We start from the raw sequence: 55,041 nt of genomic DNA on the forward strand, positions 1-55,041 counted from the left end.
TCTAGTGAGTAAAACAATTATCTGAAACAGCGAAATATGATTAGGCCTACATTCATGAAGACAAGAAATATTTTTCCATATCTTTTCACGCGAAAGTATTTGTAATACTAAGTACTGGTCCCGGTTATATGATATTTATAGTTACGGTAAATAAGATGAGGTGATGATAATGTCTTCGGGCTCATTCGTCTTTCTTTCTTTCTTTCTTTCTTTCTTTCTTTCCGCTTGCACTCAACTATTCGAATATATTGTTCTTTTGCATTATGTTTAAGTTGAAATATTCATTTTTTCTATTTTTCTGGGGAATTTCAATGATATCACAAATTATGTATATTATTATTATGTATGAGTGGATCAGAAGCTTTGTTTATCAATTGCCCTAAGGTTGGTTTGTTTGCTCGTATGTTTCAAATTCAGTGTATTTTGCCATTCGACAAAAATTTCGCAGGGCAAGTTCTTGGCTATTTGGTCAAAGGCCAAAGGTTAAAGCCAAGTGAAAATATTAATTCAGGAATATATAGAATGTTTATGACCGTGGTGTGATATATATTTTTGTCAAAACACATGGATTCACATTTTTGTACCTTCACACACATGCACACACACACACACACACACACACACACACACACACACACACACACACGTTTATAACCTTCAAGATTTTTATACAATCATTTATTTACATATAAACATGCATTCACTTGTATTGTTTAAATTTCTTATATAGTTTTTGTCAATTGACACATATACACCCGTATATATTATAATTCTATGCACACCACATCCAATACAATGTTGGCTCGTACAGATTAATATTTCTTTAATGTTATGTATTTTTGACAATGACAGTGGTATTGTATTGCTGTATATCTTTTGTATGTCTATCATGTCTATGTATCTATGTTATACGTGTGCTTTATCGATGTAACCGGGTATGCATGCAAACAAAACAAATTTCCAGAAACGGACAATAAAATTGAATTAAAATTAAAATTGAAAAATTGAAATTTGGTGAGTGTTCGACCATCAGTGGACTAGTAGGTCCATGGTTCGACAGTATACCCTCCTCATGAAAGTCTACTTGGACAGAGAGGAGTTTACCTTGCAGTAGTTTTTAGAGAGGGACATAAGGATGGAACTAAAGGAGGGAGGGGGCAGGGGATATGCAGAGAGGTGATCACCTCCCTGGGATATGCGGCCACTATCTTCTCGGCTGCCTATTCGCTTACGTGCTGTGTATTCCCTGTATTCCACACAACAAACTGGAGGATACAACATGTACTCAAATTATGCGGTGTCCTTGGCAGTAGGCACCTAGTAGAGATGGGGCTTCAGGTTTCCAACTTTTTTCAATTTGTGAAAAAATGAGAAACCCCTTCAGAAAAGAGCATATACAATTCTAAGAGGAATTCAAAGTTTATTTGATGAAAATTGATTTGATATGGCTGAGATATCCCAAACAAAGCGATACTAATAACTGATGGAACCCACTTTGTTTTAGGATCGATTTGTGTTACTTTGTTTTTGGATATCTCAGCCATTTCAAAACTGATTTTCATCAGATGATTTTTAATTCCTCTAAAAATAGGTTGCATGGTCTGTGAATATTTCATAAGTGGTTTCCAAACATCTTGTAAGAAGATAAAAGCTGAATCTCCATTTCAACCAAAACTAATCCCTTCAATACCATTCCAGAGAGCTGGGAAGGCCCTGACCATTACTTCAACTACTTTTCTGTTATTATACATGAACATTGTGTCTCCCATAAATAGAAATCTTGTTGTTGTCAATGCACACTTTGAGAATAGTATTCAGCCATTACACACAACACTCGGAGCAACCCAAAGAAAGGCAGTGGCCCGGGGGAGCTATACGTAATATAGCATGCACAGTTAAATACGACATTTCCATCTGAGTCTGAATCTGTCTATGGACTATCAACTCTCAAATTAATAACTTCTTCGTTAAAGGTCCGATTTTCTCAAGCTCGTCCAATCGCCTATAACTTTCAATACTCCGCTCTGTCCATTTATGGTCAATAGTTACAGTGCCATGATAATTACTGCTATACAATCTGTGTAATGAAAATGAAGTTGTAGATTGACAAATCGACATGCATCAAAAGGGAGATCTTGCGGTGTAATACCAGATGATCTTTCAGCCGACCGAGGTGTCATGATCTTGAGCGTTAAGAAGTTAATCACTTCGGTAACTGATATATTGATATGATCACGGAATTACAGAAACTATCTTACTTGATTGCACCATTACACTGTAAAAACATCGGCGTTAGATTTAACATCACGGGTGTTAAATCTAACACCGATCAAACTTCAATAAAGGACCACACCCACAGGTGTTAAAAATGCACTGTGATGGTGTTGAAAAGTGTTCACCTGACACTTCGTGGTGTTAATTTGACACTGTACCTGGTGTTATTTTGACACTGTACTGGTGTTAATTCAAAAATGACACCACATGGTGTTGATTTGATATTTGTTGGTGTTAATATCAATGGTTTAACACCCGTCCAGCTTCAATAAGGGACCACATCACCTGGTGTTACTTTGGTGTAAATTTATTTTCACATTTTTTCAAAAATCTAGTATTTTAATGTAAGGCCAAGTAAAAAAAGAAACCAGTTTCTCGTCCTCGCGCGCATCGATTTTGGCCGCCGCATCGATTTTTTTACTATTTACTATTTTCAAAATGGCGCTGAAAATACCAAGAAATTCATAATTCTCGTCCCAGCCCGCTCCCCGCCCGCATCAATTTTCAGTTGCCGCATCGACTTTTTTGATTTTTTTTTTTTCGGCCGCCGAAAAAAAAAAAATCAACAATTCACCTACCAATCGTGATGTCTTTAATATTTCTAATTACGCCTTGCGTCCTCTACTTAGCTGTAGTACATCAGATGTAGCTTCTGTAGTGCGTATATGTAATAACGCATGCATTTCACACTGCGAGCTCGGCAAGAAGGAATGACCCACAAAGCAGTTGAACTGTAGTTGGATGGGCGGGCCTGGGCTGTGATGTACAGCGCGCTCGGTACGTCGTGATGTACACAGGACGTTGAGCACCTTCTGTTGCCCGCTTCATGTGCTGCTAGATTGATTGCGCAATGTAACCACAAACCCCGTTGTAACGAGATCCGTGGGACCGGCGATATTACCTCGTTATAACCGGTACCTCGTTATAACCATACTCATTAAAACCGAAGAAAAACATAAGCATGACGTCATATACCCATCAATGAAACTTAAACATATCCTTTGCGTTGTTATTACGCAATTATTGAGCGTTGTTATTGAGAGAATAAAGGGAGATTATTTGTGAATTAAACGAAGAAATAGAGGCTGAAATGATAAGTTAATTCTTTATTGTAATTCTTGTTTGTTAAGCTTTTTCTAAACACCAGCGCAAATATGGGGGCAAATAAATACTGTAGAGTAACATACAGGCCTTGTTTACCGTAACTTGCTAGGTATTTTACGCTGTTGGTGCCCAGCGGGAATGCGATGATTTCATGAATCATTTCGGCTGTAATCTTGTAACATGTACAATGTTATTGTATGATCGTTGCGCCCAAATGGATTAAAAATGCGTTCTTTATTTTCTTCCGAAAATCTCTTCGCGTTTTGTACGACCGTTCTTGAAAATATGTGATAGGATTGAATGTGGGAGGTTGTCATCCTGTTTACGCAAATCTGTACCAGATCTATTCAAACTAATAAATGCGTTTGTTTCTTTTTCTGATTTAGGTTAACATGCGTCATTCAACTTTTTTTACGCTACTGTCACCTGGCGAGATCGCGATGATTTCAGAGTAACATACGTGCTTTATTTACCGCTAACTTGCAAGGTATTTTACGCTGTTGGTGCCCAGCGGGAATTCGATAATTTCATGAATCATTTGGCTGTAATTTTATACAATGTATGATCGTTGCGCTCGAAGGGATTAAAAATGCGTTCTTTATTTTCTTCCGAAAATCTCTTCGCGTTTTGTACATCCGTTCTTGAACTGTTGAATGCGTTTGTTTCTATTTCCGAGCACCGATTAAGTAGGTTAACATGCGTTATTCAACAATTTTTACGCTACTGTCACCCGGCGAGATCGCGATGATTTCATTCATTATTTCGGCTTTAATCATACACACTCATATTTAAATTATCATTCGTTAAATGATAATGAACACATCCAGATCTATTCAAACTAATACATGCGTTTGTTTCTTTTTCCGAGCACCGATTAAGTAGGTTAAAATGCGTTATTCAACTATTTTTACTCTACTGTCACCTGGCAGGATCGCGATGATTTCACTAATTATTTCGGCTTTAATCATCCAAACTCATATTTGCTCAAAACCAGCAAAAGAACTGGAAATCGGAACTAAAATTGGAAAGGATATAATGATGAGCTCCACACGCATTCCAATTGTCCATTTTTGGTCAAATTTTATTGTCGCTACATGAAAAGATTTTGAATGCGTTATCTATTTTTTTTCTCGTTGCGCTGTGGTCTGACCTCATATCACGCACGCGTTTCTCGCGAAAAAGAAAACCGAATGATTATGTTTAATAATTAGTAGGAACATCGGAACGTGTTCCTGTGTCTTATTGCGTGGTTAAGAAGAAAACATGGAAGGAACGGTTCTCTGCAAAACGAGAAAAGACGTGGATAACGAGATTTCGGTTTCCAATGTTTCATTTGTCGCGTGTTTGAAAGCGGCAATTTGGTCAAGAAATGGAACCTCGTTATATCCGATCAAATTGCTTATGTTTTTCTTTATCATGATTTACCGAAATTGTCCTCGTTATAACCGGAATCTCGTTATAACCGAACACGTTATAACCGATTCGTTCTGCCATTACACGCAAAGGAAAACGGGACCGACGCGATCACCTCGTTACAAGCGGTTCCTCGTTATAACCGAACTCGTTATAACGGGGTTTCCCTGTAGTGGAGGAGACCAGCCAGCCAGCATAAGCATGCGTTCTGGAGCTGGAAAAAAAATCGTGGAGTGACGGAGAGAACCGATCTCAAGCGCACGTGTGCACAGCGAACGGCTTTAAATAGTGAATATTAGTATTCAACTGGTTCGTATTCTGTCTTTCAGTAGAAAGGAAATCAGGTGGTTGTTTCACAGGGTTGACAATTGGCAGTACTGTCTGCGGCATTTTAAATCCTTGAGCGAATAATTTTTCATATGAGAAAAGATCTAACTCAGTAAGTTTGTGTTGTGTTGAAAGGCAAATGCATTTCCAGAGATAATGGTTGGATTCATAGGTTCAACAAGTGATGCATAAATGTGTATACTTTATGTTTAAAAAAACGTGGTTTTTTTTCCCATATACCCTTGATATGACTGAATGAATACAGTCACAGTGTAGTTAAATTGGTATACTTGTCATGCATAAACAGCAATATCAGATTTGGTACCGTATTAAATTGTGCATCACTTAAATGATAAGTGGTTTATATCACACATATAAACACATATTACTTTCATTTTGACAATCCTCAAAAAAATAGTAAGATATCAAATAGTAAGGACCTCCCTCATCGCCTTGCTCAAAAAACCCGGACGAGAAACTACTTTCTTTTTTTACTTGGCCTAAAATTCTTGATCGTCTTGTTTAAATTAAAAATCAACAAGACGTGCAGTTACTAAGAAACTCTTCAAAAAACAGTTAAAAATTTGGAAATGACACCCGTAGGTGTTAATTTAACACCATAAATGAGCACCGAAAATTTAACACCAGCTCGGTGTTCACTATTTAACACCGGAATTTTTGCAGTGTATTGTGTGATATCCCCTTTCACACACATTTATACACACACAAGACGACCATGCATACAGACAACACACAGACAAGCACAGGCAAACATACTCGTAGTAAATAGATAAATCGTCAGGGTATCGATTCACTCAAAAACATAATCGCAACGATAATAAGGGTATGCTCAAAATTGTGGACTATAACGCTATAGATAGGTGTAATTACATCGCGATGCATACGCAAACACTGGGCGCATAAATTTTCGTCCTCTGACAGCATCCATGCAGGGCAGCAGATAGTGTATATTTATTCATTCATTTATGTATGTATGTATGTATGTATGTATGTATTCATTTATTTATTTAATCATTTATCTATTCATAATTCTATCTAGTCATTTATTCATACATTTGTATATTTATTCATTTTTCATTTATTTATTTATTTATCTATCTATCTATCTATTTCGTCTGTTTAATGTATGTGCCATGGGGGGGGGGGCAGGAGGGGCAGAATATTCTGTCATTATTACTGTTCCTAGTCAAAAGTAAGGATGGGGGCTGCAGCACCCCATCGTTTTTCTTTTTGGGGGGGGGGGGTGGGGGTCATGTAATGTATAGGCTCTACTAGTATTTCGTGATCGTGTCACTTTTCTTCTTCTTTTTCCTCCTTTTTTTTTTTACTCCAAACATTGATGGCCTATATGGTATTACCTCCTTGGTATTACTGATCTCCTCAGCTTTACCTGATTCAATTTAGTAATTAATCTAGTAATTTTAGTGCGACATGGGACAATAGTTAGTCTCGAGTATCCGTAAGCTTCATGTAGCTCACTGTATAATAGGAACGCAATTTAGATGTCGTTTTGACTGCAATCTTTTATACTGTGTTAGATATCCCATATCAATTTTTGTGACTCCATTCGATCAGTTCACTTCAAAATCATTCCCCTCCTCGCCTGCCCTCCATTAAATGCAATGTGGGGTGAATATATAGATAACAATGAAACTTTTAAAGTTATGCTGTTAACGTATCCTGTATAAGTCGTTGTTGTTGATTTGTCTTCACATATATCAAGCGTTTGACCCCTTTTCGCCGAAATCAAACAGAGAAAGAGAATTAAACCCACGGGGTTTTATTATGTTGCTATATAAGGATGATAAGAGTGAACTCCGAATGACACTAACTGTTCTTGCATATAGCATGCACAGTGAATGAATACTGTCGCTTACCTGCAGCTGGGCCTCTCTATTCATTCCAATTGCAGCTTATCAGTCTTTGTGGATACAAGGTGATTTTGAGATAATTATCCCTTGTTGTTGGTGTTGTTGTTGTTGTTGTTGTTGTTGTTGCTGTTACAAGAGGACAAAAAAGGAAAACGGTCAATTCGTGATTATTGTTTGTTTGATGTCCGTATAGTTTAAAATCAACATATCATATATATATATATATATATATATATATATATATATATGTTTGTTTTTAATGCTGCACAAAAAGTACCACAACGAGAAAAAGATATACCGAGGGCATCCCATTTCAGTAATGGCAACGATTGCCACTTTATGGGCTTCAGTGGGGCTCTATTGAATTGTTAAAAACAATTTCATAAAGTAATGCATAACGTGATGATAAGATATCAATATTATTCACAAACAAGGCATAATGGCACTTAATAATGATTACAAAACATGACTACACAAATTACATAGTTGGTAACAGTTTTGAGGCATGTCATGACAACAGGTATTTTATTTCTGCCTTTTCCAAATCACACATAACACAAGAATACACATATTCAGAAATTAACATTACACGACACGTAAGCAAGCATACTGTCTTACAAATTAATTCAAAGTACATAATATACACACACACTATGAACATGGCAGTATTCGATGTATAAGACGTGTAGCATATCATTCACAAAAATGTTCAGAGACGAATCGTTGAATCAACAGATGTAGATTATGTAAATAATAATTGATTATTCATTCAGAGTATATCATGTCGTTCCAATAAACGAATTTTAGAAAAAATATAGCAGAGGGGGATTTGAATAAATTGATTTTTAAAATTGAACATTTTTGGTTATTCCACAGAAAAGCAGGAGACCGCGATCATAAGCAGCAGCTTGACATGGATCGAGGCCTCGGAGTAAAATTCGAGACTTAGATTTACATATCTGTATGACAGACGTGTCTACAATATAGAACAAATAGTCAAATCCAAAATATCGTAGTAATTATGAAGTCAAAAATAAAAGGAAAATTCAAAACAGTTATCGTTTATTTGTTATCAATAGGCATTCTTTACTATTTAATACTGTGCTGTGCTGTGCTTGGCTGTGCTGTGCTGTGCTGTGCTGTGCTGTGCTGTGCTGTGCTGTGCTGTGCTGTGCTGTGCTGTGCTGTGCTGTGCTGTGCTGTGCTGTGCTGTGCTGAGCTGTGCATGCGATGAAATACAATTTTGTTAATTTAATGTTTGGGTATACATACCTGATTGAGTTGCTTCTTTGTGTCACATGTATGTCTGCTACATTTAAAAGCTGGGAAAGAGGAAAGAGGAAAGTTGTCGTATACACCGTCACATATCGATCTATACATCTCTTCTTCTTTTTTTTCATGAGGTATAATTCTGAAGCTATACATTGCTACAGTATATAGCTCAATGGTATAATGGATGAGCCCCCCAAATATGTGACTGCAATAGCTTTGTCAAGTTGTGACACACCGTATACTCTAGAGACTAATTTTACGTCCGAAAAGGTTTCGTGTCTGTCTATGTTTGTTTGTTTGTTTGTTTGTTTGTCTATTCACTTCGGCTTTTTTTTTTTTTTGGCCTGCTTGTTAGCGACCCTACTTCTCGAAGATATAATGGATGAAATTTTCAGGATACACATGTATGTGACTGTGCATCACCAACCCAATGAGAAAAAAAAAGTTGCATAATTTGATGTCTTCTTTTTTTTTCTTCATTATTATAAAGTTTGAGATTTTAAAACGAGTGGGAAATTGTGTTTTGAGCAGTTTTTCTAGTACACTTTTTGTGTAGGATTATACATCATAGTGTGATTAAGTTATGTCTTAGAGGCCCCTTTTCATTAAAAAAAAATATATATTTACACACTCATCACTTACAACTTTCTGAAAGGCTGATGCTACTGCTGAAAGTTGGTATCAGACAGAATGCGTTGATATATAGCTTGCTCAAGTTTTTGTGTATCTTCTGTATAAAACTGATTTATGACCTCTGAAAAAAACTTAGATTCCAATTTTGAATGATTTTTGACAACGGTGTACGCGCGCCTAAGACAGGCGTTATTGGCTGCTTTTATATGTGTACACCATTTTCCATTTTACCTTCTGCCTGTCGTAATCTGTAGCAATTTATGACTGTAATCTTAATGTTGTTGTTGTTGTTGTTTTTTATATGTGATTGTTTGTATGTTTATCTTGTAACACTGGATGTTTAGTGTAGTCTTTTGTGATTTGAAATGGAAATAAACGAATTGAATTGGAAAAAAAATTAATGTAATTCCATCTTTGATAAACAAACAAATTAGATAAAAAAAAGTTCAACTAAATCTGATCTGATAATCCCTTCACTGTTGCTATAGTGTTTTGCACCCTTTTTTTCTTCTGTCCTATTCATTGCGCAGCCAGCACGGCCTGGTGAGACCATGGAGCTGTGGTAGCTCCATGGTATAAGATTAAAGTGCTTGAATAGACTCTGATACAATATTATGCTTCGGAGCCTCTTTCTCATTATACACGCCCCGTATACACACTTTCCCGTGCAGAGTGAGTGCTTTCTTTCCAGTATTTAGATAGGTTAGGAAGGCCCATTTGTATATTGTGCTATACGGGGAAACCGGGGCAAAGAGGAACACAGAGCAAAGTGGAACACCCCCACTAAATATTCAGTCTTGAATCTAAAGCTTATACACCAAGAACCCTCTATATAGGGAGGCTACATCTTTTGGTATTAGAGCCGTGCAAATAAGTAATCGTATGTGTGTTTTGAGGGAAACGTCTTTTTTTCATACCTCAAAACCAAAAATTGATAATTATATATTTTATGCCAAATTATCGTGCTTATCTGAAATATCTCGAAAACCTTGGTAACGATGCATGGGTCTATAAGCTCTCATAAATCGTGGTATCAGGGCTAGCAATGTGTTAGCCGACTTCACAGTAATACATGTCGGGGGGGAAATATACATGGTTGGGGCAAAGTGGACGGGACAAGGTGGAACATGTCTAAAGGGATGGTATAGTATTGTTGAAGATGAGGATTGGGCTTTTAACTTTTTGCGAGATACCAAGAAGCCACTTATGAAAGAGTACAGGCCATATACCATTCTGAAGAGGAATTCAAAGTTTGTAAGATGAAATCGGTTTTGGAATGGCGGAGACATCCAAAAACAAAGTAAAACAAAGCGATCATAATAAAAGGTGGGTCCCATGTCTTATTAGGATCGCTCTGTTCGGATATCTCACCCATATTTCAAACCCAGTTTTCATCAAATAAATGTTGAATTCCTCAAGGAATTACATGTTCTTTCAAATTTCATAAAAGGTTTCTCATTATCTCACCGAAAAATGTTAGAAACCTAAGGATAGGTCTTAACCAAAACTGTGCAATCCCTGTAATCAGAATCTTCCCTGACCTAAAAATCCATGTCTGACGACTTTTTGTTAGTTTTGTAAAGAGGGTCACTTATAGCTCCGTCAAGGTAAAGAGGAACATGTGACATGTTTTTGATGATTTTGTATCAGGCTTATTTTTAAAAGACGTTTGCCACAGTTCACTGTGCGATAATGACCCTATAATCATCATGACCTTTACTTGGCGGAGGTTTGCCCTAGTCCTTGTTCTCATTGGTTTAGGCATGAGACAATCCGATTCTCAAACACAAGAGGCTCGTCTGGGGGCGTGTCACTAATTACAGCTTCTCCTTCGCCGAAGATCAGGGAGAACAATTGTGTAATGTCCTTGGGCAGACAATCATGACTGATAATCTGTCCGTTATCTCGTCTGTCTGTTTGTCTTTTGTCAATCTGTCAGTCAGTCAGTAGGATTCCTAGTTGTTTGTCAGTGCACTTTACATTGACAACTCGTTACATGCAGCATTACTGAAGTAGCTCAGTCTAATTTTGTCTGTTTTGCTGTCAGTATAGTGTCAGTCTCTTTTTTATTCCTTTGTGTATCTTATTTCCCCCTGACTATACTAGCTGCATTGGTTATAAATCGAATCACCATGTCTGTCAAAAGCTGCATGTCTATTGGTGTCTTGTATACCTAGGCATGCGTAGTGCTGTTTCAGTGTCTGTCTAACTGTCAATCGTGTATCCATCATGTACATGTCTTTAAAGACTCAAAGAAAATGCATCAATCTGGATTGTGCTCATAATTATGTTAGCAATTGAAAATAAATCTTAGCAATTGAATGTCGATTGATTGATTGATTGATTGATTGATTGATTGATTGATTGATTGACTGACTGATTGATTAATTGACTGATCTTATTTCTGCATTTTTTCATACATAAATGTTTTTTAGTCAATAAATTGAACAAAGTTATGGAGTATAGGACCTATATTGTTTGGGTTTATTGAACAGTCAGGCCCTATACACTGTTGAAAACAATGGAAATTGTCCCATGGTGATGCAACATAAAGAAAGCAGCTGCAATTTTGCGCATGTTAAAATTATTCAAACTTCAAAATGTATGTACCTGCCGCTCAAAAGACAAATTACCTCTAGATATGCCAGAAATGCAGGAGACGATCATCATAAGCAAAGGCTTGACCATTAGGAAAATGGTCTAAGAAAATGTTTGATTGCAGTGGTGTCTTCTGCATGATAGAGATTATGAATGAGTTCCTTTCGAACAGAATTTTGTTAGTTAGTGGATGGGAATGGCATATCCAGTATAGACACACACAAATATACCAAATCGTAGAAATCGTAGAAATTGAACAGCCGCATTGCAATGAAATTTTATTTCATGTGTCCAAGCTTAGCTGAATCAAAAGGGACTCTCGAAAATAACCAAGCTGCTATATGGAACTTCCATCACATTGCATGCGGCCACTCATCCTTTATTCGTTGTGTTCTTAGTATTATTCTTAAAGAAGAAGTCCACCAACAAAATAAATAAAGTCCAAAAGAAAGAAAGAAACCCCCTACAGAATGTTCCAAAAATGACAAAATCGATGAAAAATAAGGAGAGCGTGACACTTTGAAATCTCACCTTTTTTTTTTCCAGAAAACATTCCTTGACCAGTCCTTATAAATATTCAAATGAGCGAATGGATGATGTCACAGTGCCATCGGAATTTTCCATGATGTAAGGGCCCTATGTTAGGCTATATGAAATTCAGAAAATTGTTATTTTAGCTATAGTACAGGTAAAAAACATATATTCCCATACAAAAAAAAAAAATCTAGAAGAATAGGCATTTGTTCCTTTTCATTTTGGATGGTTTAAGGCAAGTTTTATATTCATGTATCTACAACACGAGATTTGTGTCATTTCTGTATATGAAATGAATAGGAAATCTTGAGAGCATGACATCATCAACTTGCTGATTTGAATATTCATAGGGACTTTTCACGAAGTGTTTTCCGAAAAAAAAAATAAATGAGAGCTGAGATCACCGAATAACTTCCTTTTGTCTTATCCGATTTTGATTATTTTTCCCACTATTCTGCAAATATTTTAACTTCTTTTTTTTTATAGGAAATTAATCAAATTTAGGAGTGGTTACACAATACGCCAGTACTTCTTTTTCTAGAAAAAAAAATAGTGTCAGACAACAAGGGAGGTAAAGGAGTCGAGGGTAGGACTAACTGCTATGTCGAAAATAACGAACCCAAAGCCTGCGTATTGTATGAATTATAAGGATGAAGATTATTAGCTTTTACTCCTGATTATGAAGCAGCACTGGCCCATGATTAGAGACCGCCGGGGCAGAACGAGAAATGCGCTTTAGCTCTCTCACAAAGAAAAGAATCAATTCGACTCGTTGCAGACTCGGCCCTTTCATTGAAACAGTTCCATTTTATATTCCTGCTTCAAATGATTTGAAGTATTACGTTCATCAGTCATGGCACAGTGGTAAGACGTGATAGAATAACGGGCTGGTGGTACACTGTAATACATGATAGCCTATTACCCTTTCGTTTGCACATGCACTGTCCAGTATGTCACAGCAGGGAAGTTCGCGGCAGTGACATCTGAAGAACCGCTCTGGACTGGTTCCACTGACTGACGTCACACGATGACCCACTGTCACATCGGGCCAGGTGACGGCCGATCGATATAATGGGAGGAAATGTGTAGGCATTTTGCTATGTATGGAGTCACCCTATCCATTACAAAGGGGAATTGGGATAATGTTGCAGGTATGCCATGATAAGTTTGTACAATAAATGAAATATACAGGGTGTCTTGGGTGAACTCAATGCACGCCTGACGATAATGGTTTAGCCACGTAGAGAAACTACAGAGGTAGATTGTGTTGTTGAGGTCAACTTCTCAGCGCTTTGCCAGAGTTCCTCTACCAACTGCAGGGCCGCCTCTAGAGCGTACAGTACTTTACGTGTATTCAATTGTATTGATAAGGACCATCGACCCAATATGGCTTCGCAAGCCCCCACCTAAACAAACAAGGCCTACTGCGTGGCAAGACACACATTTAGGACACGCCTCCAATTAGAGAGTTCTGATTGGCTACTGGAGGGGGGCTCGGCAGAGGCTCGGCTGTTCTTTGTTACTTGTCACGCAATGTTTGTGTATAGAGAGAGCTCAACAAGCTGCGCCACGCAAGCCGGTCTCAAACGCTACGCGGAACGTCGAACCATCTACAGCCGTTTGATATACCTACCTGCCTCCCCGAAACATACCATCGTGAAAACAGGTAAGATCATTTTGCTGCATGATTGTGATACCACGGAGCTACTAACTTCTCTGTTAGTAGCTCCATGGTGATACATTGTAATAATTATAATACTGTCTAGTTTTTATATAGCGCATTTCATACACAGTACCGTCATGCTGAAGAATTTTTAGCAAGCAGAATCTAGTCTCCATGTTATGATGAGGAAACAATTTTTGATCACTGACAACATAGTCGCCAAATCTTATAACTTGCTTATTTTGTGGTTGTTATTGTTGAAGACATCTAACTGAAAGATCACTTGAAGGCAGAAAGACTATATACTCCACTACAGGTCATTCTCTTTCTTTTTCTGACTGATCAGATTTTAGGCGAAGTAAAAGTAAAAATGTTGGTGTGTGACGTGAGAGCAAAGAAGAAAGAGTATTGTACGTAGCTCCATGGATGTTCTAGACGAAGGACGTACCCATTGTAAACTCAACTGGTCAGCTTCAGTCGTATATTCTGCCTTGTAGGTTCTGCTCTGTAGGTCACCACAAGGTTGTTAGGCAGGAACTGTTTTAGGCAGGAACAAAGTGTCTATTACAGAAGGGGTAGCTTGCAAACGGTCGTAGAGGTTATGGCCTGACTATATAGGTTTATCTATCTCATATATATGTTTTATATCGGTTGTTTGTGTGTTTATTCTGAACATAAAAAAATAGCGAGCTTGTTTAATGTTGCCAACAAGCTCATGCAATATTTATGTATTTTCCTCATAATCGTGCTTGGGAAGAAAGTGAAACGATGGAATTAATTATCATTAGGCCCTACATATTATCATATTAATGAAAGATAAAAACCATACGTGTGCACTGTACTTACGTCGGATTAGCTTCTTCATTCTTCGCAGGCTTAGACTATCTCCGACTCTGGTGTTCTAAATACAAATATACGAATAATGGAACACCACACAAAAAGTTTGTTTCTCAGCAGTGTTCTGTCGGTTATTTTAACGATGTTGCGTCGATGTTAGAAATATGCATTACAAATAGTTGATAAAATCATTATAATCAATATCTCCAAACTTCTTATGCATTCATTTCACCAGAATGTTTCTAACGAATCAAAACCCTGCGTATATCCATGCTTTTTATGCCTGTGTATGTGGTATAATGATTTGGTGTGTGCAAAACACAGAGATATTAACTTGCTTGAAATCATGCTGATAAATATGAGTATATTAATTTTGTTTCATTTCTATGTATCCTTCAAAGCCAGATGAATGTATAGACAAAAATCTACAGATATTGCAAGTATTTTGAATTTGTAAGAGCGACCCGTGCTTTATCTTGTGTTCCCGCCCCATTTTGCTAATCTTCAGAGACTGCCCGCTATACATCCAAATCCATCATTTTGAATATAGCATGTGAGGGTGTGCATGGTGTTAGCAAAGCAGTTTGTCTAATAGGTAAGATCTTGCGATTTCATCCCAAGGCGTTGATGTTATGTTAATTTATCACAAACGAGCATGATTATCGAAGAATTAAGGTAAGAGCATGCATGTTTCCTACATACGACATAACTGATAGAGACGGCAAAACCACCCTGAATGTTATCACTGTGAGTTGTTACAAAGATAACTAAATTTAATGTTAAGTTGGTAATGATTGAGCGAGACATTGATGTGATAATGGTAACCCATGACGATCCTGACCTCCATTTGTGGAGGGCGATGTGATAAGACTATCACGTTCTCTTCTCAGTGCATTATATCTTGCAATATAGGAATATGGTTTGTGTGTGTGTGTGTGTGTGTGTGTGTGTGTGTGACTGTGTGTGTGTGTGACTGTGTGTGTGACTGTGTGTGCGAGTGTTTGTGTACTTTTCGTAAATGTGTATCTCTCAGCGATATTATATACTAAAGACAGTGTACATGATAATATAATTAGATATATATATAGCCAGAGAGATAGAGATAGATAGATAGATTGATAGATAAATAGATAGATAGATTGATAGATAAATAGATAGATAGATAGATAGATAGATAGATAGATATATACATACATACATACATACATATTACATACATACGTACATACATGATATATACATAATAGACGAATAGATAAAAGAGAAAGAGACAGAAGGAGAGATAGAGAATGAGTGAAGGGTGAAAGAAACTATATATATCGCCCACAAGGCTTTGTCGACTTAGTTTGTGATGTCAATAACTTCACAAAATCCCTATAAATGGGCAAATTCATGATTGTTGAAAATTAATCTCACAAGGAATTTCATTCATGCACCCCTGTCTCTTTTTACCATTCAAAAGCAGCAAACTTCATGTATTATCATGTGAGTTATAAATAATAATATAAATAGAATGATTGGAAACGACTGATAGAAAGATAATGTGCATGGGTATAGCGTATACAATTGTGACGTAGGGGGAGAGTGCATTATGGAAATAAGAATCTTGATTTGAAATGAGAGTCAGAAAGTGTGAGGATAAGAATAACTGAAGTATTAAAAAAATATCTGCTGGATATGAATTATAGTAAGACTGATCTGTACGGGTAGAATATTCAGGAGAGGGATAAAATTGACTGAGAAAAGTTAAAGGACAATGAAGAAGAGACACACGCGAAGAGAAAAAAAAGGATACAAAACGAAGGAGAGGAGCAGTGTCTATGTATACTATTATGTATAGGATTAAAACAGATTATTTAAATCCTCATCGGATCGATTTGATAATCGTCAACAGAAAGCTATGTTCTATAAAGCAAACTAGCACAATCTTTGCTGCGAAATGTGCTTAGATACAAAGAGAAGATCTGAGTTGTCTACACACCAGTACACCGTTACATAATACCAAGAAGGTAACGGGCTATTTTATAGGCCTACCTCTCTTATGCTAAAGCTCCCTAATACTGCAATTTATAACGTAATCACGCATCAGCCCTTTACCAGCTGCAATATGTGCATTATGAAAATATCCAGAACGCGATATATAGGTGATAAGCATATACGAAGTTTCACTAGCGCACTCTTCCGGCATTTGAAAGTGATTGACACGTACTTTAGTATTCATGTCTGCCAAAAAGGGTTTTACAGGGCAACAAAAGAAGGTTTGTGTATCCTGTTTTCACTTTTGAGTTTTGTCAGCGCTCCATCGATTTAGAGGAAAAATACGTCATCTAATAAGAGTGAAGTCGAGTGATTTTGGTGAAGTTTCGTTTTTCTTGTGTGTGTGTGTGTGTGTGTGTGTGTGTGTGCCTGCCTGCGGGTGCTTTCATTAGGGAGGTACCTCCCTGCTTTCACCATTGGGGAGAGTTTATCCATTATGTTAACACAATAACAGGGAAGTGAGCTATCAGCCCGCGATGCCGTCAATAATAGAACGCAAAAATAACAACGGCGAATGACAGTGACGTCACTCACTGTTTTGTTAGGTGCCGTATCTATTCTCTAAAACCCAACGACTCGGAAATCAGCTATACCCAGGAAAACAAAAGAGAATGTCATGATAATGATGCTCGATAGGACACGGTGTTAGTGATATTGATAAAAACAGGGCAAGTGCGATGTTTTGGTTGGTTTTTTTTTTCCTCAAGGTAAAATAGCAACATGGAGACCAGAAAGGATTCGTGAGTCATAATTTTGGTTGTTCGAAGGACAGCCACACACTATAGGTTGCACCACGATGATCTCGATTCTTTTCCTTATCAGAAATATAGCAGGTGAAGAGAACTGCTCTGTCATCCTTTGCACTTCCTTTCCTTATCAATTCGTCAGAGAAAATAAATGACAGAGCAGATAACAGTTATATAGTCAAATTATACGGACGCATCCGGGATATTGACTGATTTCACATCCTTTTTATGTGAGTGATTTTGTGAATTGTTGTTACCTATCAAAAAATTTGTAGTCTGATATTAGACAGTCACGATAATCAAGTTTGTCACAGATTTCATTGCGTTGATCGTTGTTATAATCGTAACCCACATTTCCATTGCATTTATGGGCAATTCCTCTGAAATGAGTGTCGCATAATCATGATGACCAAAAAAACAAACAAACAAAAACCCAAACAAACAAAAACAAAGAACAAAACACATGCATAATAGTTGCTGATACTGCTCATGGGGGGGGGGGGGGCTGCAAGGCCTTTAAAAAAAAAGGAAAAAAACCCACCCCAAGAAAACCTATGCCTTTCAGAGGGTTCTGGGTGAGATCGATGGGGAGGGGGGGGGGGGGGAGCATTGCCCCTTATATCGAAGTATGAGCACTATAGGCCTACCCAACTGAGACACCCTGCACACGTGAAAGAATGTCTAAAATATTGCAGTTTACGTCAGAGTTTCGTGAACATACAGTTTGAAATAATCACAGCACAGATTGCCCGAAGTGGCTCTGAAGAGCCACTTCGCTATAGCCCTATACGGTATAGGGTCAAGGCCCTATATACCACTCTCTTGATATCTTGTATATTTTGCATAGCAACAAATCTGTCCTGTTATAATCCTTATGATGGTATAGGGTGTCCTATTTCAGACTGATTACACACGATTGCGAGAATAAAACCCTGGCGATTGTGAGGATGAAACCCTGGATGTGAACTCTGCGTGACTCCGCATTCAAAACACCGTGAACTTTCAGTGAAGAAAGTATAAAATGATAAACTGTCAGTGATTTGTGCATCGTTGAAGAAGAAGTAAAAAAAAATGGCGCCTGAATATATTTCATGATTGACATCGCCTATCGATGGATCACCGCGTGACGAAGGTTAGGTCCTGCCATACGTAAATTTTATATAGGGCCGAAATGACGGGGCTCGGTAAAATCAGGGGTACAACCCTGATTTATGGGAAAACTTCTTCATCTGAAGCAGTGATGCACTTTAACTGACGTCATCGGGCCCAGAAAAATAAAATGAGCGTCCCATTATCTGAAATTACAGAGGAAATGAAAAAAAAAATGCTGAAAAGGTGTCATACGAGCGTGGCTAATAGTTTTGTGATTAACGAGATGCCTACGTTTATAACCACTAACATTTCGTCTGAATAGATGTTACGACAGTTGCATCATTTCACGATAGTGATAAATACTATATTCTCTAAGACAAGAATTCTTGCTTTCTAATAGAGTTTGCTGCAGGGTTATAGGAAGAGCGCGTTGTACTTGCATTCTATGAAAGTAAAGTGCGATGCAATTTAATAACCTTCTGGTCGCTTGTATAAGGCCTCTTCTGTCACAGAGAGGCTCCATGCGCAATTGATGTGGGTGTTATCTTTCGGCAAAACTTTTTTTTTTTTATTCTAATCTCCGCACTCTGTGATGCCTTGCTCTTCGTTGGCCTATATCTTTGTATGAACGGGAGCCGAACGTATTTTTGTTATTACTTTTATTACTGTGATTATCATTATTATTGTTATAGTTATTGTTATTATTATTGTTATTATTATTATTATTATTATTATTATTATTATTATTATCATTATTATTATTATCATTATTATCATTATTATTATTATCATAATCACGATCATCATTGTTCCGCAAGTGCTTGTTGACTTTATTTTTGAGCTTTTATGATAATATTCTCTTCTCCTTTATCGTTTAGTAGCAGCTTGTTAAGTGCATAATTATGTTTCCACAACTTGGCACTATATAGTATCCTTTCATTCATTCCGTCATGTTGACATGGCTGTATGATAGGATTTCGCTAGTAAGTACACAAGCTCAACGTATAGGCCCTATATTGGCGAAAGTTTTTGCCATGTTTACCAGCGTATTATCACAGAAAGAGTACGTAAGCACGGAACTTGGAAGGTGAACTTAACCTATATCCTGAATAGTTTCCGGGTCACGGTATCCGAGTCCTTGGCTGGAAAGTGAAATCTTCCATAATAGGCCTCATTATAAAATCAGTGACGCGCATTCTGCACGACCTCACCTCATAGTACGACATCCCACGCCGTCTTGTGTTTTAAGCAAGGTTGAACAGGCTGACATTTTCCCCCACCTCTCACGCACCCTATTCATTAGGGGAGTGGAATGTATTCGTAGTATTTTGACGGGGGATGTCTGACGTCACAACCGCCATCCCCGAAGAAATGCGAAGCTGCTGTCATCGTCCAATACAGTAAGTCGTGAACAAGGATGAAAGCACATCAGTTTGCTTCTCGACCCCACAGTTCGTCTCACCCCTTCAGAAAAAAAAAAACATGCAGAGCTTCCAAGCCTCCCCGATTTTACATTTCTCTCCTTGCATGCTATTATTTCTATCACATCGAAAAAAAAAAATCTGCCAAGGCTTAAGCTGCATAGGATCTATGGGCTTTAATATTTTCAAAGAAATTGCAGCATGACTGTCCATCGGAAATAAAGTTGTGACCCAACAAACAACGGTTGCCAATAATATAGGCAACAACCGATGATACATGACATTAAATACAATGAAAGAAGGGGTCCAGAAGACATTCCACTGATGATAAGATGCAATGGTTTGTTTACTCTTCGACCAATATATATATATATATATATATATATATATATATATATATATATATATATATATATATATATATATATTTTCTCATTAAAACCTGCAGATTTTAATGAGATTTTTTTTTGGATAAAAAAAATAAAACTATAGCATGCTATAGTTTTATTGTCGACTCTACAAACATGCTTGTAATGCATTGTCATGTCACCTTACTTTTGCGTATACACACATAAGCATTTCTAGCAATCTGTTACCGTAGGTTTTAACATTATCATGTGTTTTCTGTGTAAAGTTCTGGCAATCTGTATACAATATGCGCCACTCAGTTACACCCACGATGTTGCCTATACTGCATGAACGTCATTAATTAATTAGGCCCATAATTACAGGTCTGGGCAGTTTGCCTCGGGCATTATTCGCCATGAATAAACTTTTGTAGGCCTACTAAGAAATTCGCAGTTGAGAAACTAACTTAATAACAACATTAATAAACAGTACGACGGGCTGAATACTGCTGTGCGTAGTTATAACTTATATAGGCTATATAGGTTTTAGACCTATATATTTTGAGAGAAGTTCATAAGGAAATAGAATAGATTTGTATTCACCATGCAGGAAACGGATGCATTCCTGTTGACTAAAAGTTCTTCGTTTCCTCCCACCCCCCCCCCCAAAAAAAAGGGAAACAAAAACTGTTTTGATACAAGTCTTATGATAGCATGTCACATTGTTTTCGTTTCTTCTTTTTTTTAGAAGAAAAGAGCTAAAAAAACTGTTGGGAGAAGCTACAACACAGGGCCTATGGGACAGTGCCGAAGTGGTGCATATAGTAGTCTTGGCGCAGACTCCTCTACGACCAACAAGGGTTTGTGCCTGCAAACTATATGTACCTTTTACTTGGGTCTTCTGTGCTGGAGATAAGAATGACGTGAAAATGTTGGCGGGGATGGGGTGGAAGGGGGGGGGGGGGGCGGTTGGAGGGGTAGACAAACAGGGTCAGATGAGGTGGCGCGCATCGATCTCTCTCGTCTTGTGTGTGTATACTCGGCATGGAAGGAGTCGACACCGCAGGAGCCAATAGAAGCACATGCACAATCGCGTGACCATGGATTCGATCTCTAGCTCTCGAGGCAGCCAAATAATTGCGCATGCCCAGCTCGTTCGCTGAACATATCAGTATACCTGCTAAACATGCATGTCTTATGTGCTTCATGAACATGGGAAACAGAATTTGACTTCCTCAATCTATAGGATAAAACGGTCACATGAATATCTGGTAGCTTTTTGAACAGGGGATTTATTCGATGACAAATCGCGTGGGTGGTGTAAATGCTCGAGCGATTGTGCACTGATGAGTTGATCGTGCCAGCTATCAGCATACAATAGATCTGAGTTTGCGCAATCAAAACACGCGATGTAAGTCGACCCGGCCTCCACTCTCCGTAGCCAATCAGACACGAGAAAACCGACTACGCCTATTTAAAGTTGTTGTACGTTTCTGTTGTACGTTCCTGCTGTAGATATTGCTGGGTGTTTGATACAATGGTCAATGTCTAGTTAGGGTTTTGTTGTTTTTGAAAATGTGATTATGCCATACTTCACGGTTTTGTAGATTTCATGTAGAGTGAAATTTTAGACCATTTTTTTTTTTCAGGAGAGCATAGATATTTAATTGTGTACGAAAGAGATAAGCCTATAGATTAAGTAGGCAAACACAGCAGTCTACATTTCTTTCACAACTATCTTGTCACTCTTTTACGCTATAAGAAAAAGAAAATGAATGATATTCACATTCCAAAGTATCAGCAACTAGAAATCATTACCGGTAAATGAACTGGGGAGTGGGGTGAAAGAAATTGATATCCACACTATAATTAAAGTAGTTTTATCAAATGAATGCTCAAGTCTCGGTAGTTTTAATTGTAACTTAAAATGTGGATTATTTTCCCCCTTTTCGTTGCTCTGTGGAGAGTTCGGTTAAAGACATATGTACGAAGCGCGAAGGCGTCTAGAGCTCCCAGCCTGTAAAAAGCAGTGTCTCTCTTTAATAGTTTGTGTCAAGGTGACTTTCAGCTAACAGCTGACTTCGATGGCACTGCGCACATTCGCATCGGAGTTAGAGTTTCATTCAGACTCAGATGGACTTTCGCAAAAATTACAGGTCATCAAGACAAACGAGTGCAAGATATCTTGATAAGTTTCACCTTAGAAATAACATATAACGTAAAGTTAATATTTATGCCATACTTTTTCATACTTTTCATCTCATACGGAAACACCAATATTGGTCATTTGTTTTTCCTTGGTCTGGAGAGAAAAGACAAGCTTTCTGTTTGCGTCATCCTTATCCACAGCACTGTTTTTTACTCCGATCCCAAGCATTGCATCTCCTTCTTCGCTGCAGTATTTTCGGTAGCGAGCTGTGTATTGACGCGTAGAACTCTTCAGAACACGAGCATTACATGCTGATAAATGTCTGATCAACAAAGTTTGCGTTTTCTCCCTACTGTAAGTACATATTCATTTGCTTTCTGACATAGTTGAATTTGTGATTTAGTGGAGTATTTATTGTACAGTATTTTCCTTGAACGCAACCCGCTCTTCCACAAGTGCGTTTATCTTAGGCTTAGCTGCGCGATGCGGTGCTACTAGTACTACAGCGACCATGGCCACTGGCTGCGGCTAGACTCAGTGCTGTACTAGTGTACGGCATCCTTTTTTCTTCGAGACTGCTGCATGCTTTATTCTATAATAAACAGGTTTTAGTGCAAACTATCATCCCTTGCTGAGCGAATTTAAAAGAAAATGAATGTTGTAGAGATGGTGTACTTACTTGATACTCAATGACCGTACCAAGCAATTGTCTTGACCGATAGCTATAATTATTTGTAGAAATGCAAATGCAAAGAAAGTTTGCCACTTCATTTGTCTGCATGGGACTTCAAGTTGGATACTTCTGAAGCTGATGAGTCTGTACGACTGTACACAGCAGAGCTGAGATCCGAGACAGGCGTCGGTAGGCCTATAAGTAGCATCTAAACTTAAAAGACCTTGATGTATTTTGTAACTCTTGTGTGCTCTTTAATGTGTAGCTACCACCGCAAATCACCATATTTTTTATAAGTACGGTAGCATCTAGTCTATGTCTATGATGATGTAAACTCAAAGACCTTGATGTGTTTTGTAGCTCTTGTGTCATTGTGAATAGTTGTGTGCTCTTTTGTAGCTACCACCTCGTATCACCATGTTCTTATTTCATCATGCTCAAATATTAACGCTCGATCTAGTCTACAATGAATATTAGTGGGAATTCTGAGTTGTGAGCAATAGATCTAAAAAGCAAGCCAGTTTGGAGTTTATTTTGCACATGAGCAGAAAAAAAAGTTTGTTGCATTGGTACTAAAAGGCTTGTTGTTTTTTAAATTCACTGGGATAAGCATATCTGTTATGTAAATGATTATTCATGTAGGGATAAATGCTGCTTGGCAGCACATCCAACTGACAACAAAAAGTAGTATTTGGCGATATGAATAGAAAAAGAATGTTAATACACTGTACATTCCATGCACAATAACCAAGGAGCTCCTTGAAATAACTAAGTGTCTACGCAAAGATGAATCCCATAAATTGTGACGTAAAGTTGGAGCATTTTGTCGCTCTGAAAATGAGTGAAGTGCCCCTAACCAACTGAGAAAAAAAGAAAGGTCATTCGTACCAATGTGCCCATGCATGAGCTACAATTGTAACTCTGAACGGGCTGACTGTCATGCTTGATGCATGAGACTTGGTAATGGTAGAGTTGATATGCTGCCGTGTTGGATTACACCGTGTATTTGTAAACCATAATGAGTGTCTACCATTGGTAATCCCAAGGGATCAGCATGCATCACAAGAGTTCCTGACGTACTAACATTGAACACTGTAGCATTGAAGGTAAAACTGTTGGGCATTTTCATGCCTGAGTCAAATAAAGAACTCTGTTCAAGATGGTGGGTGATCAACTTGAATTGTGATTACCGGTATACACATTTATGTATTGCTTCAGTACCACCAGTACCATCTAGGCTAGGCTAATCTGTTTTAATATGTTTTTGGGAGAGATCGAGAGAGTGTTTACGACTATGGCTGAATAATAGATTCTCAATTCATCTGAGCAATTGTTTTAATGCTTGTACCAATAGCTGCTGTTACATGTACTATTGGATGAGAGTTGTCACTGCTGAAAGGAAAGTCACAAATTAGACCTGTAATTGTGAAATGAGATAAAGCTAAGTTATTGAAAATAACACTTATGTATGACTAATTGGCTTTTGATATTCGAATGTGCAAGTGTATGTATAGCTGTTTCCTCCTGATGTACATGTATTTGTATAGTGTACGTAAACCTGCAAGTTTTAACAAAATGTTCACTTCATGGATGTTGGTACAATGTATGCGTCATATGAAAAACAATTACCTATTCAGTTCCGCACAAGACATGAGACAGAGTGTAGATGCACTAGCTGTTGTACCTTACTTAGTGAAATGGAGTCAAAAGGGGCCTGAGCTTTCAAACAGGCAGGGAAATAAATCACTTTATTATAAGGACTTCACACAACAGGAACAGTCAAGGACAGGCTAGGGACACGGAACAAAGAAAACAAAAGGGGAGGGTAGGAGGTCATGGGCAAGGAGCCCAACAGGTAAAGGGAGGGGGATTAGAGCATGAGGATGGACAGACAAAAGGCAAAGGAGGGTCAGTCATGATCCGGAGGATCATGGGGGGCACCCTTAGAAGGATAAGGATGAATAGTGAGGCAACATCAAACAAGATACTTAGTGAAAGTGAAAGATGTTGATGGAGCCCTTCAATACCATAGAAACTGATTGACACTAAAGCTTGATACTGGCTGACAGTTACGTGTACTTCAGTAGGTCATGCCTTTGCCTGCTGGCACGCATGCATTTTTCTATGATGTATCATTTCATGCTGCCATTGATGTGCACAGCCAGTCATTCTGCATAGCAAAGTTCTCATCCTGTGCGCAAGGCAGGTGCCTCCGAACTTCCGGGAATCTGGCCAGTTTCATTCTTGGGGGGTCAAGCATCCTACCGATAGAATGTCACCATGACCATTAGGCTGTATCTGTGAGATGGTGTACGTGTCTTCAGAAGGATTTAATGCCAAAGAGAGATGTCTTTTATATACACGTACATGTATATCAAAGGTCTAATCCTGACGCAAGTATCCTGGACCACAGAATTGATGAATTTGTCCGAAGGCTACCGGTACGTTTGTACGTATACAAATGTAATGCACTGCTGGCAAAAACTTTCTATGCTTTCTGCTCTTGCTTCTAATATTTAAGAGTCTATTTACAACTTCTACGAATTTGTACATCACCTTACTGTAACTATACACAGCCCTGCCGCTATACAGAAGTCATGCTGTGCGCAGCGTCTGGTTGGGCTAACAATACTAATGATGGACACTACACCCCCTCAAAAAAAGAAAAAGAAAAGATCTTCCTATTAAAATTCAAAAGAGGAACAACAGTTGCAGTTTCCATACCTTGTAGGTCTTCTAATTGTTTGCCTTCAAATATCCGTGAGCAAATTACTTCCAACTCTGCACTTGTAACTTACTGGCACTGTTTATCTTAAAGGTAGGGAATCCCATTTGCATGCCTTAAATGAAGAGTTGTGTAAATACAGTGGTAAGTTGAAGAGAGTATCATTTTAGAAACTCCCATAAAGTATTGAAAGTGGAAGGTAACATTTAGTACACTTTTTTGACCGTTAGATTTTGAATTGAATTTTTTTCGGGGCTCACCGTAAATTCCAGTACATTACTAGGCTACCTTTGCAGACCCATGCACTGCATGTGTGTCCATCATGTATATTTTGTGGAGAAAGTTCATCAAAAACTTACAAACATTTCAGTATACATTCTTGCCACACACTCTATATGTTATTACATCAGCTCTTATACTTTTAGATTCGTGTTTATAGATACAAAATACAGAAGACTGCAAGAAAAATGCTTAAGTGTGGCTGACACACAGAACTACTGAGTAGTTGAGTTTTGTGCATTATTCAAATTGTAGATAACTGTTGACTTCCAAATTTCTCAGCAGTGGCCTAAACAAGTCCCCTGAGGTTCATATCTAATGTTATGCTGCATTTTGGGAGGTCTGTAAAAGGTATCCCCTACCTTTAAGATAAGTGTGCATTTATCACATTGAAGTCATGTTGGTTAATCACGAGTCATGTACAAACTGTGTATCTTCTACTGCACACTAATCTGAACATTGACAAGTGCACATAAATGTCAGTGTCAACACTTCATAAACATTATCATCCTGTAATGTATGACGCAGAGTCACCGCGCAAGTATAGTGTTATCAGCACTGTCCGTGAGTGTTTGAGTCAACATAATTATCAAATCCTTGTAGCAACATTTGATAACTTATTAACCTGTTAACAGGATATGAAAAAAAAATACTTGTAGTTTTGAGTTGAGTGGCATGTAAGACAGAGGTTGAGTGTTCCAGCTGTGTTAATGTACACTTTGTATATTTGGCATCACATCCGATCCACAGAACAGTTATTGGTTCAGGACTTGTGTGTGCAAGTCCTTTAAAAATCCTTTAATACTTAAAGGATAAAAGTTTGATTTTGTCTGGTTCTTCTTCTTTTTTTCAGAATTCTTTGCCATTTGTATTATTCATTTATTGTTTTTTTCTTAATAGAAATATCAGAGGGTACATGCATGTGTACACTGTATAGGGAGGGGGTTGGGGGGTTTTCATCAAGGAGAGAGTTTCTTACATCCGTTGAAATGTTTAGCATGGAGCTACAACCTCTATCTCCAAGATTTATGAGAATATTAATGTGAATAATATTTGAAATATTTCATATCGAAAGTCAGCCAGTAATATCTAGGGTTGTTGACTAGGAAGTGATGAAGTTCTCTGAACACCGCCCGACAGTCACCATTTGTTTGTTCAATTTGATGATTTTGCATCAATTTTTTTTTTTCTTGCATCGATTGACAAAGTGCCCTTCCATATCATCAAAGTAATTACGCACAGATTATTCAGTGTTTCTGAGTAATATCCATGATGAAAATTATGGATTTGCTGTACATGTACATACAGTGTACATACTGGAATTCAACTCGACACCCAAGACCTGTTTAGATTGCTAGACATGTGCCATATTCACTAGACTACCAAACTTCTAACCTGCCCAATAGACAGTGATGGTTCTGATCTCTTACAAGTAACAGCTCGTACTGCATTACAACTATTTGTTACATTTTGTATTACTGATTCTTGTGTCAAATTGTTGTTATAGCAACTGATTGAGCAAATGCCCTTCATTGACATGCAATGTATACATGTACAACAAGTAGGCCTACATGTAAACACATGCCAAAATAGTATTAATTGAGTAATAGCCATTTATAAGGATTGTGAGTTCAAATCCCACCCAAGTGTGGATACCCATGATTTTTAATAATTGTTAATTGCTCAAAAAGCACCTTTTGAAGAATTGATGCGCATTTTCATACAATGTAGGTTGATGAAGGGCACTTTGTCAATGTATTCCAGCAGCAATACATATGCAAGATGCCATTTGATTAAATGATTGCATTTGGATGCAGTTGGATGCACCTTGATTCTTCAGCTAGCCCTTCTTCACTGGGTGGCTGGTCATGCTCTTCAATTGCTTTTGTTTCCCCCCTTTGCATTGGACCCTTTTATTCTCCCAGGTCACGAGCGAACAGCTGTGCTGTGTATCTCCCTGTCCACATTGAGTCTGTCACAGATACCTGTCAACTTACCAGTGATTAAATGACAAAAACAAAAACAAATAATAGGGCAGTGATTAAAAAAAAAAAAAAAACAGGGGAAAAATCCATCGCAAATGAACTGGACACATGACATAGACAGGAAGTGACCATGAAAGCACAGTATCTCTGAATGAAGGTTGCTGGCAGTTGTCCCCATAGAAGGGTCATGTGTCCTGCACTATTTACTGTTTACCTGACCGGTTAGAACTGGTTTTGCGGGCACTGGTCTGTCTAAGAAGAGCTTTGACGTTCTGTGATCAAGAGTTCGCCTCACATGCTGTGTATAAATGGCCAGCATACACACTTAACATCTAAGAAGGGGGAATTTAATTTCCTAAGAGCCATTTCCAAAGCTGTGCCATGAACTGCAGGTGACCTCGGTGAAAATGAGTTGTGCTGGAAATTCTGAAATGATTGTTTGATATGAAATAGAATATTGCCCGACTGCAAGAACGATAGTGCTGCAATATTAATACTGATAGTAGAGCCCGATGCCAAGCTTTCAGACCCCTTGCTCAAATCCTACTACTTTTTTTTTTCCTGATAGATAATATTATGATCTCATTTCAAGCAATGTTTTAACAAAACTGATTGTATGTTCATGTGATTTTTTTTTTCTAATTTTCACAATAATGAGACCAAAAAGTGCAACATTGATAACTCACAAAAAGGTCTGATCAACTACCATTCAAGAAAATATTCATTTGTGAAAATATCAGCATGTGCAATGTACAGTAGACATGCTGGACAACCACAACAGTCTAGAACTGTTAATTGGAGATCCCATTGGGAACCCCTAAGATCCACTATATGGTCATTTCACATAACATGTTGGCTCCATAAAAATCATATCCATGAAGTATGTCAAATGTATGGTATGATTACAATCCATATTTTTTACATCTGAGGGCAACTTAATGGTCAACTTACATTGTAGCTGATATTGTAAAACCAGAAACAGTGGCGACATGAAACTTGCAAGATGTGGCGACTAGCATTCAATACATAGTGTAAACAAAATTTTAACATGCATTTTTTTGTTGGGGAATCTTGGCTCATGAAATTTGTGAAAGTTTCATTATCCTTTCACAAATTTCTGGTTTTACTGTTGGCAGGAATGAAAATATACCCATTATTAAAAATATTTTAAATTCAAATACACAGACCTACACATTAGAGGCATTACAATATATGCCTCTAGTGGACAGAGAAAATTGAATGTTAATGTGTTTGATGTACTCTGAGTTGTATAGAAATTCAGAAATCCCCTTCCCCACGTTTATGTAGGATGTCAAATGTAACTGTTCAGAACCGAGTGGATTTCATTTCACGCCTTCTAATCTCATTGTGAAAATATTGAATACAGATAGCGTATTGTATTCTGTCTCCTGTGTTTTTTTTGTAATATTTATAAACTGTCACAATTACTGTTTTTATCACAATCTGGTATTCATGGAACAATCTTCAAGCAAATTTCATCTACGAGATCAAGCTTAGCAAAAGAAAAGAAGAAGAAAAGATTGGTCTTGTGTAAAAGTTTCTACATTTACAGTCGTGTGCTATAATCTTATTCATCATGTGTTGATGGAACGCATCATACTATGTACACGTAATTGCAATATGTTCTGCATTGTATTGGATACATTGAAATTGCTGTTTTCATGGAAATGTTTTTCCTACCAGCAATTTTCATGTGTGTTTTTTTCAATTTGCCTCTTGTGTGTTGGTATTAGTAGTCACATGTTGATTTTTTTTCATTTTCATAGCCCATTCCAATTAAGACTGCCTCTACGAGATATTGATTGTATGACATGTGCACATCATGTGTTCAATGTTCAAGAAAAGGTGATGGAAGATAAAAGAAGTGATGGTATTGTGAGTTAGCAAGCATGATGGATATCTGTCCATTCATTGTGATTTACCATGGTCATTGCACGCTAGTATGTTGATGATTTTTTTTTTCTTAATCACCTCTGTAAAAGTTCATGAATTGTTCATACTCAACGGAGCTGCTGCGAAAACTCTTCATATGCAATATCTTATTTTTTGTTCAGAAACATTAGTTGTTGTTTAACTTTAATCTTTTTTTTGTGACTATCTATTTTAAGATTTGTCCCCCTTTTTTTCTATTTCGTCACTCCAGATTCAATTTCCAAGAGAGTGCACTGTCTGGCCCCCAATGGCCCAGAGTAATCAGCAGCCACGCCCCCAATCCAGGCAACCAATCACAGACTTTGATATGCGTGACGCCCACAGGCAGTCCACCAATCAACAGCAAGAAGAACAGCAGAGTAATCAACAGCAGTAGAAAGGGGGAAAAAAATCACTCCAGGGTGGGATCTTCTATTTATTGTACTACGTGTGTGATCTTCATGTTTCTTGTGTAAGTACTGGCATTTTCTCAACATTTTAGGCAGAATACTTATACATTTAGGACTGCATCTACATACAGTAAGCTTTTCAAAGCTTGCATTGTACTTGTGAACAACTTGTTTACGTAAATTGCATTCGTGGCATTATGCTAGCTTGGCATGTTTACAATAGGAAAGGTGGCACTGCAGGTTGCTAGAATGCTAATCGTTTTCCGGCTTCCAAGTTATGTGTGACTCTTTTCAGTGAGGATCCTTGACATTTGCCATACAATGCAGTGGTTGTGTTGGAGGATAAACTAATTGACTTTAGAGTTATTTTGCTTTCGTGACCACAGCCTACGACCCATGTCAGTTTTGACATACAAAAGGTTAATCTTTTTTGCAGCTGCCATCCTCTCACAGCCGTTGTGAAAATGGAAATGTAAGAGTTGAATGTCGATTATTAATAATTAATATCACCATGTGTAAATACATTGTATATACATATATTCTTATGTCTTGGTTAATTTGGTCTTGGTTGATGAACACCATGTGCTTCTTTTTCGTTCATTCTTAATGGCTCTTTGTATCCCACTATTATTTTTTCTAAAGCACTTTACCTCTGAGACAATACGCCTTCTCCTGATATGCTCGCTGACAAAGATATTTTAAAAGTATCATGCATACACGTATGTTCAGTTCACAATTTCAGCCAATATGCTATGTGCTAATTTTAGTCATTGGAATGGGGGCACCTTTGATGATTTCTTGTATTTTCATTGTTGTGGTTGATACCTGTATGCTTTATGTGTTCAATTATAACTATTCATGGTGTCTTACTATTCTCTTTGCAGATTTTGTCCTGCTTCTTGCCTGAATGAGGCTACCAGAGTTTCTTCCTCATGACGCTTTGATAGTTTCTGTTCCAAGTCAGCATTTCTGCCCAGCGCAGTCGTTCCCGGTTCTCCAATCAGCCAAATTCGCTGTCCTCCCTCCCCCGTTACCGCGACGACTCATGCAGGTCCGCTCATCTCCAGTTTTGTAACATCGATATCGCTCAGTCACGCGCAGCATCCATCCAACCAGAAGGCCTGGTCGGCACAACAGGTTGTGGCAGGTTAGCGCACCTCCTCCTACGAAGCTTCTGATTGGTCGAGATCCAGACAGGGCCACCAGAAATCACCAATCATGGTGGGCTTTGCTCCAATTGACGTCAATCCATCAGTTTACATCAAGTTGGCGAGTGCAGGGTTAGGGGGCTGCATCGCTGATGTTATCACATTTCCCCTCGATACCGCCAAAGTCAGACTCCAGGTAAGTGTTTTCCTTAATTCCGTCTTTTTTTACACAACGACAACAAAAAAGGTGTGATAAAATCCTGCAACCATTTCTTTTCTCATTCTTCTGGGTTTATGGAAATCTGTGAGAGCCATGTAGAATAAAGCCTATAACTTTTTCCCCTCAAGCAATAAAGCAATGAGAAAGAAATGAAAAGGACAACACACCTTTGCATTGAAGCAACAACGACCTGGGCTCTCCAGGGGGTACATATCACAGACATCACCAGTGGTATATTGTGTCTATGTGTCCCTCATAAATAAGATTAAATGAACAAGTGTGTGTGTGTGTGTGTGTGTGTGTGCCAGAAATAAATATTTAGAATTAGGAAGTTATGAGTGCATCAAGTGGGAATTTCTGATGTGACAGCTCTTTGTAGCACTCCATGAGATGATACATGTACCTTTGAATGATACTCATGCCATAAGGACCCACAGTGCATTTTGGACCCTTGCTTAATGAAGAAATTTACATGATATGGGTATAATTGGCATTATACGAGACTATGTTTTTCTTGATATTGATTATGGCATCTTGTTCCATATGTACTGACTGGGGCTGATATTTCCTGTTGAGTACACTGTGGATGTAAACCTGAAGAGAAGAGGGGTTAAAAATTAGCTTGTAATACAACAAATAATACATTAAAAAACAAAATACAAACAACCCCCCTTTAAAAAAACAAAAACAAAAACACCCAAAACAAAGCAAAGACATTCATGTATTGTATGTATCTGTGTAGGTTGAGAAAGAAATTGCCATGAAGATTGTTCAGGATATGTCTGTTTTTCCTGTCCCTCATTGTTTTTCCCTGTTGGCACACAGCAGCAGGGGGAAAAAAATGCTCTTCTTTGTCTGAAAAGTTTACGCTGCTTTTGATATGAAATCATGCATGCCACAGGTCGTATTCAATGTGGGCAGGGAAGTTCCTATAGTATGAGGAAGGTCGCTTGTAAATGTGAGTGACTGTTGGTGCATGAAAAACAAAAATATATTACAGATGTTTGTGCCATGCATGTGACATTTGCAGAGGGGACCCGTTGATGTTGAGTGTTCACCTTGTACAAAAATAGCTGACAATAATTTGGTTTTCGACGATCTATCTGTACATATGATTATGCCATATTTGATATAATTAGTGAGTCTTATTTTCATGAATTGGAACTTCCCAGACCATTTTCCGAGTGCTTAAATTCGTGATTGTGGAGTACCGCAATGAACAGAGAATGAATATATGCATGCACATCACATTCATGACAGGATTAGAGTTAATATTTTTGCACGCTTTTAAATTTGCGAATAGCACTTGACTCAAGAAATGTGCGAAAATAAAAACGTTGCAAAATATACGGTGTATACTGTATTCATTGAAGCTTGGAAGCATTGAAGCAAAACAGGATTTTAAGTTCTTTGCATTGTATCGAAAATGAATTGTAAAAATATTTAGTGTCTATAGTTTATTCAATGGGCCCCTACTGCATTGCATGATTTGTCAACTGTACAATGTGATAAGAACTAACCAAGCAGTTGGTTACCAATAGATACCTGAGGATTATACCCTCATTCATAAACAATATTTGGGGGGGGGGTTCATTGTAATTCCAGTGATAACTGGTGGTACACACTTTTCAAATAAGCAATTCCTAGTCATATTATACTAACAATACTCTTTGTTCTTTTGGTGTGTGTGTGTGTGTTTTTTTTTTTTTTTGTGGGTGTGTACTTTTCTACTCAAAGGGACCAGATGTCTGTAATTCTAATTAACCTTTAGCAAAAGATGGTTTATCAAAACTAGTCAGTACTCTGCGCTGAAAGTGTTTAACATAGTGTTACTGAAATGCCAGGTGGTGCAATTATTGTAATCACTGGGGATATATGCCGGAATTAGATTGGCTGGTTAAAGAAGGCTACTGCCAGGAAAAGGCTGCTATATACAAACTGTACATGACAGCTTGTAGGGGCGAGAACAGAGAGAATATGATGCAGGGAGGATAGAGCTCTCTGCATATATTGCCCTCATCCCCTCTACCCACCCCTTCTCTCTCCCCCTCCCCCCCCCCCAAAAAAAAAAAAAAAAAAAATATATAATTATGCAGCTTTGTGCACACAGGCCTCTTGTGCACAGTAGCCACATGTACTGCGTGGGTTTCTAAAATCAACTTTAAGCTTTGGAAAGCATACATTATTTTTTCTTTCATGAATTGTATTAAAAGCAATGTTCTGTTATCATTAGGTATTATTTGCAGTTCTTTCTTTATTTTTTTGTGACAGGAAATAGTTTCCCATACTGTAGGAAAAATTACACTTTTTTTCTCGGACAAACATAATGGAAATTCCACTTTAATGTTAAGCTGTTTGCCGAGTGGTACTTGACCTAACATACCCGTGTTACATTATATTTTGTGTTGTAGTAACCTGATCTTTCAGGCAAACTGTTGAAAGATGTTCAGGTAAACGTAAAGATAGAGGGAGGAAGAATGTGAAATGTTTACATTCTCGCATGTTTATGAGATTAATGATTTTGATGCTCATCTTACACTCAACATTAGATCCAAGGTGAGAGTACAGGATCCTCGCAGAAGGCAAACTCCAAGCGACCCAAGAGTGCCAACTTCCGCTACCGAGGCGTCTTCGGCACAATATGGACCATCGTGCGCCAGGAGGGTCCGCGGGGCCTCTACAACGGCCTGGTGCCGGGCCTCCAGCGCCAGATGTGCTTCGCGTCGGTGCGCATCGGGCTCTACGACTCTGTCAAGGCGTTCTATGCAGGTGCCCAGAAAGTCGGTGCGTTGGTGGCTTCAGCCGGTCTAACACTTCCCTATCAAATCAGGCCTCCCTCAGCCAAACATCCCCTCTTCCTCTCCCTCTCCACCCTGTGATATTCTTTGAATGAAGTGGTTATGCTACAATAACGTAGTTCCACCACATCAAATACTAGTAAGCCAGCTGACCATTATCACCAAAATATTTCTACTCTGGTCATGTGATGTCTTTGTTGGCCTATTTTCTTTTCGGACAGACTGATTGGAAATTGTCTTTTTTATCAAAAGCATAGTCACGCATGACTTCAGAAGAGAATTCTGAGGATGAGGATTGGAATTATCATTGTGTGAAATGAGAGTGTTGCTCTCCATAGAAGACGACAGATTGTACATCACTGAGTAGAGTCCAGGTCAGCCTTTGGCTCCAAATTCTGTTTCTCCATCCTCCTTTTTTCAGTCGAATACAACCATGCTATTATGATCACTGCAGACGATTTCTTCGTCTAGAATAGTAGGCAGTTGTTTTTGTGTGCTCTTCTGCACCTGTCAAACAAAGCTCTTATTTGATTTAGATGACCCCTGGATAAGGTGCAAACAATGTGTAGTCATAAAAGAGATTGAAAAGAATAGAGTTAGCCTTGAGACGAATAAATTCAGAGTTTCAAAGCAGTTGTAATGAAAATCAAAAACAAAGCCCCACTCCTCCCCCCCCCCAAACAAAATAAAAAACATGGGCTTTAGCCTTGTCAAAGATGTGCTGACTTCTGTTATTAAATGCATATCCAGTCGTGAGAAAAATATGGATATCGAGAATCAAAATCTTATTTGAAAAGAAAAGTTCCCTGCATTTATTCGGCCTGATCTATCACAGGTAGAGGCACTCTTTCAGTTTCATTCATGTAGAACAGTTTCGTGCTGCTCCTGCCTTTGGTTTCCCCCGCTTTCCTTTTGCTAACAAAAGTACATTTCAGATTGTATAAAGTGTGCATGGCTTCTCGATCATACCCCTGTCATATCCCCTTTGGCATGCAGTCGCTCTGTTCTCCACTATCCCCTTTATAATCTATTTACTGTAGCCTCAAAATCTACCTCTCATATTGTCTTATTGTAATCATGCTTCTACTTGCATTGTGACAATGTGTACCATATATATGCATGTAGACTTCTTTCTAGTCTCACTGGTGTTGTTAGTGTCTTGATATAAATTTAGATTTCCCTTTCTGTGTCAGTGAGTTGAGAGTGGACAAAGTGCACACACATACATATATATACGTAGGGCGGTGAGTTGGCTCAGTCGGTAGCGTGTCTGCCTCACGATAACGCAGCCCGGGTTCGAACCCGAGTCTGGACTGAGCAATGTTGTGTGTAAGCATACCGTCCCCTCTAGCAAGAGGCAAAACACTCTGTCCCTCGAATAGGACATAAAATGGAGGTCCCGTGTATAAGAGAGTAACAACTCATGCACGAAAAAGATCCCGCTTCATTCATTCATCGCAAAGAGCAGGGTGTTTAACCCGGTGAAGTGGTCCCACCTCACATCCAACTGGACCCCATGGAAGACCAGCTTAACGTAGCTGAATATGGGCTATCCAGCCATCTCTCAGATGGAAATGAACAAACAAACAAACAAACAAACAAACGTATGGACAGGGTATCGGAATCACACTTTTATAGGGAAGTCTACTATCCTCATAGTCTGACCCAGTTGTTGTTTTCTTGTTCATTTTCTTTTCTTCTCTTTTAACTTTCTGTATTCAGCTGTTGTAGTGTCCATTTCTGACCCCCAGAATGGAGAAACAGATCCTGGTTTACTGATTGTGCCTGATTTTCTGAAACCATGCTAATATTACTTTCAAGATCTTTGATATGCAAGTCACTCTGAGGTAGTTTTTCTGTTTCTGTTTGTTTGTAACAAACTTTTCATCTCATTGGAAAATCCAGATACGTTCTAGATCCAACTAAATCACAAAACCGTAAATATCATTGCTGTAGTTTTGCAGCGCTTGTGTCAAAAAAGAAAAGAAAAGCAAGTATCATTAAAAAAAAAAATGCTGTGAACCCATTTTATGTCCTTTTTAAGAAGCCCTGTTGGTGGGGAAAGAGAGAAACAGACATACATACATACATACATACAGAAAGACCATGTGCATTCTATTGTCATAATTAATCAGTTCCTTAGCTTGTTACATCAAAGAAGGCTTCTTTTCTGCCTCACCCAGCCCTACGTAATGTATACGCTCAGTATGCCACAAAAAAAAAGGGAAAAAAAATCTTCAGCAAAAACTGCTATATTTCAAGCAAGGAATGTTGCGTAGCCAAATAATGTAACAACATTTTATACACCCATGCACATAGAACACACATTCTGTTTGTTTGCATTTTCTGTCAGGCTATTTATTATTTTCATGCAGTAATTTCAAGACAAGAATTACAAGAAAATATGTGTGTGTGTGTGTGTGTGTGTGTGTGTGTGTGTGTTTTGGGGATGGAAACAATGATGAACAGGTATTATTCCCACTCAAGATCAACACACTCACATACACTTGGACACAAAAAAGAAAGAAAAAAAAAAGTTCAAATTACAAGCTTTGCCAATTGTCTGTGCAGAGGATTTGCCAATTGTGTGTGCAATGCATCTTTGAGCACAGTACAGTGGAAGAAAATCCTAGAGACCTACATCATACAAGTAGGTCTGTGGTGGAAGAAATGCCATCCATGCATGTGATAATGTCTGTCACACTTCAGAGACTGGCTGATTGTCAATCTGCACAGTGCGTACTGTGTCTGATCTCTGATTGTTAGTCGCTGAGGCGAAGTGGACGACTTGTTTGTCAGCCTCTGAAGGTCGCGCCGCTCTCAAGGACAAATGTGCAAAGAGGATTTGGGCATAATGTAAAAGGGCATGACCTTTGACTTGACATGAATGCATCTGCCCTGCAGGGAGATGGGAACAGAGAGAAGTGTATGTGTGTATGTGTGTGTGTGGGCATGTGTGTGTATTTCTTGTGTATTACATATTGTGTTGCGTATTTAAGTGCCTTCAAAAATTTTGGTGGTGGGGCATATCAGGGATACCTACCTTTGGATGTTTTGTCACACGAAATACCATGTGCTATGAAAATGTTGTGTAGGTGCATTTGGCTGTGTATCACATGAAGAACATTGATAATGAACTGAGAGCAGATGTGAATGTGTGTGTTTGCTGGTATTAGATGATATATATACATACTGATGGCAACACTAGGGATAAACATCAGCCTGAGAGCTGGGTGTTATCATAAAAGACATCATACTTAATAGCAGACTACTTCACACACATGGAGAGAAAGATACGTGTACAATGTAGCCTAGTTATCCTTCAAGTTTAAGTGATGCAACAATTGACTTCTATACCTGATGAAATGTACATGTATGTAGCTGATCTGGTAATTCTGGTGTGAACATCACTTTGTGCGCTAAATAAATGAAGAGATATACATGTATGTATACATATGTATGTGTATTTAATATACTCACTGACACACACAGTGACGGTCACAAACACACTCTCACACACATGCACACTCAAACCTTTCCTATGCCAACAAATTCTCTCTCTTTCAGTCACAGTGACGTTCAGTACCAGCACTTTTATGTTGGAGATTATTTTTTGTTGTTTTCTCTCTCTTTCTTTTGGCTCCTGACCTATATATACTACCAGCCAAAGTTATGCAGATGCATCAATACTGTATCACTAGCTAGAAGTGCCTTGTGTAATCTATCCTCTGCAATGTACCCTCATTATTTTGTATTCTGAATATTTAATCCATAAAACCTTGAGGCAGGTATGACAAATATACCATCTATGCTATCATATTTTGTCTGGTTTAGTTCCGTGGAACATTTAAGAGTTCAAATTCCAGGTGATGTCCTGTGCTGTTTGTGTGGAATATAACAGTACATATAAGTACTGTTGTAGCCAGGGAGAAGGGAGAAGAAAATAGCAGAGAAGGATGAAGGCATATCTTTTTATGCCTCTGCCCAAAGGGTGCTGGAGACATTATTATTATTCTTTTGTAATGAAATGAAAAGGGTAATGTTTCTTTCAATACTCATGCCTTACATGCAAGACAAAATCTCAGTATGTACAGTAGTCATGTTTTAAAGTGTATTTATGTTCCTCATTGGATATACAGTATAGATAATGCAGTAACAGCATATTATTAGGAGCAGTTACCTTCCTTGATTTGTGTGACAGTCCCTTGTTGAATAAACATTTTTCTTTTTTCCTTGTACAGTGGATTTCCTCCATTGCTCAGAGAAGTAACCACATTTATATTTACATTTCCAGTTATTCGAGTTTCACAAACCAACAGATGTGGGGGGGGGGGATGAGGAATGTCTTTCAAGGTATTGATTTTAGTGTGTCCAAAGTTGCTATCTCTATTGTGTATTTGACATAAGTTGTGATTTATGTATGAGCATTGATAATGAGAATGTTGGTTTTGTTTCTTTTTTTTTTCTGTGTAGACTATGGTGGTGTGAACATTCTTACGAGAATCTGTGCTGGGATAACTACGGGGGCATTTGCCGTGACTTGCGCCCAGCCCACCGATGTGGTCAAGATCCGCATGCAGGCTCAGGGTAATGCCGAGCTGACAGGCGCCCCCAAGAGGTACAGCGGTGCCATGAACGCATACCAGACCATCGCCAAAGAGGAAGGAGTGAGGGGCCTGTGGAAGGGTACGTTTGTGTTTCTCACAACAATAGGGACTGTAGAGCTGATAGAAGACCAAATAGTTCCTTCCCAGTTCAGCGTAATTTCTAATTGCAAAATGTTCAGAAATGGCTTAACTATACCATCCTTCTCCTTGTCAAAACTAAATAGCATATGTGCCAAGACTGAAGGTAGATAAAGTAATTGATGAGCACCCAAAGAGAGCTGCCCCATGAATACTAACATCTTTTATTTCATTATTCAAATTTCCGTCAGTTTCACTTGACAAGGTCAGCCTTGCGACATAACTAAGTGTTTGGGATTATGAAGGACTTGTGCAATTTCCATTAGTTTCACTTGAGAAGAGACGATGAAGATTCATTCATCACAGCAACAGAGTGTAAATGCATCTGCCGAAAAAGCTCCATGTGATAACTATCATTAAGAACTTGGAATGATACAGGCTTGTGCAGTGAGTCAATAACAAGTGCCCGCGTTGTTGAACATGTCACAAGGTCAGCACAAAGTACCAATTTCTGGTCTTGCACAGTAAAACCATTATCTTTGATGTTTTCTTTGCCTGTGCTGTCATCCATAACTCATGTAGTTACCCAGCAAGGTCAAAGATCATTTGAGTTAAAAACTACAGATTTGATACACAGAATATATTTTTATTTGGACACATTTTTAGAAGAAGGGAATTTCAAGCTTTGTTTTGTGGTGGTTTTTTTTAATCATACAGGCACCATGCCTAACATTGCCCGGAACTCAGTGGTCAACGCCAGCGAGGTGGTGGCCTACGACCTCATCAAAGAAGCCATCTTGCGGCGCAGGTGGATGAACGACGAGTTCCCCTGCCACTTTGTCTCCGCCTTTGGGGCGGGGTTTGTGACCACCTGCGTGGCCACTCCCGTGGACGTGGTGAAGACGCGCTACATGAACTCTGGCATGGGCCGGTACCGAGGGGCCATGGACTGCGCTACCCAGATGTTCCGAAAGGAAGGGCCTTTTGCCTTTTACAAAGGGTGAGAAAACCCACCAGTGGCTTGTTCGAAGAATTGCTTTGGCCAAATATCAGAAAAACTCGTCATGGACCAGCATCATAGCACCAACACACCTCCGCTTTGGCCGCTAGTCACAAATTATGTATCTTGCAACGAGTTTTAATGTGACATCATACTGCACCATTTTGTGCACAAAAAAAAACCCTCCAAAAGCGTAATTGTATGCAGTTTTCTGGTGAGACTCCCAAAATTATTCTTGGGCCATGTGGGAATCTTAACTCTCTTGAGTTTACCATAGATAAGAAGACTAAAGTCCAACAAATAGACCACTTACAGTTTCAAAATCGGCAGACTAAAAATGAGAAAGTCATTGAATTTTCAAGTTTATCCATTATTTACAAACCAGAAATATGAGAAAGTACTGCTATGTACTCCCTGTTTATACAGATCAGATGTCATTTGCAAATGCCACCTCTGTACCAAGTTGTATACATTTTTCCCTTGTTTTACCTAACCAAAGTCTAGTGCAAGTTCACGTGTTTTGTCATTTTTTGTTTTTTTTATTTTAAATGGCTTCATTGTTTCCATTTGTGTTCACCCAGATTCACACCACAGTTCCTGAGACTCGGCGCCTGGAACATTGTCATGTTCGTCAGCTTCGAGCAGCTCAAGAGAGGCATGGTGATACTGTCCACCCAGAAGAGCTAGGATGAAGAGAATAATAGGATGCGTTGCCATGGTGATAAAACTGCTCTTTGCCCGCCCCCCTTAATGTGAGGACCTGGCTGGCAGTACCTTTTGCGCTTTTCGTCAAATCATGAGCCGTGAATGATGCTTTCTTCATCAATTTTGCAGGAAGACGTGATCTACGAGGCAATGATAATGATTGGCAAATCGCATTTCAAGGACTTGTAGATTTGACGTCCACACCTGAGGGCTCTTCCATTGTCACTTGCCCACCAGTGACCCCATTCGTGGAGATATTCTTCAGAGCAAAGCTGATGAAAGAAGTGAAAGTGGTAGTCTCACATCCAGCAAGCAAATGTATTAGAAAAATGACTCTTTTTTTCTTTCATTTTTTCCAGACACAAATCGTGATTGAAATATGTGTCTGGAATGAGAGAATGTAGAAATATCAATTCTTCCTATTACGGTCATTATCTATTAACTTATGGTATGAAGGATTTCTAACTTGCTAATTTACAGCTTCTTTTGTGTTTTGATAGGACTGGGAGGGATATGTTTGATTAGGTTTTTTACGGAATGGGTCATTTGTTCAGTCTGGTGAATTATCGAAAAGTCTGAAATTGACCAGCCTGAATGGGCAAGTGCTCGTGGAAGAAATAAAAATCTGCATGGATGGAGCCCTGCATGCTGTACAGTTGACTGCTCTGATTAGATTGCTCTGCTGTTGTTGGCTTGCGATCATGCAGAAATTGTTGAATATTAGGCAGTGCAATGAAAAAAAAAAAAAAGCTGTATAATGCTACATGTATGTATATGACTGGGTCATATTGAATGCCAAAAGCAATTTGTTGCTGGTAGCTGAGTGTAAAATGAATGCCTGTTTGATGCAAATCATGTGACAGTTGCTGAGCAGTTTTTTTTTTTTTCTGAATCTGTTTTTGTGTTATTGGCCCATTGAATTTTGCAATCTTGCAGACATAACCAAAAAAAAAAATTATTCTGTTTTATAGTGAAAATATGAAGCGAAAGATTTTGGAATGCATTAATTTCATTTCGCTAACAGGATGTGTTTTACATCGCTCCTGTAATTACTAGCAGTATTACTCTCATGCCAGAACAATGTGTATAACCATCATTTTAATCACATTTGCCAATATTGTTGGCAAGACATTACTGAGCCAAACTGATGAATATTTTGCTGGCATTTAAACTCCACGATACATAGTAACGCAGACCATGTGCCAACTGATTTTTGATGAGCGAAAGACCTTGTATTATCCATAAACCAAAGCTCGAGGAGGGAGACGTGTGTACTGTTACCTCCTTCATCACCTTCAGGGCACTGTGAGAATATTTTTTTGTTGGCTATCATAAAATCGTTGATATAGTTGCCACGCAAGGTCTGGAAGAGCTAAGACTAGGTACACCAGTTCACTCGCTCAGTAAATTCTTGATGGTAGTGTTTTGGAGGATTTGCTTGGGGGCGCTTCCCAACCCCCCAACCCCCCAGGAATGGTCTTACAGTTGGAGGCTATATGTATCTGGACATCTGTGTCTGCAGCATTCTGATACTTGATTTGATGATTATGTTCTTTACACTGTGATATGAAAAAAGAAAAGAAAAAAGGAATGGGCAAAAGGTAGGTGGCTGGGTAAAACACAGTGATGCAAATCTAATGTCTGAACAAGATGGAGAAATAAACCTTTTGTAAAGGCTTAGCTTACATAAGCAAGATGGGATGAACAGATGAGAAGTAATGAAAAGAAATGAAATGATAAAGGAATGGAGCACTCTGAGTGAAAATCTTGCTCAACTTTGTCCCAAGAGGGAAGTTGTTGCATATTTTTTGATGTGCTCTGTGTAAAAAGGGATGAGTTCGCGACACTGCAGCGGATGTATACAGTATGTCGTCATGGAAATAGGCGAATGAGAGAAGAGAAGCATCCATGCCAAGAAGAGGGAGGATTTCGTCCGGGATGACTGGGATGGTTCCCGAGACTCAGACAGCCCTTAAAAAGAGGAGGGACATGACTTGATCAGAATTAAGTCAAGATGAAGAAGATTAAGGAGGGTGATGCACCGAGACATGATAATGGCAGATGAGTTTATAGCGATTTGATGTAATGAGGGAGAATTTCTGAAATAATAAGATACCATCTATCAAAAGTCTGAATGTTACGTTTAGTATGACTATATATGATTTCAACTTCTTAAACTATTGGGTTCGGTGACAGATTTATCGATGATTATGTACTTGTAAATATGAGATTATTTTATTCTGCTATGAAAGCTGGGATGAAGTTGTGAAAAAAAAAGTATATGTACAAGATTTGTGAGATCTAGAGATCTGTAACAAATGTCAAGTGAAAAGTTGTGATTCTCGTGGTAGTACTAAGTATAACCCATATGTACTGTGTACATGCAATCATGTTGTCAACATCATAACTCATATTTCATGTCTCCAAAGGATTGTAGTGCTGTAATACACGTGTAAGTGTAATGGTGCAACTGTGTATCCACTAATGCAATATTAATAATTATACACAGCACTTACACCTCACGAATAGATGATGGTGACACTACTGCTTTGGTGCCTTCATTTCAAACTTTTTGATATCAACCAAAATGATATATACTACTTAACTGCTGGCCAGGCACTGTTTGAATATTTTTCATTCCTGAAGGAAAAAAAAATTGGAAGAAAGCACAAAAGATATTGTTATCTTGTGAAAGACTTCCCTATATTTTGTGAAGACTTCTGATTGATACAAGACATACACGTACGTAATACAAGTGAAATTATGAAAAGAAAATTCAACATTATGCACATTTTATGAGAAGTGCATGTACAATTGTATTACTGTGGCACACATGTTTAAAATGATGGGAGGTATAATTTTGAGTTGATTAAATTTTCCAAAATCTGGCAAGAAAAAACCCAAAATGCTTTTAAAAAAAGAGTCTCCAGATGGAGTGTGGCCATTCCCTGTGTGTAGCTTTCAAACACAGAGCCAAATTTGGTGCACATAGCCATCCAGCTTTGTGAATAATTCATGTATTGTTTTAGATCCTGATACCATAACATTGCTACGATTGTGCTACACTGACTATGCTTGTGCACAATCAATTTTTGGTCTCCGTTTTATGTTTTCGCTGGAGTCCGTAGAGTGGTTACCTATTTATGTTTTTCATGCCTCTCAATCAATTCATTTGGTATTGTCATATGATATGTTTTGATAGGCTTTGCGAAATGAGTAGTGCCAGAGCTAGATGCTGACCGTTCCGTTGTGTCACACTGCACAAATAGTATTAATATTATTTTTTGTATGAATTTGCTTTCAAAACTACTGTTTTGAAAGAGATGGTGAATGTATGAAAAATTGTTTCTTCTTGTTTTTTCAAGCTGAACACGCTTGATATCATATGTATCAGTTTGATACTCTTTTGCTTTTATCCAGTGGGACAGGGTATGAGTGAATTTCTATTATTATTGTTATTATTATTATTATTATTACTGTAGCAATATTTTTGTGTTTGCCTGCTTAATTGGGCAAAGGTGTTTTCGTCTTACTTGATGTGGAAGAACGCATCAGCTGTTCTAATTTTGGATGTGGTTTTTATTTTGGTAAAGCAATACTAAAGGGATTGATTATGCTTCACACAATACATTTTGCTCATCGATTCAAAGGGAGGAGGAGGAGGAGGAGGACATGCAATCTCAACTGAAGGGAATGAGGTACTTTTTTGTTAAGTTCTCTTAATGATACCATATGACAATTCCTTTAAAATTCACAATGTTGAGGTTGTTTTTGTAAAGCTGCTGCTATTTGTTCTCCAGTTGTGAAGGTGTTACACATGGCAAAATATCATCCTGCCCCTATTCTGAAATGTCAAGCATCAGGCCTCTCGACGGCATACAATTTGAATGATTATTTCTGTCTAAAGTGGAGAAGCAATATCATTTGTATTTGATTGATCTGTTTTCTCTTTTGCACATCCATGTTTGCAGGCAGTTCATTAGATTTTTAATCAACTACCGGTATAAACTCTTTGAGAATTCCAGCCTATGGAGGGAATTTTATGAATGATTTCCATGGGAACTCCCCCCCCAAAAAAAAAAAACAAACAACAAACAAACAAACAACAAACAACAATAACAACAGTCACAGCACACAAAGTGTAACATCTTAAGACAGCACAATTCCTTCAAGGAGCTCAAGTGATAAAGACCCAGTTGCCGTTAAAAACTGAGTGCATCCTGCACAAAGTTTATGGGGATTTCAGAATATTGGCATTGGAGTTGAGGAGGTGAGGGATTCGTTTACGCCTCTTAATTTCCGTCCTCTGCAAGCCAACGCCGGGTCTTGAATACCAAAATGGCTTCCACAAGTTTACAATGTACTAAATTCTCTGCAGGAAACATTCCACTTGTTATTTTAATTTCATCTCCCTTATGGTTACACCCCCCTTAAAATATTACCCCCCCCCCCTCCACAAGACTATGCCTCTCTACCTCACTGATATCAAGTGTGGCAGACACACACACACACACACACACACATACAAAGAAAGGAAAAGAGTATGACTGTTACAGGAGCCTTCAATTGTGCCAGTCTGTCAATCATAAGACCTTCTGTTTCTGAGAGGAGACAGTAAAAGCAAGTTTTAACTTAGTTTTGTTTTAAGTGTTTTGTCCATCGATATTGAAGGCATAACTAACGAAATTTCAACTCAAAAAAGGCATAGCCTTCCTTCAAGACTGTATCTCAATGTGAAAGTATGTAAACATGTTCAGTTATGTCTATGAGATTGTTTCAGAGACGTGGTCATCTTGTAGGTCCCATTATATGATGTGGTTTGATTCACTGTCCTGAGCTCACTGTAAAATGAAATTTTTAAAAGATATGTACAGAAAATTGCTTGTAAATAAGATTAATTATAATATGCATTGTATGCATACTTGCAAAAAAAAAAAGGAAATAATAAATGCTATATACATGTCATACCACCTTTACAAGGAATGAGATTTGTGTGTTTAATTAGTTTTGTCATGTACAGTATTCTGATTTACCCTTGTGTACAGCATGGCAGTATCATAATGATAATGAAGATGATGAAGATGAGAATGATATCAGTGATGATGATGATAATGATGACGATGATGATGATAACGATGATGATGATGAAGATGAGAATGATATCGATGACGATGATGATGAAGAAGATGAGAATGATATCGATGATGACGATGATGATGATAATGGTTTGATCACACTACGGGCAGCATGCATGTCACTTGCATGATAGAAAGCAGTGTTTTTCTTACCTTGATGGTTTCGAAAGCCTTTCATACCAATTTTGAGGCACATTTTCAGTCAATACATCCCAAGGGTGGACTATTCAGATTGGAGTCGTTACCATGACAATCATCAAGATTCTCTGGTGGACCACCTGTAATAAGAGTGGAGTGGTAACCATGGCAATCGCCCATATTTTCGAAAGGACCAATCAGAGTGGAGTCTCAAGGTTGCAACATTTACTTGAACTGGTACTAGGTCTTTATTTCACTCTCTCTCTCTTTTTCTCTCTCTGTCTCCTGTTCCATTATGTTCACCTTTGACGATTCTCCCTATCGCATATAAATGTAGACATTTTGTCACTAGCAGTTGGGTCCATATGCTGGCAGTATGCTATGTGCATACAAATGGGGTAATCTCACACACCAATACTCAACATGCAAAGTCAAGCGGGGTCACACTTTTAGTGTCGACTTGTGCACTTCCGGTAATGCGGCGGAGCTGTGCAGTAGGCATGGGCAGAGCGCATACTACATACAGTAATTTAGCACACTATGCGGTAACTGCATCTAATTTTCCCTTATTAATATTATCATGACTTACGCATTGTCAATTCATAATAGAAATGCATCTTTGTATTGCTTTTCCCAATATGTAACAATTGCTGGGAAAAATTAAAAAACTATGATAGATTGGAGAAAGAGACAGTGCTCCATGTTTTTACGCGCACGATCAGATAGAGCTCGCGGCACAGCGTTGTCGACACATTGGAAATTAGACTAAATAGCACCGCTGCTGTTTGAATTTGTAATGTTATCATGCGATAGGGAGAATTCTCTTTAATATTTTCTCCTTTTGCTCTGGTCCTTCAACAATATTTCACTCCTTGCTAAAATTACACCTCTCACTTTCTCTCTTCGTCAGTCGTGACACAGTTCAGACAGCAGACTCCTTGCTTAAAGAGATTGAGTATCTTGTTTTTATTGTATACATACATTTACATATACATTTATATATATATATATATATATATATATATATCATAAAACATGTAATGTATATTTCAGCAAGTACACGTCAAATCATGAACCATGACTATCTTTACTCTTATCACTCTTTTCATGGGAAGGAAGGCTCTTATCATGGTAATTCAAATGATGATTTCTATATATATATCAAGCCACTCCCATTTGCAACGTGCCAAAAAGGGCAAACTTCATAGGGTCTTCACAGAGTTCACATTAAAATAATTTACTGAGGATTTTAGTGTCCACATAGAACCCAAGGGACATAAGACGACATGACGTGTAATATGAAACACACAATACATAGAGAGAGATTGTGATACATATATATCACACTGGCATTGATTGAACAAATTTTCATGTTAAAAAATATAAATACATTCATATGAGCAATATAGTAGTATTTTCTTATATACATGGAAAAGATAAAACAGTTTATGTACAAGACTATCTCTCTCGCTACATCTGAAACTTCATGATCTATTTTTGTTCATAGTGAATATCAGGGTATACATACACTTCTGTTCCTTATTCGAAATATGACAGTACTTTGTGAGGGGGAGAGGGTGGGTAGTCATGCATTGTAAGGGCACAGCAGCTGCCTTTAGAATGAAGCTAATGCCATGAGGAGGAACAGCCTCAAATTCACACACGGGTCAAAGGTTACTCAGGATCCACACGAGAAAAATCCGCGAAGTCAGGATTCAGGGTCTCTCTGCAAGTTCAGTGGAAGCACGGACACCTTGTCATTCTAACGATCATCCAGGTTTTAAAAAAAAGTATCAAAAATGTGCAGTCCGTAAAGCAACTGACAATTCCTTTACCCATTAGACATTAAACAGGGGAAGGGGAAACAGCGAAAAGAAGGCTTTCAATTTCAATAAAGAGGTTGGCAATCACTGATCAGTTAAAACATGGCATTTACTGCGACATCAAAGCAAATGCTCCGTGCCAATTGATCGTTGCATCACCACATCTACTGAGGCAACAGCAGTCATCAATGCTCGTTGCACTTTAAAAATAAATTGGCAAATAGAGTGCAGATGATAAAGTGAAGGGGGAAAAAAGGGGAGGAAAACTCTGGGAAAAATTATTTAAGAGTTCTTTCTCCTTCAATCAGCTGTTGAAAACAAATCCCCTGGGCAATAATGTACCAAAAGGTCTGGAAAACTTTTGACACCATCACACTGCATTCTTTCATCTTTGTTAACACAGTCCCAGCCGTGCATACCCGTACTACAGGGGTCGTCATGCTTCGCAGCTCAAAGCTCACTTGACTGGGTGGGGCAGCTCGCCACATACAAAATCCTAGCTAAATTTACCAACATTTATCTCTGCCTGATATGGAAAGTAAGCGATCTACTGAACCTTTTACTGACGGCCGGACATCAATCAGACCAATTCACATGGCAGACCTGGGACTTTAGAAATCGCTCCAACATAACAGAACACCCTACAAAGCCATGAAATGCCTTCAAGCTATTCAGGCATCTCTCACAACTGGGAAACAAACACCAACACGCCAATTTACTATGAGAACCCATTCCTATAGTTTGCAATTTTTGTCACTGGGGTCACTTCTTGTGTCTAGTACATTACACAAGGTCATTTCAAACACAATACAGCATTACGATTCTTGGTAACACAGAACTGCACACATTATATTCCTCAACTACACGCCGAATACATACATACACACATACATACATACATACACAAATACATAAATATACAGTATACATCACTTTCTCTCAGAAGCTGCAGATAAACAGTACTCCACATGTACATTAAAAATAAAAATGTATACACTTTTGCAGTATAATATGTTACAGGTCAGACTTAAAAAAAAATTATGATAGTCTATTGACAAAACTTGATGACGAAATGAGGTGATAGCTACATTTGTACAGACATGTCAGTAATACTGACATCACACACTACAGAGCAATGAGTAATTTCACTCCTGACTTATGTACTAATAATTAGTTAAAAGACAATAGGCATATAACATGTAGAGACTGCTTAACCCATTCAAGGCCATGGCCTAAATATGCAATCTACATTGTGCACAAATAAGTTGCAGTCGGTAACAGAATGGTTAATAATGTTACAGCATATGGTGTACAAATCTAATAATACACCATGTGCATTACATGTACATATAGCTTGTATTGCATTGCATTTGCACACATCAGTTTTCTACAAGGCTCTAGAGTGGCTGGTTTAATCTTTCTTTCTTTCTCTTTTTTTTTTTTTTTAATTCAGAACATAGCCCTGAAAATGACACACAAGATTCACTTCATTTTTTTTTGTTGTTCAGTTCGGCATTCAATCATCTGCAACAGCATTGATTCTAAGATTGTGCTTCCTGGACATGTAATTCTGAGCATATTTTGATTGCAGCAAAGCTTTGTTTTACCCCTCTCATTGGCATTTTCATTGAACAAACTAATAACATTGGCATACACATTTGTATACCGGACAACATTTTTTGTTGAAAACAAATCACCACTTATAATCATTTCCCACCATATATTGTCACTATCCAAAGGTAAAATGATGCACCGCCTCACTCGCCATGAGGGCTTAACAGCTGGTCAAAAAAAAGAAAAGAAAAGAAAGGAAAAAAACTGGAAATATTATTTTGTACAAATCACACAGAAGTGCTGCAATCACACAGACCAAAAACTATTATCAACTACATTGTATTCTATATATGATAATATCCACACATTCATTTCATTTCTTGTACCCAGAACCTCCAAATACCTGGATTCACCATTTCCCAATTAGACTAAAATACTGTTCAACTATTCCTCCGGAGCCAGTACAACATTTCTGCTTCAACTGCAACTAACAACGTTGCATGAAACTCTTTTTGTTTCTCTCGTATAGTGGCTGGTACATTTTGTATGCCTGCAACGGGCTACTCTGCCACACAACCTGTGACATTGCAACTGAGGGAACACCGTACCTTTGGCACACAACACAATGGAAGACTTGGCAGAAAATGTATACTCAGAAGAATTTCTGTTTTTGAAGAAAATTAAGACAGAAAGAGGACAAAATATTCACTCTGTACAATGTGGTGAGAGATCACACAGCACCAATGATATATCTGCATAATTCACTTCTTTCCAAAAACAAAAATGCAAAAAGTGGCACACGTTGAAAGTTAAGTTCTCGGTCACTCGCATGCATGAAGGGATGACACTTCTCACGTGGTTCGGCTCACTTGTTTTCAAAAACATAAATGATCAACTTTGTTTGAGTACCAGATGGATGGTCAGTATACTAAAGGAGGGTAGGTAGGGAAGCGTAGACATAAGCAATAACCGGATCATTGATAGCAATTCATAGTGCTTGGTCTCTTTTACACTGGAACAGCAATCTTGTATTACTTCATTTTTGCACTCATCAGTTGGAAGGAACTACTGGACCAAAAGGGGCTCTACCCAAGAGGAGGCACTCAATGCTATGGGATTCTGCATGTTGAAATGGATCTGGTGGGAGCATATGGACAAAGGTGTGGAGTGGGCATCATCCACAGAAAATTGTATTTAAGCCATTAGAAAGCTATTGATTTTCATACTCTGATGATTCAAGCACCAAGCCCCCATAAACACAAAGGATCTAAAAAAAAATTTTTTTAAAAAGGCAAAATGGACAGACTCACTGGGTTCTGCTTTCCTTTTGTTTGCATTGTTTAGCCTTGAGACAAGTCTTTGGCACTATTGATTGGCACTTTCACACAAACACTATTTTGAGAAACTATGTCTGGATGACTTCAGTCACACGTAGCCCAGCACACAATGCTAATGCTCCTCAAGGCAACAGGTCATGATAGATTAACCACCACCACTACAATCCGCGTAGACAGAGAGAATTTTCCACTCCAAACCCCCTAATATTCTCAAACATTAGTATATTGCCCCACCCTGCTTTGATGAGGTGCAGTCAGTCGTATGTTCCTCACATCACATGATTTCTGTTACACCGGCATGGGTGACATACGACCTAGAAATAACAATGAGATTAATATGCATCAGCTTTCTCCCGAGAATCTTATGATCACACATGGAGCCGAATTGATCAGCAGTCTTGATTCAGGCTGAAGAGAAGCATGCTGTCTCTGCACTTTACCTCAATTTGCAAATGACAATCATGCACAATGTACCTGTAATGCCTGGATTATTCATCTTCAGAATGTCTCATGTAGAGAGCCATGTAACACAATGTCAGCCTCCATGAGGCATTCTGCCTATCAATGAATCTAGTGTATGAAAACAATGTCCACACGTTTTCCCACATTACAACAGTCCTGAGTCTTCGTTTGAGAGCAGAGCTGAATAGGTCTCAATAGACAAATGGAAACAAACAAGCAAGCAAGCACAAAACGCAAACATCTGAAAGCAAGACTACTAGTCAAGCTTGTCCAATAGAGGCCAACAGGTGTGTTTATGATGATGACGATCCACAGCATTTGTACAGTGCCAATTATCTGTTTTAGAAAGATTTAAAAAAACCAACAACAACACAATGCACAATGCTTTCCACTGCATGTCCACAACAGTTACTCTTGCTGATTGCCAGATCACACCAGCATTTGAAAATCACATGAACTCATGACATTACCGAGATAACTACAGTAACGTAATATTGAGGTAGAACTCAAGTCATGACAACGGAAGATGAACTGTGGCACAGAGTCAAACTAAACACATACTGCACTCTCCCACAAGCACATGAAATAGCAACTCTCTTGTGGATACTTCCCAATCCCTTTCTGCAATCAGCAGCGTATCGTGAAACTCCTGCTTCGTTTCCCGATTTCCAAGCAAAATGCCTTATGCCATTATGTGGCCTTGCACGATCTATGGTATTACTTCACTCACACTTTTGCTTTATGCTTGAATTTTGGTTATTCGTACACACTTGCAGGAAACGTCACGCTCCTCTGCCGCCTCCCTGTATATGTTACTTTCACTGGATTAAAATCAAAAGCAATTCAGATTGTTTTCCCAAATCTGGCAGACAACAAAAATTCTGAGAGCCAACTATTAAAATAAGGAGATGACCTCTTATGCTCACAATGTATCAAAGACAATGAAGATCACCACATGTGAGCAGTCGCAGCCCAAGTAGCAATTGCATAATCCCATATATCATTTCTTCGAAGAACCACAGCCAAAAACACGGGCACATGTCATGTTTGGCTGCATGACTTTCTATGTAACAAAGTCACAATTTTTTTTTTTTTTAGACAAGAGTGTGTATAATGTAGTGTGTATATTGCAAGCTGCATATATACAACACACACACACACATTAAAAAAGTTTTCATGGCAAAAAAAAAAAAAAAAATTGCAATCCTTGTATGGCTTTTTGCTTTTTTGGCTTTAACTCTTTGCTGTAAAGGCAATCAAGATTTGTAATTGTCATCGCAAATCATTGTAATTTATATCAACCGCTGTGGTAGCACAAAATTAGCAGAAGTATTGTAATCTCTGCATAAGGAAAGTTAACTTAAGTTTGTAAAATGAACATTTGCACGAGTGTCGATACGGTTTTGGAGAGGCAGCTACTCTGTGAAGGCTGGTGCATTTTGTGTGTGTGGCAGGGCTGCCAATACACCTCTATCAAAAATTGGGGAGATTCCAAAAGCCATCAGGGAGATACTTAATATGTGTTACATGCCACTCCATTGACACAAATAATAAAAAACAGAAAAGGGAGCTTTTGATATTCTCTTTTCTTGACTCGAAGATAAATATTGAAGTTTTCCGGAAGTTTTCTGCAGAATCAGGAAGACTTGGCTGCTCTCTGCGTCTGCAATGGACTCTCTATTCCCGTAATCTCTTTCTCACTTGCAATATTTTGATGCCGGTTTATTTTGTCTTATAAGCACTCTACACATTTCTCAACACATTACTTTCGTATTGTAGCTCAATTGTTCCTAAATCCATTTTTTATTTTTTATTTTTTTGGCGCAAAGCACACCACCCACTGTGTCTTTGCACGGATTTCACACGATGGCAATACAACGGAAACAAACAATTGGCTGGAAATCAATAATCCTGTATCACAGGAAACTTGCAAAAGAATTCATCAAAAGACAGGTTGTTGTTTTTGTGTGTGTGTGAGTGAGTGTGTGTGTATTTGTTACTTGCTGACCTACGCAGGTTTCAGATTTGTCAAAGGGAGTTGTGTCATATATGGAAATTCCCACAATGGTCATCCTTCAACACATCCAAATAATTAGTTGACCTTGCTACTACAGAATATGAGGCCCACACAATCACAGCTTTTACAAACTTGCAACAGCAGCAAGGTACACGTAGTGCGTATGTGCCGTCTCGGCATCCTACTACACATATTTTTGGCAGACTGGATTCTATCATATACTTCTTGCAAGAGCATGAGTATAGTTTGTTGGTACTAGCAAGTATGATCTAAACCTTTGCTTTCGTATCATCGCATGAAAGATGAGGTCACATGGTTGTCTGCACATGAATGCTCGGATGAGAAATGAGCATAGGTTTGGTTATCTTCATATCTCACAAATTATGTCTTAAAAGCAGCGGGCAACACAAGAACTGAGGAATTGTGGCATAACAAAATGGCTGCATATGCTTCTCTTGAGAGCCCTAGTACAGTTGTTAGTTCTTGCAAGTATGATCTGAAGCTTTGCTTTTGTATCCTCACATGGAAGATGAGGTCACCTTGTGTGTGCACACGTATGCTCAGACGAGAAATAAGCACACAATTAGGTTTGGCCACTTCACATCTAGCATATTCTGTCTTTATAGAGTAGTGAAAAGCACACAAACTGAGAATTTGTGGATTACCAACATGGCTGCACAATGTCTTGAGTGGAGGCTATCAGCAGCTCATTGGGGTGGCAGGGAATAACGGAAAATCTCTCAACTTCTGTCTCCAAAGCAGTGGGCACCACACAAACTGAGTATTTGTGGCAATATATAAACAACATGGCTTCAAAAACGCCTTGAATGGAGGCTATCTGCAACTCATTGGGGTGGTGGGTTATAACTGACATCTTGCAACTTCCTTTAAAATCAAAACAGTGGGCACCACAACAAGCTGTGGCTTATCAAAAAGAACCGCCAAGGACACTGATTGTTTACCTAACTCAACTGTATGGCATCACCACCGGCAACCCACACAAGCTTCAGATATACTGGACTGACTTTGTTTTGCCAGGGAGGTGAGTCACCTCCCTGGTTTTGCCCATTCCAAGTTTGCATACACAGAACTGAAAATGTAGAGAAGACTCAGTGTGGCGGATGGAGCATGCATTTGAGGGAGGCTGTTCTCTCTCGCAGAATAAAACTGGGGAGGATTGGACACGGTGGTACTGCACAACAGAGAGTGGAGCTGATGGTTTGATTGTCTGCTTACGAAGCAGCATGAAAATAATTAAGATTCGTCATTAATTCTACAATCACATTAAAATTCGTTCTAGCGCTGACCTCCAGATTCTCTCATCCAAGCAATGAAGATGAAAATTAGCAGAGTACATGATTATTGTACAACTGTACAGTCTGAACCCATAACTCTCCCATTCAATGAATATCAAAATCAGCAGAGTACATGATTCAAGCACTATAACTTAGTAGCCTCCCCCTCCCTATCCCTTTTTCTCTTGTAGTCACTACAGCTGTCATTCATGCGAGAATCTGTCACTCCATCCTATGCCATTCTCTACTTGGCAAAGACTGTAGTGCTCAGGCGTGCGGCTGAATGATAGGGATAGCACCTTTGGGGTGGGAGCGTTAAAACCTTGATGGGAACTGCTTCAACATTTGCATAAGCCATATTACATGGCTTGCGCGCCAACC

The 55,041-nt window shown here is 38.4% G+C and overlaps 1 protein-coding gene and 1 long non-coding RNA gene across 3 annotated transcripts; both read left to right on the top strand.

The window, feature by feature from the left end:
* The first annotated feature begins 22,492 nt into the window (after positions 1–22,492).
* On the top strand, positions 22,493–31,409 carry LOC139729447 (uncharacterized). The gene is made up of 3 exons (XR_011710867.1): positions 22,493–22,693; positions 30,166–30,405; positions 31,228–31,409. It is a non-coding gene; the product is annotated as an uncharacterized lncRNA (long non-coding RNA).
* Positions 31,410–31,509: 100 nt separating this feature from the next.
* LOC139729448 (dicarboxylate carrier UCP2-like) lies at positions 31,510–41,633 on the top strand. Of its 2 annotated transcripts, none has more exons than XM_071640371.1 (5): positions 31,510–31,687; positions 34,261–34,495; positions 38,983–39,195; positions 39,912–40,194; positions 40,776–41,633. In XM_071640371.1, exons 1-5 carry the CDS (start codon positions 31,562–31,564, stop codon positions 40,879–40,881), a joined length of 963 nt encoding a protein of 320 aa, XP_071496472.1. In that variant the 5' UTR covers positions 31,510–31,561; the 3' UTR covers positions 40,882–41,633. The 2 variants fall into 2 exon arrangements, with proteins under 2 accessions (XP_071496472.1, XP_071496473.1); XM_071640372.1 differs by having other exon boundaries at positions 34,261–34,480.
* The last annotated feature ends 13,408 nt before the right edge of the window (positions 41,634–55,041 follow it).

Source organism: Diadema antillarum, unplaced genomic scaffold (genome assembly GCF_040938485.1).
Source record: "Diadema antillarum isolate AM-2024a unplaced genomic scaffold, OU_Dant_1.0 seq00000243_RagTag, whole genome shotgun sequence".
Lineage (NCBI taxonomy): Eukaryota > Metazoa > Echinodermata > Echinoidea > Diadematoida > Diadematidae > Diadema > Diadema antillarum.

Excerpts from the sequence above, each read along its gene's own strand:
- LOC139729448 (XM_071640371.1), top strand. The coding sequence starts at position 31,562 with ATGGTGGGCTTTGCTCCAATTGACGTCAATCCATCAGTTTACATCAAG. Across the intron at positions 39,196-39,911 it reads AGTGAGGGGCCTGTGGAAGG|GCACCATGCCTAACATTGCC; the intron begins GTACGTTTGTGT and ends TTAATCATACAG. Across the intron at positions 40,195-40,775 it reads CCTTTTGCCTTTTACAAAGG|ATTCACACCACAGTTCCTGA; the intron begins GTGAGAAAACCC and ends GTGTTCACCCAG.